The 72,089-nt window shown below is 32.0% G+C and overlaps 2 protein-coding genes and 1 long non-coding RNA gene across 3 annotated transcripts; 2 read left to right on the forward strand and 1 right to left on the reverse strand.

Moving 5' to 3' along the window:
* Positions 1-10,378: 10,378 nt before the first annotated feature.
* On the forward strand, positions 10,379-10,917 carry LOC133030766 (uncharacterized). The gene is made up of 2 exons (XR_009684300.1): positions 10,379-10,623; positions 10,823-10,917. It is a non-coding gene; the product is annotated as an uncharacterized LOC133030766 (long non-coding RNA).
* A 16,871-nt stretch (positions 10,918-27,788) lies between these two features.
* LOC133031341 (uncharacterized) lies at positions 27,789-29,109 on the forward strand. Its single transcript, XM_061104825.1, has 2 exons — positions 27,789-28,203; positions 28,406-29,109. Exons 1-2 carry the CDS (start codon positions 27,789-27,791, stop codon positions 29,107-29,109), a joined length of 1,119 nt encoding a protein of 372 aa, XP_060960808.1.
* Positions 29,110-29,128: 19 nt separating this feature from the next.
* Positions 29,129-56,520, reverse strand: LOC133031342 (uncharacterized). The gene is made up of 13 exons (XM_061104826.1): positions 56,122-56,520; positions 55,941-56,027; positions 55,696-55,784; positions 55,530-55,608; positions 55,392-55,416; positions 55,222-55,316; positions 31,880-32,112; positions 31,664-31,787; positions 31,374-31,570; positions 31,047-31,271; positions 30,748-30,957; positions 29,317-29,475; positions 29,129-29,264 (listed from the first exon to the last, which is right to left on the reverse strand). The coding sequence occupies exons 1-13, from the start codon at positions 56,518-56,520 to the stop codon at positions 29,129-29,131; spliced, it is 2,058 nt and encodes a 685-aa protein (XP_060960809.1).
* Between the last annotated feature and the right edge of the window lie 15,569 nt (positions 56,521-72,089).

Consider the following 72,089-nt stretch of genomic DNA (forward strand, 5'->3'; position numbering starts at 1 on the left):
AATCTGATTATATTGAAATGAGTTTTATTTAGGGCATAAAACCCAACTCTGGATTTAACTGATTTTGTGTGTGAACATAATAAACATATTAAGCCATTAGCATGTCAAATTCATGCAAACATCAATCACTTCAAATTTCTTATAATGATAACTAATCAGATTGTAAAGAGTTTTATTTAGGGCATAAAACCCAACATCTATATGCTGAGCTTCCAATAAGTGAACCGAATTTACTAAGTAAAGTCCTACTTATTAATTCTTCGTTGAATCCACTCTTAGAACTTAGAATTGCACTCTCACACTTATATAGAGCATATTATATGTTCCACGATATAGATATGCTATCTCATTTAACAATTGTTATAATCTTATTGTGATCAAAGATCCTCTATATAGATGATTTACATCGAGATGGGATAATTTTACCATTCTCACCCCTCAATGTATTTTGCCCCTTAAAACACTTAGCTACCTACAAATGGTATTTAGTAGAGCTCATCCATTTACTTCTATTTGCTAAGCTCGAAGGGAATCATCACTTGACTTCTATACACCAGTAGAAGCTATAGATTCCATATTTATGTTCAGCACTCCCACTCAATCATACTATCATGTTCCCAAAATATACGTATCACCCTGACCCAAAAGTAGGCTTAACTAATAAATCAAAGAACATGAATAGTACTCCTGAGTTGAGCCTAAGCATATCGGGATTTAGATTCTTTTAATCTTAAGATCAACTACTGATATTGACTTGGAAAGACATAACGGTAAGTTTGTAATATCTTAACTAAGTTGCAATATCGGTCCAGTCCAATGTATACTCCATACATTCGAAACTAGTATACTTTACTAATGTCCTGGAAAGAACATTACACTTACTCCAAGTGTAAGTACACATCATCGCTGATTATCACATTAGTGTAAATCCAAAACACTGATGAAACAGGTTCTTAGTCTTTTGATTCATATGATCACAATCACATTCCACTGTGTTGACGATACTGTAATTGTGAATAAACATATGATCTGGATTTAACTGATTTTGTGTGTAAATGTAATAAATATATTAAACCATTAGCATGTAAAATTAATGCAAACATTAATCACTTCAAACTTCTTATATTGATAACTAATCAGATTGTAAAGAGTTTTATTTAGGGCATAAAACCCAACAGATACGTCATTAATTATCCATTGTTATAACCCTAATTTGATCAATGATCCTCTATATAGATTATTTACACTATAAAGGGATTAAATTACCGTAACACCCTACAAAGTATTTTATCCTTAAAACACTTAACCCTGTATAAATGATATTTCAGCTAAGTGAAATGAGTACTCCACCATTTATTTTCGTTTGGTTAAGCTCGAAGGAAATCATCCTTTACTTTCTATTCTCCAGATTGAAGCTATAGATTCCATATTTATGTTAGCGCTCCCACTCAATTGCACTATCGTGCTCCCAAAATGTGCGTATCACCCTGACCCAAAAGTAGGCTTAACTAACAAATCAAAGAACACGAATAACACTCTTGAGATTGAACCTAATCATATCAGGATTAAGATTATTTGATCTAGGATCAACTAAGTGATATTGAATTGAATAGATATTACGGTAAGTTTAATAAATCTATATTAAAGTTCAATATCGGTCCATTCCGATGCATACTCCATGCATCCAACCCAAGCTTTACTTTAACCAATGCTCTGGAAAGAACATAGCATTTCTCCAAATGCAAGTAAACTCTATTGTAGATTGTCATATCAGTAAAACCCCTGTGTTCTGATAAATCTACGAATCTTTAATCACATAGTCATGTTTACTTTCCAATGTGTTGACAACACAATAAACATGATTAGGTATGTGAAAAGGGTTTGGATGAATTTATAAATCAAATAGACAAATAATTGATAAGGTGAACCAAAACATACACAAATGAATGAAAAATACTTCTGTTTCTTTATTGATATTGAATAGTCTGGATTACATTGAAATAGAGTTTTATTTAGGGCATAAAACCCAACACCTTCAACTTAGCCTCTCGCTTCAATTGAAGCAACTCATTCTCCGGATGAGTTCGTTCAGGCCGGCCAGCATCAAATTTCCCCTTCTTCACTGCCACGGACTTAGGAGAAAAGTCCTCTGGGTAAAGCCCGCACTGCACCAGATTCTCATTAGAGGTCAACTAGATGATATTCTTGTCTTCCTCCGGCAACTGGGGAAGTTGTTGAGCTCTATCCCTAAGAGCAAGAGTGAGGGGAGGATGGTGATATGTCGGGATCTGCTTAAACTGAGTTCGGGTGATGCTCAGATCCTTCACCATGAAGTACTCATCAACAAAACGCCCTATTTTGCTGATGGCTTTGTCATTCGTCCCGCTCAACCACTTGAAGCCTGGCTGAGAGAAGTAAAATTACCCCGACTTGCCTTGTTTCGGGGTAGACTTCAGGTGGAAGAACCAAGCGACCTCGTGGGGAGAATGAGCATCCCATCCCTGAGAAGCGTAGAGGACGAAGAGAGCGGACAAACACTTAATGCCCTAGGGAGTAATCTGGGCCGGGCAGAGGCCGAAGAAGTCTGCCACATCCCTGAAGTACTTATGCAAGGGCATCAGCGCCCCTTGCTGGCCGTGAGCCCCCGACCAGGCACCCATCCCCTTATCAGGGTTTGTGGCACGATTGTCGTGGGCGGGAATGTAGCAGTCCAGCTCGCCTAGGTGTCCGTCCTGGTCGAGAGTGCGGAGGTGTGCCTCTGAAATCTTGGACGGAGGACTTACCAACCTTGCGCCCAAGGCACCCTGCCTCCTGTGAGGAACCGCCTCAGCAAGCTCCTCACTGACGTAGTCAACGCCCTCAACCAGGACGTCCCCGTCAGCATCGACTGGTTGCCCAGCCTCATTGTACTCCCCAAAATTAGGGGGTCCAATCTCTTCCTCTCCCTCAGCAGTGGGAGGACTGGCCAAACGCGCCTCGTCCAGCTCCTCAACCTCTTGGACTTCAGCGTCCCCCTCACGGTCCTCCTCCATTAGGACCGCCAAATCATGTTCGGCGTCGGGCAGAGTGGCAAGCCGAGCCACTTGGGGGTCAGAAGCGTTAGCCATACGCGTGGTTTTCTTCTTAAGAGCCATCATCCTATGGATGGGTACAGAATCAGAGGAATTTCCTTCACTAGAAGGAGAGTTAGCACGAAAACGAGGGTGGACTTCGTGCAGAAGTTGAAGCAGCTCCTGGTCGATTTGATGCTCGGGGTCCCAAGACTCACCTGGGTTCATCTACAAAAGACAACACACAAGATGAGTGTTGGACGGAGTATCAAACGAAAAACAAGCAAATATGACGACCAGGAGTACCCAACAGATTAAAGAACAACCATGTTCAGAGAAAAGTCCAAACTCAAGAAGTCAGAAAGTTTTCTTGAGTTAGGGCAAAAAAGTTCATGAAGCTTGGAATAAGCAAGATGGAAAACAGACGCAATGCAGTTCTAAAATAAGCCTTACGACTGAAAGCTAACATAAGGACATGGAAAAGAAGAATCGCAGAAGTTTCAAACCCTAGGGTTTCCTAAAGTGTTCTTTCTACAACGAGGTTACATTCAAAACGTAAGCATGCAAAGGAAAAGCATAAAGGGAATCAAAAACTTACTCAAAGATTCGAATGTCCGGGTTCAAGCAAGCCAGAAATCGTCTCTAGGCACTTCGACAACTCTGAAGCCAGAAAATTCTCTCTTTTCGCTCTGAAGTTTGCTTAACAACGAAGGGTGATAAAATGAGTAATGTGTCAGTACTCCAAGTATTTATAGGCAAAAGCGTAACTGTACATAAAGGAACCTTAGACGCCTCGGCTTCCCGCCTCAAAAGCGAATATGGGAAATCAAAAGTAATCGAGTGCAAGCGTCAGCCGTGGAGAGAGAAATTCAGATTTTCAAAATATTAATTGTCAGAGCATTAATTAGCCGAAAATCGAAGGGACGCCCAGTCAGCTTCACATCGAGTCTCGAACGGTCATGCTCGACATGTGTCCCCATACAAAGGCAGAGCCAGCTCGGAATAAGTCTACACGCCACCTCGGAGGTCCCGTACAGACTTGGGGGCAAATGTTATCCCAAATTTGGCACTCTAACGTGGCATCACAAGAATGGTGACACGTGGACTCTACTTAGAGCATCTGTTCGGATCAACATGCCGAGCAAGATGCCTCGCTGGCATATCCAGAATGGAATACTAAACGAGTCGTACAGAATGAGCAACGCTTAGCGAATTCAGCTTAATGCATCATGAGTCACTAGCTCAATCCCTATAACTCAGGGATCAACTTACGTGGATATGGCATACACACAATCCCACTATCAGTGTATGCAGCCTCAATCCCACGATCCTTGCATTCAGCATTGATCACACGATCAATCTGTTTATGCGCATTGTAACAAGAGAGGAAACTCTTCCTCCTCAAGTTTCTAGCCCTATAAATAGTGAGGAATGTTCACTGGGCAAAGGACCGAGAAAATATACGCCGAAACGCTATAAGCTAAGGCTATCTAAGAATTATATATTCAGAGATATTATTGTAAGAGCTATAAGAAAAGGAAACTTCTTCCTTATTCTTAAGTCAATACAACTAACGAGGATTAGGCTATTACCGAACTACTCGGGGCCGAACCTCTATAAAATTTTTGTGTCTTATTATTGCTTTATATTCATTACGACATATCATTTATCGCTTATCAAAAAGACTCATTGTCGTTGGCTAAAAGCGAAGTCAACAGTAATTATTATTTATTTATTATTTTATTCCTAAAATAATAACTATCTAACCATATCTATTTTAAAATTGGTTTATTTTATTAAATTATAAGATTTGAAAGTGATATTGAAGATTTTTTTTTAAATCATTGATCTTATTTGAGATTTAATTTAATTTGATAAAAATAATTCAAATAAACCTAGATATTTTAAAAATAGTTTTCATTTTTTTTTGAGTTTAAATTTTGAGATTTTTAAGGTTTGTTTTAACAACCTTAAATTTTTAAAATTTAATTGGTTAGTTTAAGAATAATAATTTAATTATATTAATATCTTATTTAACATTTGTTACATGGACAATGTTTATTTAATTTTATATTGTTTATTCGATTTTTTTTAACAAACCTATTATTTATTTGATCTAAATTGCTATGATTAACTTGTTGACAGATCAAATGATCTGATTTTAATCATAGTCCAATTGTCAATAGATCTTATAAATAATTTGTAATAGGTAAATTTTGTACTTCTTTCATCTGTGTAAACCTAGTAACATGATAGGGCCCATCCAAATCATTTGACCTGTGTGAGCCTATATGTTTGTTATTGGGCTTAGATGCATATAGGAAGCCCATTTAAGTTTTACTAAGTAAAAGGACTAGGTTGCTAAAATAAAATTTGACATAAGTAATTTTATTTAGGCCCAATTAGTTTTCGGCTTATTCAATGAATAGCAATTGTTTATTTAAAGGTTAAATTCCTCTCTTTTGGGCCTTGTGTGAGAGTTGGGGGCCAATAGAAGTGGGTACGACATACTGAACCCAGCTCCCCCTCACATGAACTACCCCAATTGTGAAGGCCCATTTGCCTTATTTAAATAATTGTATTAGGTTAATTATTTTAGTTTAACCTAATTAAAATTGAATTAGCAACATAATTAACTTTTAAAATATATGAATTTTTTTTTTCATTTTAATATTTTAAAGTTAATTTTAGAAAAACACTTAGTTAATGATATATATTCTAGATAGTTATTTCTAGTATTAATTATTTTTTCTAATATTTAATTAGGAAAATGTCATAGATTGTGAAATTAATTGTTTAATAATTAATTTTGGGCAATCTAAGTTAAGTATAATTTTCTTAGTATTAAACTAGAATTAATAATTAAGTCTCCTCTATACTTAATTATTTATTTCTTGAATTTAATACATTTAATTAAATTGAAATTCAATATCTAAGTTGATTTTCATCATGATACTTAAATATTGTTACTTTCATGATATTTAATTAAAAAGAAAATTATTTTAAGTTGGAAATTTTTCTTTAAAATTTCATAACAACTTAAATTTGAATAATTTTCAAATATATTTTTTTTTATTTTATTAATCACAATTTCAAAATTGTATTTATTTAATGCAGAAATTTCGAATTTTATTTGAAAAATAGATTAAAGTTGAAAATTATTTATTTTAATTTTGGACCAACTTAAATCAATAATTTTTTCATTTAATGATTACTTAAAATAAATTGAACTAATATATATTATAATTAGAAAATGAATTAATTAGTCAATGAAAGTCTAGATAGATATTATCTGTTTTGCTTGAAGTATTTTTCTAGTGATATTTAATTAAATAGAAAATTACTATTCAAGTTGATTCTTAATCATGATACTTAAATATTTAAATTTTTTCTTACATATTTAATTAAATAGGAAAATTATATTTTTGTTGAAAATTAATTAATTAATTTTGGGACAACATAAAATTAAGATAATTTTTCCAGGATTTATTTTTATTTTATTTTAACAAGCAATTTCGAAAATTGTATTCTTAAATACATCAATTTTCGAAATGCAATATATATTTATAGAAAATTAAATTTAAGTTGTAAGTTAATTTAAATTAATTTTGTAACAACTTAAATTGAACAATTTTCTTAATATTTATTGGAAATTAGTACTAAGATGGAAATAATTCATTTTATTTTCATATCCATCTAAGTATAATTTTATAAATATTAAATTAAAATTTATATTTAGAATTTTTCATTCTAAATTTGAAATTTTATTAAATAAATATATATTTAAAATAAATTAATTAAAATAAATATTAGAAGAAAATACACTTTAAATAATGAGCTTTATTATTATTAGGATATTCGATCTCCATTGTTGGTTTTACATAGCTATTGTTTTAGTGACTAATCCTCCCTAATGGAGGAATGTTCATTAGCAAGTTAGCACCGTTTCATCTCGAAAGATAAGTATTCTTGTAAGTTTTTTATATAGTATTGATCACCCTAATGATGGCGACTGTATAAGACTTACAAAAGTATGAAACAATGGTGGAAGCTCATAAGATAGAATTGTTGGGTTTTATACCCTAAATAAAACTCATTTCAATATAATCAGATTTACTTATTGATATAGATCAGAAATAACATTTAATGTTGCATGGTTCACATGATTTATTTCATGATTATATGTACATAATGTATAAATTCATCTGAAACCCTTTTCACATACTTGATCATGTTTATTGTGTTGTCAACACATTGGAAAGTAAACATGACTATGTGAATAAAGATTTCTAGATTTATCAGACGTAGGGTTTTACTGATATGATAATCTACAACAGAGTTTACTTGCATTTGGAGAAATGCTATGTTATTTCCAGAGCATTGGTTAAAGTAAAGCTCAGGTTGGATGCATGGAGTATGCATCGAAAGGGACCGATATTGAACTTTGACTTAGATTTATTAAACTTACCGTAATATCTATTCAAGTCAATATCTCCTAGTTGATCCTAGATCAAATGATCTTAATCCTGTTATGATTAGGCTCAATCTCAGGAGGCTATTCGTGATCTTTGATTTGTTAGTTAAGCCTACTATTAGGTCAGGGTGATACGTACATTTTGGGAACACGGTAGTGCAATTGAGTGGGAGCGCTAACATAAACATGGAATCTATAGCTTCTATCTGGCGAATAGTAAGTAAAGGATGATCTCCTTCGAGCTTGACCAAATGAAAATAAATGGTGGAGACATTTCACATAAGCTGAAATATCATTTATACGGGGTTAAGTGTTTTAAGGTTTAAATACATTGTAGGGTGTAACGGTAATCTAATCCTTTACAGTGTAGATCATTCATATAGAGGATCATTGATCAAATTAGGATTATAACAATGGATAACTAATGATGTGTCTATATGGTGGAACATATAGAGCATTCTATATACTGAGAGTGTAATTCTAAGTACTATGCGTGGATTCAACGAAGAATTAATAAGTTAGTGAATTTTAGTAATAAATTCTTGATCTACTTATTGGAAGCTCGGTTATATAGACCCATGGTCCCCGCACTAGTTGAGATAATATTGCTTGTAAGACTCATATAATTGGTTTTGATTAATCAATTATAATTCTCAATTTAGACTATGTCTATTTGTGAATTTTTCACTAAGTAAGGGCGAAATTGTAAAGAAAGAGTTTTTAGGGGCATATTTGTTAATTATGATACTTTGTATGGTTCAATTAATAAATGTGATAAATGACAATATTATTTAATAATTATTTATAGTTATTAAATAGTTAGAATTGGCATTTAAATGGTTGAATTAGAAAATTGGCGTTTTTGAGAAAATCAGATGCAGAAAAGATAAACTGCAAAATTGCAAAAAGTGAGGCCCGAATCCACTTTGTATGGCCGGCCACTTTTGTAGGGAATTTAAATTGATATTTTCATTATTTTAATGCCAAATAATTCAAACCTAACCCTAGTGGAATGCTATAAATAGATAGTGAAGGCTTTAGGAAAATTACACTTCTGATTCAGAAAAAACTGAGCCTCTCTCTCTCCCTATCTTTAGCCGCCACCTTGCTCTCTTCCTTCCCTCTTTAATTTTGAAATTCTTAGTGTGAGAATAGTGCCCACACACAGCAAGTGATACCTCAATCATAGTGAGGAAGATCGTGAAGAAAGACTTTCAGCAAGAAGGAGTTTCAGCACTAAAGAATCAGAGAAAGAGATCCAGGTTTAGATATTGATAATGCTCTGCTACAGAAAGGAATCAAGGGCTAGATATCTGAACAGAAGGAGTCATTATATTCCGCTGCACCCAATGTAAGGTTTCCTAAACTTTTTATGTGTTTATTTCATCGTTTTAGAAAGTTCATATTTAGGGTGTTAATCAACATACTTGTGAGTAGATCTAAGATTCTGGTAAAATAATTTCCAACAACTGGCCTCAGAGCCATGGTAATTGATTTGCTTGCAAGAAATTTGGACTTTAAAATGATTGTTTTATGTTTTGGATGGTATCATGTTGTATTGAGTGTTATATGATGATTGATTGATGTTTGTGAATTTTCGTAAAAAAATAATTGAATATCTGTTTCTGGAATTATTTTTATTGGATAGTATGAAAAAAATTAAGCAAGTTACTTTTTTATAGAACTCAATTTCGATTTAATTTGAATTAGTTATGATTTTTTGAAGTTTTGAAAAAATCGGGTTGTGTCGCTGCACCACGTGCGCGCGCGGAGAGGCTGCTAGCAGCCCCCTGCGCCGAGAAACCACGCCATGCGGCCCCTTGTGCGCCCATGGTTCGTACAGCTAGCAATTTTTTCGTTTTTTCATGCTTTTTCATGGAATTAACTTCCGATTTTTGGTGTAGTTCTGTATTTATACATTTACTATTCCTAATTCAATTCTAATTATCATAATTAATTTAATTAATATTTTTTAAATTTAATTCATGATATTAGTGTAATTTGAATTTGAAAAATAGTAAATATCTATCTTTTTTGCTTAATTATCTATCTTATTTTTAAATTTGATTATATCTTATCTTATTTTTAAATTTAAGGTGAGATATTAATTTTTTTTAAATTAAATCTTTTTTTTAAATAATTTGACCTTATTTAAATTTAAAATTAGATAACTATAATCATGTAATTTTAAATAGATGTAAGATATTTTGCTAACTTTTTAAATTTTGTTATTTTATTTATTTAAATTATATTTAAAATCTGAAAAAGATATTCATTTATCTTTTTTAATTTTTTATTTAATTTTTATTTATAAAATAACATTAAATTTTTAAAAGTAGTTAGCAAATTTTGAAATGATATTTAGGTTGGTTGAAACCTAATTTTTTAAAATTGTAGGTTTAATTTTAAATATTTATTTTAAAAATTTGAAATTTTTTTTAAATTTTTTTTAAAAATTTTCGAAAATAATTTTTTGTATTTAATTAATTATTTTTCGAAATTATTTATTTAAAATTAAATAAATCCTACATCCAACTATCCAGCGAACCTTGTTGCAGGAGTATATGTTTTAGCTTGTTTGTAAGTTTTCAAAACCTATTATTGCTTGATTGCAAATAGCCATGGTTAATAGGCATGGCAAAACTGATCCGATCCGACGGATCATTACTGATCCGAAACATTCGGATAGTTATTGGATCTTGGATCAGATCCGACCCGCCCCGCTTAAATTTTTTACGGATTGGATCTGACCCGATCCGTTTTAAATATATATTTTTTTAAAAAAAAATTTACTTTTTAATATATTTTTTTTTTTAAAAAAAAAAAGAAATTTGAATCTACCCTAAATTAAATCCCAATTTCACCAAATCTCATTTTCTTCTCCTCATTTTCCCGAGAAAATCCAAATTCCTCTAACACCCAGGTGTCTCTCGTCTGATTTTAGGGTTTCTTTCCGTCAAATCAAAACGTATTATGTTTCTCTCATCATCAGTTTATTGTCTTCCTCTCACGAACCACTGCACTCCACCTCTCCCACAGGGCCACCGGCCGCGAGTCTCACTGCATCGCCATTTCAGTTCAGATTTTTCTTCTTTTCAGGTACGTATTCTTTTTTTCGCATATCTAATGTCGGGTAGTTTCTGGAATCAAAGGGTAAGCTTTTCTGCCCATTTTTTTTTATCAAGGTTATTCTTCTTGGTTTTCTTCAAAATGTGTTCGTTGTTTCTCCTTTGGCTCATGTCATGTGCTTTATTAGGTTTTTTTTTTCGTTTTCTGAATTGGGTCTGTCAATTTTTAGGGGAAGTATTACTCTGCGAAGTGCAAACGGTGTTGCTCGTTTCTTTAAGGGGAACCTAGTTGTTTTCTTCTCATTTTCGCTTCATTTGGTAACTGGTAAGCTTTTGATATTCTTCAATATTTTGAATTTTGCTATGTTAATTTCTTGCAATGCGAGATGAAAATGGGCACAGACTAGCCCCATTAATATACATAAAATCATTAATAAAGCTAGCTTTTTTTTTGGTAAATGAAAGAAAAAAAAATGTTATTCGGTAAATGTTAATATACTGTTTTTAGTAGAAATATAAGCTCTATAATTGGTGTGACCACTTTTGATCTTGTAATCCTAGCTAAAACTTTGCATATCCTTAGAAACTAATCGATACCCTTTAGGCTTTATCTATCACTATGCATGATTGCTGAATAAAATTTGACCATCTATTATTGTCCACATATTTCTCGTCAATGTTTTTTTTACAATTTGACCATTTGTCCTTGATTTCTCTAGCTGTTAGTGTAATTTAATCCATACTCCTTTCTTGTCTTCGAGTTTCCTTGCTTTGCTATTTATGGTGTTGAATTTTAAAGGTTTTTCCACTTTGTGCAGACTGATAGTGAAGTTGAGGTACAAGATCTGCTTGATAATCTTGGACTTAGAGATAAGCAACAATTTGTAAGTATTCTTAGAATTATTAAAGGAATACACTATAACTTTTCTTATAGAAGATTTTGAATATCTTATATATTCATCCATAGTGAAGTAAGTTCTGAGAAAATTTGTGTGCTGCGGTGATATAAGGATGAGAACTTGTCTATTGTTTTATTGATTATAGTTGAAATTAACAAATGGTTATGGTTGATAAAATAGGGGAAATGTTGTCCAATTTTTTATAGATGTATTTTGTCTGCATTAGTTTTTATATAATTGAGTATGATGTTAAATGTAGGTTATATGTCTGGCCAAATGAATTCTAGTTTTGGGGGTGCTGAATTTGTTACATCAGAAGAAGTAGAGTCTAGTGATAGAATAGATGAAACTCAGAGTGGAGAGACAACAAATAAGAAAAAGAGAAGATCTCCTGCATGGGATTACTTTACTTTGCAAACGATTGACAATGTATTGAAAGCAGTGTGCAATCACTGCGGGAGGCACATGGCGGCAGGAAAAAATAAGGGGACTAAGCATTTAAATCTTCATGTAGATCGATGTCCAGTGTTGAAAGAACAACGTGCAAATGCCATTGCAAGTCCTGTAGTCACCTACAATCTTGATCAAGAACTAGGAAGAAAAAAGTTAGCTCATATGATTATTCTACATGAGTACCCTTTATCGATGGTTGAACACAGTGGATTTATAGATTTTGCAAACACGATTTCTCCTATGTTTCAATTGATGTCAAGGAATACAATAAGGTCTGACATTATGAAGATACATAAGCTTGAGAAGGAAAAATGTGGAGAAATTTTGAAGAAAAATAAAAGTAGAATAGCTTTAACCACCGATATGTGGACTGCCAATCATCAAAAGAGAGGATATATAGCTGTTACAGCTCATTTTATAGACGATGCTTGGACCTTGCATAGTCGGATTATAAGCTTTAAGTATGTACCATGCCCACATGACGCTTCAGCACTTACAGAGGCACTAAGTTCTTCAATGTCTGAATGGAGCATTGAAGATAAGGTTAGTACGGTGACACTTGATAATGCATCCACTAATGATGCAATGATTCCACTTTTGAAGCAAAAATTTGATCCTAGTTGCTTTATTTTGAATGGAGAGCTGCTTCACATGCGTTGTTGTGCGCATATTTTGAATTTAATTGTTAGAGGTGGCTTGTCTGTTATCGGTGATATCATTGATAAGATTCGAGATAGTGTCGCTTATTGGTTAGGCACACCAAAACGGTATGAGAAATTTGAGGAGAATGCTCGTCACCTTGGAGTCACATGTACTAAAAAGTTGTCTCTTGATTGTATTACAAGATGGAATTCAACATACTTAATGATAAAGACAGCTTTATTGTACAAAGCAGTATTTGAGCGAGCAAAGCTTTGTGATCCAAAGTATAAATGTTTGCCATCAGAAGATGATTGGATTAGAGCTCAAAAGTTATGTGAAAGGCTAGAAGTTTTTCATGAGGTGACAGAGTTATTTTCTGGTACCAAGTACCCTACTGCCAATCTATTCTTCCCGGAGATGTGTAAAATTAAGAGGAAAATTGAAGAAGGAATGTCATCAAATGAGTTATTTATTAAGGATATGTCAACTCAAATGATGTTTAAGTTTCAAAAGTATTGGGAACAGATTCATGGGATTATGACTATTGCAGTGGTTTTGGATCCTAGATACAAGTTTTTGTTGCTCCAATTTTATTTTCCTCAACTCTATGGAGATGATAAATGGGAGGTTGAAATTAGAAAGGTGCGTAGGCTTTGTGTTGATCTATTCAATGAGTACAAATCTAAATGTCCTACTTTAAGTGAAAACAATTCACTTGTGGAAGGGTCATCATCTTCTTCAACACAAGATCATCTATCTAACTATGACTTATATGTTAGAGCTTCATCTGGTGCAATGAATGAAAAGTCAGAGTTGGATCTCTATTTAGATGACCAAGTGTTACCCAGGACTGATGAATTCTTTGATATATGCAACTATTGGAAGATAATAGGATCTAAATATCCTGTGTTGAACATGATTGCCAGAGACATATTTGCTGTGCCAGTTAGCACTGTTGCTTTAGAGTCCTCATTCAGTACTGGTGGTAGACACGTGAGTCCACATCGAGCAAGACTTCATCCTACTACTTTGGAGGCATTGGTCTGTACTCAAAGTTGGTTGGCAATTGACAAACAAGGTATAATTATTTATTTCTTATTATATAAGTTTATACATTAATTAATAGTTGTTTTATTATATTATTTTAATAATTTTTTTTACAGGCACAAAAACTAAACTAATTACCGTAAATGATCAAGATAATGATGTAGATCCGAATATGGTAATTGTTTTCATTTTTAAAATTTATAAATTAAATTATACTTTTATTTTTAGCATATTTATTTTTTTGCAGGAGCCGTACACAGTAAATCTTGAAGACTAGAAGAACAACATATAAAAGTTTATAGTTAATTTCATGTATTTTTTAGAGGAGATTTATTTCATGTAATCATCATACTACATTGTTATTGATGATTATATTAGTGGAATTTCTAAAATTTGGTAAATTTTTTAATTTTTCAATATTAAAATTATATTTTTATGTGATAAGAATTTGATATATTTTTTTATTGATTTTGACAAATAAAATAAAAATATATAAGAAATAAATGATGTATTATTAGTTCTTAAATAAATAAATTTTGGAAAAAAAAATTATAAATTTAGATATAAAATATATTTTTTAAAAAAAAAAAAAAAAATATTGGGTCGGATCAGATCCGATCCGTATAAGACGGGTCGGATCAGATCCGACCCGCCCCATTGACATATTGGTTAACTTTTTTCCAGATCTAATGATCTGATGGCTCCCTTGGTCAAGTAAATAATTTGTAACAGGTATATTTACAATCTTCTTTCATCTGTGTATGACCTAGCAACATAATAGGACCCATCCAAAGTGTGCCTGTGTGAGCCTATATGTTTAATTTCATTATAGATGCATATAGGTTGTTGTTGCTAAATAAATTATCATAGTTCTTGATAGATTTTATTTAGGCCCATTTAGTTTTTGGGCCTATTCAATTAATAACAGTTGTTCATTTTAAGGTTAAATTCCTCTCTTTTGGGCCTTGTGTGAGAGTTGGGAGCCATAGTAGTGGGTACGACATACTGAACCCAGCACCCCCTCACATGAACCACCCCAATTGTGAAGGCCCATTTGCCTGATTTGAATAACTGTACTAGGTTAATTAAACTAGTTTAACCTAATAAAATTGATTAGCAACATAATTAATTTCATTTATTTTGAAATTATTTTAATAAAATCATACTTTAAAGAATTTTATTCTAAGCTAAACTATATGTATTTTCTTGTATTTAATTAAATATAGAATTATAACCATCTAGATTCTTTCTGAAGCTTAATTTAAATTTTTCATTAAATATTCCTATATAAGTTGACATTTAGTTATCTATAACTAACCAGCTTAAATCTGAATATCTTTTGGATTTAAAATTTCAAAATTAAGTTGAGGAATTTTAAGCATTGGTTATTAAGATTCTTTAGATATTTTTTAAGTTAATATCTTTTCGAATATTAACTTAAAATGGAATATTTTAGATATTTTTTAAGTTAATATCTTTTCGAATATTAACTTAAAATGGAATATTTTTAAATTAAGTGGTTACAACTTAATTTTTGATATTTAATTAAATTTAAATTTGAAAATATTTAAGTTCTATTTTTTTAATACAACTTAAATTAGATATTTTTTCAAATTTTGTGGAAAAGATACTTAGTCAAATAAGATATTTTCTAGATAGTTATTTCTAGACTACTTATTATTTCTAATATTAAATAGGAAAAATTATACATTGTGAAATTAATTATTTAAATAATTAATTTTGGTACAATTTATTTTAAGTATATTTTTCCTAGTATTAAACTAGAGATTAATAATTAAGTCTTCTCTACACTTAATTATTTATTTCTTGAATTTAATACATTTAATTAATTTGAAAATTAAATATCTAAGTTGATTTTCATCATGATACTTAAATATTTCTTTTTCATGACACTTAAATAAATAGAAAATTATTTTTTAGTTGAAATTTATTTTTTCAACTAAATTTAAACAATTTTCAAAATATATTTTTTTCTTTATTTTATTAATCAAATTTCGAAATTGCATTTCTTCAATGCTGGAATTTCGAATTTTATTTGAAAAATAGATTAAAGTTGTAAATTATTTATTTTAATTTTTGACCAACTTAAATCAATGATTTTTTCATTTATTGACTAATTTAAAATAAATGAAGTAAAATATATTTTATTAGAAATTTAATTAATTAGTCAAAGGAAAATCTAGATAGGTGATATTTTTGCTTGAAGCATTTTTCTAGTGTATTTAATTAAATAGAAAATTAATATTTAAGTTGATTTTCATCATCATACTTAAATATTTGAAATTTTTCTTATATATTAAATTAAATAGGAAAATTATATTTTTTGTTGTAAAATTAATTTTATTAATTAATTTTGGGCCAACATTAAATTAGAATAATTTTTCCAAGATTTATTTTTTATTTTAACGTGTATTTTCGAAAATTGTATCCTTGAATACTTTAATTTTTCGAAATGCAATATATATTTATAGAAAATTAAATTTGAGTTGTAAATTAATTTAAATTAATTTTATAACAACTTAAATTGAATATTTTTCTAAATATTTATTGGAAATTATTACTAAGATGGAAATAATTCATATTATTTTCATATCCATCTAAGTAAAATTTATAAATATTAAATTAAAATTTATATTTAAAATTTTTCATTCTAAATTGGAAATTTTAATTAATTAAATATATATTTAAAATAAATAGAAAGAGTATCAAAGAAAATACAACTCTCTTTAAATAATGAGCTTTATTATTATTAAGATATTCGATCTCCATTGTTAGTTTTACATCGCGTTTGTTTTAGTGAGTAATCCTCCCTAATGGAGGAATGTTCATTAGCAATTTCGCACCGTTTAATCTCGAAAGATAAGTAGTTTGTAAGTGTTTTATATGGTATGGATCACCCTAATGGTGGCGACCATATTTGACTTGCAAATTACGAAACAATGGTGGAAGCTCATAAGATAGAATTGCCTTGACTCCTGCCTAAACGGGACAACGCTGAATTCCAATCTTGATCAAATAAAAGGTTGTTAGAATGTTTAATATTTTAGATGAGCTGACAACTCTATTCAATGGATGGTAGCTTTGACTCTTGCCTAAACGGGACACTGATATGAGTTTGTTGGAAACCTTGGAAATTATTTAGGATTGTATGTTTTAGTATTTTCACTTGTCATTCCTACTTGCTATATGTTTAATAATTTCTGAATTGTGTATGAATTTATATTGAACCATGTTATTTTCTGTTATTATGTTATAGTTTAATTTCGAATCTTCATTGTTGGTCTAACATATTTGTTTTCTAATGAGATAAATCCCTAATGGATTTTCACCATTAGACATACATAATAGTGTAAGATCTCGAAAGATAAATATTGTATATGCAACATCTAGCTGTTCATCAATTCATGACACCTTAGACTAGCATTTTTACAATATGAAACAAGAAGAATATATAAATAAGATTACTTTGACTCTCGCTAATTGAAGCATCGTTGGATTCTTATTTAATAAACGAAATTATCCTAATTCCTCTTAGCTTATTCATTTCGAATTAGCTCAATAATATATCATTGGATGAATGGTCTATAAATCATTTCATGTCATTGTATATTTTCTCTTAAGAAATTAAATGACGCATATGATTATAATCCGGAAATTCTATTCCGAATTGATATAAATCCTCAATCTTAGAAATCTCCTACTTGTATGGGCAAATCAGACTTAGAGTTATATTAGTAGTGGTGGTCCAAGATAGAATTACTCATTATATTTGGTTGAATTTAAGTCTTTGACATTAATTTTAGAATCCAAACAGAAATTTTCTTATATTTCTAATTCCAGGATGCAATACAGTTACACCTTCACAAGGGTTTAATATCCATCTTCTATTAATGGATTCAAACTGTATGGAATATGAGTTAGGTATTCTGTGACCAGGATCCACTTGCACTATTCTAAGAATTCTTTGATGTAACTAAACCTAAGTCATCAAAAGACACTACCAGATTTTTTTTAATCTATGGCACTTGTATCTTGTTCATAGTGGATTTGACATGATCAATCTTTGCAAAGAGTTAATATGCCTATATCCACTGAAAGTAGTTCATCTCATTCGCAGATGGATGTACATTCAGGGGTGGATATGAGTTTTTCGTTGTATTCTTAAAATGATAACTCTAGATTATACCTTTTAGCAATTTGAAATGTTTGAAAAATTTCATTAATTTCTAGCAATGGTTAAAACCATTAAGGTAAGTGGTTAAAGATCTTGCGAACTGATAGGGGTGGAGAAATAGTTAGTAGATATGCAGTTCAAAGATCATTAAATTGATTTTTGAATTATATCCAAACTTACCTCCCCAGAAATTTCGAGTTGCATGTTGATGATTAGTTACTAGTCGTTGCCCAAAATCCTTCTATGGTAATACAATTTCAGAATGATGTAATGGTTGTATACTTAAAGTAAATCATTACTAGATTCATGGATGACCTAATCAAAATCTTAAGAAAAGCTAGAACTGTTAACCATGGTTTGTTAGCTATTCTAAGTGATTAGGGGTGGACCATCCCATAGTGAATAGATAAGAAAGTGTTTGTTCAAACAAATACTACTTTTCTAAGATAATGACTAAGTCTGAAAATAAAGTAGCAAATAAAGGAGATATTTATGTCTTGATTCCAAAAGTGTTCTATCATCTTATTTGACATATGATGATCCCACTGCCTCTGTTGTCTTGTCACAACCAAAGAGGCTAATACCATTTAGTTTTCTTAAACATAATTCACGGTACCTTGTCGTAGTGGGAGAGTTTCTAGGAACTCACCTTCTTAGGACTTGGGAGACACTAGTGATTATAATCCATTGTGAGTTTAAACAAGTAATGGATTGTCAAGATAAGAAACTAAGAAGAAAAGCCAATAGAACTATGGTTTAATCCATTCACATGGAGCAACCTAAACTTTCTATTACAAGGACATAAAAGGAAATTTTCGTTTATAAGTCTATTCAATGGACTTAACAAAACTTCCTGTTCCTAGTATTATAGGTTTGAGTTTATCTAAACCTATGGCTTATGGTATACCTGGTAATTACTTACTCTAATGCAAGCAACATACTTTAGTAAGATGCTGAAGCATTTTCTTTCTAATGGCAATCTATAGAAGCTTCACAACTTCTTGGGCATAGATTATATTTATCTAAGGAAAAGTCTCAACTATTCCAGAAAAGATAAAGCCATGAAAGAATTTCTTATATCAACAGTGAGACGTCTCAGATATGCTTTTGTATGCCTTAGACCAGACACCTGCTGTTGAGTGGGAGTAATGAGTAGGTATCAGATTAATCCAGGAGAAGAACATTGGAAGACAATCAAGTAAATCCTAAGATTAAGAAGAGGAACTATATGTTAGTCTATAAGGGTGTGTTTAAAACTCTTAGACTACACCTCATCAGATTTTGAAATTTGCCTTTGTGCTAAATCTTTCTAATAAGATGGAAATAATTCATTTTATTTTCATATCCATCTAAGTATAATTCTATAAATATTAAATTAAAATTTATATTTAGAATTTTTCATTCTAAATTTGAAATTTTATTAAATAAATTTATATTTAAAATAAATTGATTAAAATAAATATTAGAAGAAAATACACTTTAAATAATGAGCTTTATTATTATTAGGATATTCGATCTCCATTGTTGGTTTTACATAGCTATTGTTTTAGTGAGTAATCCTCCCTAATGGAGGAACGTTCATTAGCAAGTTAGCACCGTTTAATATCGAAAGATAAGTATTCTTGTAAGTTTTTTATATAGTATTGATCACCCTAATGGCGACTGTATAAGACTTACAAAAGTATGAAACAATGGTGGAAGCTCATAAGATAGAATTGTTGGGTTTTATGCCCTAAATAAAACTCATTTCAATATAATCAGATTTACTTATTAATATAGATCAGAAATAACATTTAATGTTGCATGGTTCACATGATTTATTTCATGATTATATGTACATAATGTATAAATTCATCTGAAACCCTTTTCACATACTTGAGCCTGTTTATTGTGTTGTCAACACATTGGAAAGTAAACATGACTATGTGAATAAAGATTCCTAGATTTATCAGACATAGGGTTTTACTGATATGATAATCTACAACAGAGTTTACTTGCATTTGGAGAAATGCTATGTTCTTTCCAGGGCATTGGTTAAAGTAAAGCTCACGTTGGATGCATGGAGTATGCATCGGAAGGGACCGATATTGAACTTTGACTTAGATTTATTAAACTTACCTTAATATCTATTCAAGTCAATATCGCCTAGTTGATCCTAGATCAAATGATCTTAATCCTGTTATGATTAGGCTCAATCTCAGGAGGCTATTCGTGTTCTTTGATTTGTTAGTTAAGCCTACTTTTAGGTCAGGGTGATACGTACATTTTGGGAACACGGTAGTGCAATTGAGTGGGAGCGCTAACATAAACATGGAATCTATAGCTTCTATCTGGCGAATAGTAAGTAAAGGATGATCTCCTTCGAGCTTGACCAAACGAAAATAAATAGTGGAGATCTCATTTCACATAAGCTGAAATATCATTTATACGGGGTTAAGTGTTTTAAGGTTTAAATACATTGTAGGGTGTAACGGTAATCTAACTCCTTTACAGTGTAGATCATTCATATAGAGGATCATTGATCAAATTAGGATTATAACAACGGATAACTAATGATGTGTCTATATGGTGGAACATATAGAGCATCTATATACTGAGAGTGCAATTCTAAGTTCTATGCGTGGATTCAACGTAGAATTACTAAGTTAGTGAATTTTAGTAATAAATTCTTGATCTACTTATTGGAAGCTCGGTTATATAGACCCATGGTCCCCGCACTAGTTGAGATAATATTGCTTGTAAGACTCATATAATTGGTTTTGATTAATCAATTATAATTCTCATTTTAGACTATGTCTATTTGTGAATTTTTCACTAAGTAAGGGCGAAATTGTAAAGAAGGAGTTTTTAGGGGCATATTTGTTAATTATGATACTTTGTATGGTTCAATTAATAAATATGATAAATGACAATATTATTTAATAATTATTTATAGTTATTAAATAGTTAGAATTGGTATTTAAATGGTTGAATTAGAAAATTGGCGTTTTTGAGAAAATCAGATGCAGAAAAGATAAAACTGCAAAATTGCAAAAAGTGAGGCCCAAATCCACTTTGTATGGCCGACCACTTTTGTAGGGAATTTAAACTGATATTTTCATTATTTTAATGCCAAATAATTCAAACCTAACCCTAGTGGAATGCTATTAATAGATAGTGAAGGCTTCAGGAAAATTACACTTCTGATTCAGAAAAAACTGAGCCTCTCTCTCCCTATCTTTAGCCGCCACCTTGCTCTCTTCCTTCCCTCTTCAATTTTGAAATTCTTAGTGTGAGAATAGTTCCCACACACAGCAAGTGATACCTCAATCATAGTGAGGAAGATCGTGAAGAAAGACTTTCAGCAAGAAGGAGTTTCAGCACTAAAGAATCAGAGAAAGAGATCCAGGTTCAGATATTGATAATGCTCTGCTACAGAAAGGAATCAAGGGCTAGATATCTGAACAGAAGAAGTCATTATATTCCGCTGCACCCAATGTAAGGTTTCCTAAACTTTATATGTGTTTATTTCATCGTTTTAGAAAGTTCATATTTAGGGTGTTAATCAACATACTTGTGAGAAGATCTAAGATCCTGGTAAAATAATTTCCAACAAGAATTGCCTTGACTCTCCCCTAAACGGGACAACGCTGGATTCCAATCTTGATCGAATAAAAGGTTGCTAGAATGTTTATCATTTTAGATGAGCTGATAACTCTATTCAATGGATGGTAGCTTTGACTCTCGCCTAAACGGGACACTGATATCAGTTTGTTGAAGACCTTGGAAATTATTTAGGATTGTATGTTTTAGTATTTTCACTTGTCATTCCTACTTGCTATATGTTTAACAATTTCTAAATTGTGTATGAATTTATATTGAACTATGTTACTTTCTGTTATTAAATTGTAGTTTAATTTCAATCTTCATTGTTGATCTAACTTGGTTTGTTGTTCTAATGGGATAAATCCCTAATGGATTGTCACCATTAGACAAACATAATAGTGTTAGATATCGAAAGATAAATATTGTAAATGCAACATCTAGCTGTTCATCAATTGATGACACCTTAGACTAGTATTTACAATATGAAACAAGAAGATTGTATAAATAAGATTACTTTGACTCTCGCTAATCGAAGCATCGTTGGATTCTTATTTAAAAATGAAATTATCCTAATTTCTCTTAGCTTATTCATTTCGAATTAGCTCAATAACATATCATTGGATAAACGGTCTATAAATCATTTCATGTCATTCTATATTTTCTCTTAAGAAATTAAATGACGCATATGATTATATTCCCGAAATTCTATCCCAAAATGATATAAATCCTCAATCTTAGAAATCTCCTACTTGTATGGGCAAATCAACTTAGTGTTAAATTAGTAGTGGTGGTCCAAGAAAGAATTACTCATTATACAGTTACACTTTCACAAGTGTTTAATAACCTTTTTTCTATCAATGGATTCAAACTGTATGTTAGTAAGGAATATGAGTTTAGTATTTTGTGACCAGAATCCACTTGCACTATTCTAAGAACTCTTTAATGTAACTAAACCTGAGTCATCAAAAGACACAACCATATTTTATAAATCTATGGCATTTGTATCTTGTTCATAGTGGTTTTGACAAGATCATTCTCTACAAAGAGTTAATATGCCTATATCCACTGAAAATATGATCATCTCATTCGCAGATGGATGTACATTCATGGGTGGATATGAGTTTTTCGTTGTATTCTTAAGACGATTACTCTAGATTTTGCCTTATGCAAAAGAAAATGTTTGAAAAATTTCATGAATTTCTAGCAATGGTGAAAACCATTAAGGTAAGTGGTTAAAGATCTTGCGAACTGATAGGGGTGGAGAAATAGTTAGTAGATATGCAGTTCAAAGATCATTAAGTTGATTTTGAATTATATCCAAACTTACCCCACCAGAAGTTCGAGTTACATATTGATGATTAGTTACTAGTCGTTGCCTAAGTCCTTCTATGGTAATACAATTTCAGAATGATGCAATGGTTGGGTACTTAGTGTAAACCATCACTAGATTTATGGATGACCTAATCGAAATCTTGAGAAAAGCTAGAACTGTTAACCATGGTTTGCATGTTTGTTAGCTATTCTAAGTGATTAGGGGTGGACCATCCCATAGTCATTAGATAAGAATGTGTTTGTTTAAACAAATACTACTTTTCTAAGAAAATGACTAAGTTTGAAAATAAAGTAGCAAATAAAGGAGATATTTTTTTTCTTGATTCCAAAAGTGTTCTATCATCTTATTCTTTACAAGATGATCTCACTGCCTCTGTTGTCTTGACACAACCGAAGAGGTTAAGACCATTTAGTTTTTTTAGACATAATTCACGGTATCTTGTCGTAGTGGGAGGGTTTCTAGGAACTCACCTTCTTATGACTTGGAAGACACTAGTGATTAAAATCTATTGTGAGTTTAAACTAGTAATGGGTTGTCAGGATAAGAAACTAAGAAGAAAAGCCAAGAGCACTATGGTTTAATCCATTCACATGGAGTAACCTAAAGTTTTCTATTACAAGGACAAGAAAGGAAATTTTCGTTTATAAGTCTATTCAATGGACTTAACAAAACTTTCTGTTCCTAGTATTATAGGTTTGGATTTATCAAAACCTATGGCTTGTGGTATACCTGGTAATTACTTACTCTAATGCAAGCAACTTACTTTAGTAAGATGTTGAAGCATTTTCTTTCCTAATGGCAATCTATAGAAGCTACTCGACTTCTTAGGCATAGATTTTATTTATCTAAGGAAAAGTCTCAACTATTCCAGAAAAGATAAAGCCATGAAAGAATTCTTTAAATCAACAGTGAGAGGTCTCAGATGTGCTTTAGTATGCCTTAGACCAGACACCTACTGTTGAGTGGGAGTAATGAATAGGTATCAGATTAATCCAGGATAGGAACATTGGAAGACGATCAAGTAAATCTTAAGATTAAGAAGAGGAACTATATGTTAGTCGATAAGGGTGTGTTTAAAACTCTTAGACTACACCACATCAGACTTCTAGACTTGCCTTTGTGCTAGAAAGTCTACTGATAAGATGGTGATTACTCTAGGGGTGGAGTAGTGATTTTAGAGAAGTGTAAAAACCTATCTGAAGTCTCTTAGTCTACCAGAGAGAGACTAAATGTTAAAGTTGCAGGAAAGGTACTTATTCAGTCTAAGGAAGTTTTATACATTTGTGGCACCATTCCAACTTGTCTTAACTACTAGTGTTATTTCCTGATAAACCAAAAAGTAGTTGACGAAAGTATAGAATCCAGTATCCCACGAGAGTAGACATATAGAGAGGAATTTCACAATATCAAGGATTTTGTGATTAAGGAAGAGTGTTGAGATTATTTGAAATGCACATTTTGTTTTATATTAGTGCAAGTGGGAGTTTGTTGGGTTTGGTGCCCTAAATAAAACCCATTTCAATATAATCAGATTTACTTATTAATAAAGATCAGAAATAACATTTTATGTTGCATGGTTCACATGATTTATTTCATGATTATATACATATAATGTATGAATTCTATTTAAGTCCAGAACATATGAATTTGTTAATGATTATAGTGTTGTCAGCACAGTGGAATATAATCTTAATAATATGTTCGAAAGTTTATTCCCTGATTTGTCAGTTCACTGGATTTAGACTGGCATGATATAATCAGCGATAGGTATTCTTACACATTGGATAAGGGTTATGTCCTTTTCAGGGCATTGAGAAGGTTTACCAGTATCGGATGTATGGAGTATACATCGGAAGGGACCGATATTGAACTTTGATTAGATTTGTTAAAATTTACCGTAATATCTATTCAATTCAATATCACCTGTTGATCCTAGATCAAATGATCTTAATCCTGATATGGTTAGGTTCAATCTCAAGAGTATTATACATGTTCTTTGATTTGTTAGTTAAGCTTACTTTTGAACAGTCAGGGTGATACATACATTTTGGGAACATGATAGTATAATTAAGGGGGAGCGCTAACATAAATATGGAGTCTAATACTTCTATAGGAGTTTAGAAGTGAAACGATGATATCCTTCGAGCTTGGCTAAACAGAGATAAATGGTTGAGATCTCATTTCACTTCGCTCAAATATCATTTATATGGATCTAAGTGTTTTAAGGATAAAATACATTGAAGGTGTAACTGTAATTTAGTTCCTATTCAATGTAGATCATCTATTAGAGGATCATTGATCAAATTAGGATTATAACAATGGATAATTAATAGTGTATCTATATCGTGGAACATATAGAGCGTTCTATATGACTGAGAGTGCAATTCCAAGTTCTAAGTGTGGATTCAATAAGGAATTAATAAGTTAGGGAATTTACTTGGTAAATTCGGTTCGACTTATTGGAAGCTCGGTTATATAGGCCCATGGTCCCCATACTAGTTGAGACCATACTGCTTGTAAGACTCAGTTAATTGATTTTGATTAATCAATTATAATTCTAAAGTTAGACTATGTCTAGTTTATGATTTTTCACTAAGCAAGGGCGAAATTGTAAAGAAAAGAGATTCTAGGTTTTATTTGTTAATTAAGAGACTTTATATGTCTAATTAATAAATATATTAAATGACAATATTATTTAATAATTAATTTTTAGTTATTAAATAATTAGAATTGGCATTTAAATGGTTGAATTGGAAAATTGGTATTTTTGAGAAAATGGGATTGAGAAATGACAAAATGGCAAAATTGCAAAGTGAGGCCCATTATCCACTAATATGGCCGGCCACTTTGTATAGGGTTTACCATTTATATTTTTTCATTATTTTAATGCCATACAATTCTAACCTAAACCTATATGACATTCTATAAATAGAAAGTGATGGCTTCAGAAAACTATGCAATGCATCTTATTCTTTTTCAGAGAAGAACCTGAGCCTCCTAGCCGCCCTTCTCTTCTCTTTTCTTCTCTTCAATTTTGAAATACCCTAGTGATAGAGTAGTGCCAACACATCAAGTGGTAATCATAGTGTGGAAGATTGTGTATAATCCAATCAAGAAGGAGAATCAGCATCAAAGAAGGAGAGAAAGAGATCCAGGTTCAGATCTTGATTATGTTCTGCTACAGAAAGGAATCAAGGGATAGAGATCTGAACGGAAGGAGTCATTATATTCCGTTCCACCCAATGTAAGGTTTCCTAAACTTTATATGTGTTTATTTCATTTTTTTTTTTAAATTCATATTAGGATGTTAATGAAACATACATGGTAGTAAATCTAGATCCTGGTAAAATATTTCTAACAAGTATCACCAAGATCTGAGCCTGAATGTCCTTCTCTTTAATATGGATTCTTCACAATCTTCCACACTATGATTGAGGTACCACTTGATGTGTGTGGGCACTCACTCTATCACTCAAGGGTTCGGTTTACAAAAGTGAAGAAGATGAAGAGAGGGTGGCGGCTAGGTTTAGGAAGAAGGCACTCAGTTTTTCTCTGAAAAGAATAAGATGCATCATCTTTTTCCTGAAGCCATCAGTACCTATTTATAGTCAACCACCTAGGGTTAGGTTAGATTGATTTGGCATTAAAATAAGGGCAATTTTTACTAATATACCAAATTAACATATTAATCTTACAATTACCGAATAAAACAAAAATACCATATATATGTATATCCCTACCAAAATTTAGGAAAAAAATTCCTACCGAACCAGAAAAAATGGGATCAACCCATGCGTATCGTACTGCCAAACCGTATATAACAATTTGAGAACAAAAAAAAATCAAAAAGAAACCTTCGAAAATTCAAACTTCCATAGCTCGTGCCATTGAAGCTCTGCAACTTTCGAACCTGCAAAAACAAAACACCATTAAAGCTTGACAAAAGCTTCGATCAACAAAAATCAAAACAAACTGTACAGTTGCTAATCGAAGGTGCCGAGATAACTCATCATTGAAGCTACTCGAAGCTTTCGTCATCAAAATTCAGTCATTCCTTACATAAAACCTTCGATCAAACACTTCGACTGTGAGATTCAAAAACTACTCCAAGCTACTCGAAGCTACTCGCAAATGTCAGATTTAGTCAATGCTACTCGAAGCTACTAAGACAACACTTCACAAGAACTGAACTTTTGGAAAATAAAAAAACTATGCTTCCTTTGATCATTTCAAGAATCATCATTAAACAAAGGAGATATCACGTTCAACCTCTGTACACTTGAATAGAAAAAAGCAACAAGATCATAGCTCCTAGAATCTGATTTACACAAAAAAAGTTTCAAAAACCAGTAAGTTTTTCATATTTAATAAGAAACTAAACATATAATTTATAAAACATTGATTACTTCTATCTAAAACTACTACTCTGTTCTATAACAGAATCATGGAACATTTACTGTTCGTACTATACTACAATGGAAAATTTGTAGATAGATGCTTATACACGAATTATCAAGTAACAAGTATATTGATACCAAAAGTTTTCTCATACCAAGAACTGAGAACACTAATCTGTCATACTTTGGAATTAAACAACCTCACCACTGTTCTTGAAATACAATTTCAAATACAAGAAGGTATACCACCAATGAGGATCGAGGACGATAATTCTTGCAGAATTTATGAGCATATCAGGAAAAAAAATGACAATGAGGTTGCCTTCCCACTATTCATTAACTATACACAGTCATTGGATATTGTCAACCAACTATTAAATCAAGAAATTACTTGCTTTGTCAGAACCTCTGCAGCCTATGAAAATGAAGAACCATATATACAAGATACTGATCCAATTCCTACATGGACAGATTATGCACTCTCAGTAGCTAATTACATCAAAGAAAGAACTATAGAAGCTACCAACTCAAGCTGGGAAATAAAACAAACATCATCAAAGATCCAAGGATTGACACAATAAGAGTTGGGCAAATTTTCCAAGACAAGGAAACCGTAAAGCTTGCCATGAGCCTAATGCAATCAAAATGAATGAACAGCACAGGGTAAAAAGATCATCAACAAAGGACTATAGCTTAGTGTGTGTTGATAAAAATTGTAAATGGTACTTCTTGGCAACAAAACATGGAAAAACAAATCTCTTCAAAGTCAGAAAACTTTTGGAGGATCATACATGCTCAATAGAACGCATCCATGACGATCACCCCCAAGCAACAAGTAACATAATAGCTGACTGCATCAAAAGAAAAATTAGCAATCCAAAAAGAAACTACAGGCCAAATGAGATTGTTGATGATGTAGCAGAAGACTATAGTGTCTCAATTTCTTACCAAAAAGCTTGGAGAGCAAAAGAGAAGGCTTCGGAAAAAGTAATAGGCTGCCCACATGATTCATACAATGAAATACCAGGGATTCTATACATGATCAAAAAATGCAATCCAGGTATAACTGCTTTGGTCTTAAACTATACTTAATCTTATAAAAACTAATCAGTAGCTCTAATGTGCCCATACTCTCTCATAATTTTCCAGGAACAATAACAGACTTAGTCCAACATGACAACACTGCACACGTCTAATTGTGGTTGATGCAACTTTCCTTAAGAATGCATATGGAGAAACATTGATAATTGCCAGTGCATAAGATGCCGACAGACACATATTCCCACTAGCTTTTTCAGTAGTTGATTCTGAAAATGATGCATCATGGCAATACTTCATGGAAAAGCTCAAAGATTCATATGGGGAGTTTGAATACCAATGCATAATTTCTAATAGACACGAAAGTATAGCAAAAGCAATGAAATCAGTATTCCCTAACTTGATGCATGGGGTATGTTGCTTCCATTTGTTCCAAAATATAAAAACAAGATTCAGAAAAGGAGGAGATGATCTAAGAGATGCATTCTATTGTGCAGCAAAAGCATACAATCAAACTGATTTCGACGACTGCATGAGGGACTTAGACAACATTGATAGTAGAATTCGTCCTTACCTGACAAATGAAGTTGGCCTAGAAAAATGGACAAGGCGTTACAGCCCAAATAAACGCTACTCAACATTAACCTCCAACATCGCCGAGTTTGTGAACTCAGCATTGAAAGAAATCAGAGAGCTACCGATTGGAACACTGCTCGAATGTCTACGTTGCTTGGTTCAAAAATGGTCATGGGAAAACAAAAATAGAGCTTTGTCCACATTCACAACATTAGCAAAAGTACCAGAAAAGATACTAAAGGATAAACTGGAACGCAGTAAGAAACTAAAGGTAACCTCAAAACTTCACTTATATGCTACTTATGCGCATTCTGTTACTTCACACAAAGTAAAAAAAAAACAGTTATACTAATGGTTACCTCTTTTACATTTCACATGTGCAAACATCCAATCTTGTCATATACACAGTAAAAGAATTGCAAAACTCCTATATTGTGGATATCCAAAACAGAACATGCACGTGTCAATGATTTCAGTATGATAAAATGCCATGTTCTCATGCAATGGCTGTAATATCAAAAAGACACATGAAATGCTATGAGTATTGTCATACTACTACCCAAAAGAAGCATTTCTTGCAACATATGAAGGTTCTGTGTTACCAATAGGTGACCCAAAGACATGGGACTTGCCTGATAACATCAAACAACTACAAGTATTGCCACCAATATACAAGAGACCAGCAGGAAGGCCAAAGAAACAAAGGTATAAAACTGCACTAGATAAAGCAACACAGAATAAATGTGCAAGATGCTTACAAAAAGGACACAACAGAAGGACTTGCAAAAATGATACGGTCGAGCCAAAGAGAAAGAGAAAAAGAGACATTGAATAGCCCACCCATTATTCTTCCATTTATCCAAATACGATAAAAATAAAAACAATACTTTCAAATTGAGAAACTACTAAGTAGCTTTACTTTCCAATGTTTCCCTACATTTTTCAAATACTATAAGAATAAAAAAAATATGTCATCTGTGAACACTGCTTTTAAGATAGTTAAATTCATTTTTAAAGTCTAAATTTGGTTTTTAGTATTTTATATGATTGATCACTAATATAAAAACTAACACGTTGCTTAAATTATATATTCATACATTTTTATAATTTAGGCAAAAAATTGAGGTTGGACAATTCATTTATACTGAAAGTATATTATATATTGCCATTGGCTTGTTATCTGGTGATGCTAATTAAAGAAAATTATAGGTTAGAGAGATAAAATAACTGGTTACAGATTGTTATTACTGGTATTATGCTGTGATAAGATACCATCAAAATATACACACAAAAAACATATAAAAAAATATACATTATCCATTATTAAAAAATAATTAAAGTGTACCACTAATTCAAATATGTTGCAAGAGACTACCATTGTAGAACCCCAAGTTAAAAAAATCCTCTTTTACAACCTGAACGTTTATATAAAAAAAATTAGAAATAATATAACTAATTTTTTCACTAAATGAATCATATTAACTACTCTATACCTTGATTATGTGATTTGTATTAAAACCATCATTCAACAAAAAAAAAATATAAATCATTACTCTGCAAAAAAACATTGTTGGTTTTATGAAAATTAAGCTACAAACATTAGCTTAAAACTACAAAACACACTTTCTTTCCAACTTTATAAACTTGAATCCTTCCATTAAAAGATAACATTCCAAATAACAATTTTAACTACTTATATACTTGCATATTTCCAAAAACAAGAGATACTAAAAGGTCCCTTCACAGCAGTGTTACCAGCAAAAGAGAGATTAACACCTAGCTAATACTACATATAAATCCTACTGTCCAGATATACCATTCACTAATACTGACAAACAAATGTACTAAAAAATTGGAGCTTAATTACAATTCTAAAAACAAAAAGTAACAAAACAAGTTACTTTGACTCCAAAATAGTTCACCAAAAAGTTTCATTCCAGTTGAAACTCCAACTTTAGTACACCAAAAAGTTTCATCTCAGTGCAGATACAAAACCCCTTCAATCCAGTCAAGCTTTTGGAATCCTCCAGGAAACTCAGACTCAGAATCATAATCATTCAACAGCTTCTTCTTGGCATGAACATACAACTCAACAACGAGCTTCCTCCTAAAAAACCCCACATCTAGAGGATTTGGAAGTTTGTCAATACATCCATGAATAAAGAAATCAGCATACTTAGCCACGAACAAGCCACAATCACTACAAACAATACAAGCAAAAAACAAACATTAGACTGAATACTAAAAAAACAACAAAAATCATAACAATATAAACACATTTTAACATACTTGTCTACTTGCTGAGGTAACTTAGTAACAACAAAAACATCAAGCATGTCCTCCTCCTTTTTCCCTTTAAAAAATCCTTGGCTTGTGTCAATATCCATCCTCCTACTGTAATAGTCAATGAATGACAAACATATAGGCAACACCACTGCAAATGGCTTGACATAACCAGCTGTTTTCCTGTCCAACTCATGTCTAGACCCTAAGGAATTATAAACATTGAGACACCTAGCCGTAATATAAAAAATGATCAAAATCCAATACTTTTCATCCTTAATATGCATGTAAATCAACACTTGATCAACACGTAGCTAATCTTTGCTGGCATACATGTAATACCCACTCATGTATTCAGTAACAATGTTACTCTTAGGGACAACATCAATCTTGTTTCCAGACTTGACAAACTTATCATACAATTCAACCACCTTAAAACAGAAATGATAATCTGTGGTTGTTGCAGACACTGCAACATTAGAATCATACTTCAACTTCTTTCGCAAGTAGTAAAATATTACATCCATATGCTGTAGAAAAAAGAGATTAGAGTCTGAGTAAATAAAAGATAACTAAAAACAACATAACTAAAATAAAAAAAAAATACTAAATATGATACTCACCGAGTCACTAAGGCACCTCCTAGGGGTCAAAAGATCATAAAACAACCACTTGTCCTGAACACTATCAATGCAAAAATCTAAAGCAGGACTAAAAAGATTATTCCCTTGAACAAACTTCTTCTTCCTAAAAAAAGCAACCAACCAATATACTTAATATCAAATATGCAAAAATTTAAAAATTAACCCAAATAACATAATAAAAACAATAAAACATACTTATTCTCATCCTTGAACCCAACACATAACCACTCATCAAATGCCTTTTGTTGAAGTTCGTGCGGAGGATCAAACAACCCAGAATTAAACGGATATAGACCTTTAACATTCTTTTTCTTCGTCTTTTCATTACTACCAGAAGACCCAAAATCATTTCTGTAAGGACTCTGTAAAACCAGACTAGGCTTATGAGCCCTCTTTGATTTCGGAGATTCACAAACCTTAATCTTGTCCTAAATAAGAAAACAAACAGTAACATTTAAATTTAATAACAAAAATATTTAAAGAACAGCCATTGACACAGTAACATAAAAAAACATCAAAACACCAAGTCATACCATAATCTTCTTCACTTCATATGCATGACACTGTTGGAAATATTTTACCAGGATCTAGATTTACTACCATGTATGTTTCATTACATCCTAATATGAACTCTAAAACAATGAAATAAACACATATAAAGTTTAGGAAACCTTACATTGGGTGCAGCGGAATATAATGACTCATTCCGTTCAGATCTCTAGCCCTTGATTCCTTTCTGTAGCAGAACATAATCAAGATCTGAACCTGGATCTCTTTCTCTCCTTCTTTGATGCTGATTCTCCTTCTTATTGATTAGATTCTACACAATCTTCCACACTATGATTGAGATACCACTTGATGTATGTGGGCACTACTCTATCACTAGGGTATTTCGAAATTGAAGAGAAGAAAAGAGAAGGGAAGTTGTAATGACTGCATTAGTAATTTGGATTAGTAAAGGCAATTAGCACTAATTTTTATTATTTTATTATTATTTGTGAATTAATTTAATTGTGGATCCCAATATTTAGAAATAAATATTAGAGTTATAATTTCTCAATTCTGGAGATTTTATTAGACTCTAGGGGTATTATTTAGCTTATATGTGAAATATGTTATTTTTGTAATTTTTGCTCGGCGACAACGGAAAATGCGATGGATGGCTAGATTGATCACATGGGTAAGTTTAGAACCTTATTTCTTAGTGGGAAATATTTTAGAGAAAATAAATTATCGGGTTTGAGCGGGGTTATGGAATTTGACCATTTTACTCCTAGCTTTTGAAAAATCTTAGTATTGGACTGAAGGGCATTTTAGTCATTTCCTTGGTGGGAGATAGGTGGCTTCCTTAGTATGTGACACCTAGCTATTTTTGGGCAGCAAGGTTTAATCAAAATCCTTTTCCAATTTGGGAAAATCAAAAACAGAAAAGAAAAAGGAAATTAGAAGGAAAAATCATTTTTCCTCTTGAACTCTCTCTCTCTTTCTTTTGGCTGGGGCAAACCAAGAACAAGAACCAGATTTTCCTTTCATTTCTTTGAATTTAAGCAAGGATTCAAAGCTATTGCAAGTGAGGTAAAACCCTAGACCATTGGTTATATGTTTTTAAAGCTTTTTCTTGGGTTTGAGTATGTGAAATTGTAAATCAGTGGCTGTTGGGTTTTAAAATGCTTAGGGTTCGAATTTTAGAGGTTATTTGAGTTGATTTTAGGTCCTAGCTGCTGGTTTTGCTAATTGGTTTAAGTTTTGTGCAACTTTGAACATTGAGTTCAAAGCTTTAAGCTTTAATGGCAATTTGAGATTTAGTGATTTGTTCTGTGAAATATTGGCTGGGTTTTATTGTTTATGCATTGAATAGGAGCTCTGGAAGGTTTCATTGCATTTGGACGAAAATTGAGCAAGAAATGAAGGTTTTGGGAAACCTGGTGCAAACCGGCTAGCCGGTTTGCAGTGCCACAAAAACTGGCTAGCCGGTTTTGGTAGGGTTCCCCGGACCTTTCATTTTCTCAATTTTTGCCATTTCGATGCCTCGGTTGGGTGTTTCCCCATTTCCAGAGTTAGAATAACCCATTAAGAGCATAGCAGAACCTAGGTTTTTGGTTTTGAGTTTCTTGGGATTAGGGTTTTAATCATGTAACTTATCCGGTTTCAAAATGTGATTACGGCATCCATCTAGCACGAGATTTCCGTTCAAGTCGGCCAGCACACTTGAATTTGGAAAACAGGTAAGAACTGAATATAATATGTGATGTGATTATCTGAATGTATGTATATGTGTTTGTATATGCATGCTTAAATTGTGATTTGCAATACCAACACTTCTATGGATATAATACAGAGTGCATTGGTATAGTAAGTGTTGTTGTTGTGAGTACGATACAGTGATACCAACACGGGTATGGGAAAGGGCTAAGGTGTGTGGTGTATCACTCAGTGGTACTAAGGGTACGGAGTAAACCCTACCAACACTCGTACGGTGAGGTACGTTGTGTATGTGGTATAGTGGTTGTACTCTAGTGTTGAACGTTCATACTCATCTGTTAAGCTCTATAAATAGGTGCATGGGCGCCTATTTACAGGTCGGAAATTATATGATATGTTATATGCATTTCTTACTGAGTCTGTCGACTCAGAGTTTTGCTTCCATGTGTAGGTAAAGGAAAGGCGAAGGCTGAACAGGAGTGAACCTGAGCTCGGGTGGGATTGTACATGTCTAAGCAGCGCGACCTGGAGTGTTCGGTCTCGGGACATCTGGGGAATTGTATTTTGGTAGTCACTGTGCGACTTGTAATAATTGTATATTTTGGATTGTTAATTTTACAAAGTTTAAAAACGGGATCCCGGCACTTGTAAATATTTTATTAACTTATAAAGTTTAGTATTTAATATGAAAGTTTTAATTTGACACGTTTTTCAAGAAAATTCTTTGATTAGCAAAGATTGCACTATCATTGAAAAAGCACGGTAGCGTGCCTTAGCATTAGGGCGTTACAATTTTGGTATCAGAGCCGCCAGGTTTGTCTACCAAAGCTTGCTAAGACATGTACAATCTGTTGGGTTTTATGCCCTAAATAAAACTCATTTCATATAATCAGATTTACTTATTAATAAATATCAGAAATAACATTTTATGTTGCATGGTTCACATGATTTATTTCATGATTATATGTATATAATGTATGAATTCTTTTTAAGTCCAGAACATATGAGTTGGTTAAAGATTATAGTGTTGTCAGCACAGTGCAATATAATCTTAAATTATATGTTCAAAAGTTGATTCCCTGATTTGTCAGAACACTGGATTTAGACTGACATGGTATAATCAGCGATAGGTATTCTTACACCTTGGAAAAGTGTTATGTCCTTTCCAGGACATTGGCAAAGTTTACCAGTATCGGATGTATGGAGTATACATCGGAAGGGACCGATATTGAACTTTGATTAGATATGTTAAAACTTACCGTAATATCTATTCAATTCAATATCACATGTTGATCCTAGATCAAATGATCTCAATCCTGATATGGTTAGGCTCAATTTCAAGAGTGTTACTCGTGTTCTTTGATTTGTTAGTTAAGCCTAGTTTTGTATCAGGGTGATACGTACATTTTGGGAACACGGTAATGCAATTGAGTGGGAGCGCTAACATAAATATGGAATCTATAGCTTCTATTTGGCAAATAGAAGTAAAGGATGATTTCCTTCGAGCTTAACCAAACGAAGATAAATGGTGGAGATCTCATTTCACTTAGATGAAATATCATTTATATAAGGTTAAGTGTTTTAAGGATAAAATACATTGTAGGGTGTTACGGTAATTTAATCCCTGTACAGTGTAAATCATCTATATAGAGGATCATTGATCACATTAGGGTTATAACAATGGATAACTAATGACGTGTCTATATCGTGGAACATATAGAGCGTTTCTATATGACTGAGAGTGCAATTCCAAGTTCTAAATGTGGATTCAATGAGGAATTAATAAGTTAGGGAATTTACTTGGTAAATTCGGTTCGACTTATTGGAAGATCGGTTATATAGACCCATGGTCCCCATACTAGTTGAGACCATACTGCTTGTAAGACTCAGTTAATTGATTTTAATTAATCAATTATAATTCTAAAAGTTAGACTATGTCTACTTTATGAATTCTCACAGTTTAAGGATGAAATCGTAAAGAAAAGGGTTTCCAGGTTTAATTATTAATTAAGAGACTTTGTATGTCTAATTAATAATTATTTCAAATGACAATATTATTTAATAATCTATTTTAGTTATTAAATAATTAGTTTTGGCATTTAAATGATTAGAATTGGAAAAATGGCATTTTTAGAGAAATTAGAATAAAATTGAGGAAACTGCAAAATTCAAGTGAGGCCCATATCACCCTATGGCCGGCACCTCTTTGTGTGTTTCCCAATTATTATTTTCAATTTTAATTGCCATGTAATTGCTAATCAAAGCCTAGCAAAAATAGGAAAGTGGTTGATCACACTAAATAAGGCAGTTAATTGATTACACAGTAATTAAGGAAACTGTTTTATTTGGAAAGTTGTGCTCTCCCTTCTCCCTATATAAAGCAACCTTTGTTCTCTTCTCTTGTAAGCCATAAGCCACGAAATTCAAGAGAGAAAAAGAGAAAAAAAAAATTCGAAATCCTTGTGAGATGAGTAGTGCCCACACACATCAAGTGGTATCTCAATCATAGTATGTAAGACCATGGAAAATCTGCATCAAAGAAGGAGAAAAGAAGATCTTTGTTCAGATCTTGGTGATGCTCTGCTACAAAAAGGAATCAAGGGCTAGAGATCTGAACGGAAGGAGTCATATTATTCCGCTGCACCCACTGTAAGGTTTTCTAACTTTATATGTGTTTATTTTCATTGTTTTAGAATTCATATTAGGTTGTTAATCCAACATACTTGTTAGTAAATCTAGATCCTGGTAAAATAATTTCCAACACAATCTTCATCAGAGAAAGCTCGGTTTACGGTTCAGTAAGCCTGTACTTATTTAGTATTTTAAATAAATGTGAATGTGAAAGCATGTTAGGAAGCATATTAGATTTTAATTAATTATTTTTTTAAAAAAAAAGAAGAAGTGTGTTGCCTTTAAGTCATTAAGAGCGGTGTTAAGTTTTGATCGCTGTCTAACCTGCCTCGCTTATGGATTCGTAGGCTAAGTCCTATTAAATGGACGCCACGCGAAATACAAGAAGTCAGGGTGATATGGTTGAGACCGGAGGCGGTCAGAGGAATCCCCAAAATCCTCATGGTCGCGGTCGTGGCCATGGCAGAGCTCAGGGTGGTTGCCCTGTAAATCCACCACAAGCTCCGCCGGACTGGGAGCAAAGATTTGCGGAGATGCAAGATCGGATCCGCCAAAAAGATGAAGAGATTCAGAGATTGAGGCAGCAGGGTCCTCCTGCCATGCCTCCTCAAGTGGTTCAGGCCATGGCAGTTCCAGCGGTGCCAGTAGAACAACCTGTTGTTGGCAACCGTATGGAGCCGTTGTATGAAAGGTTCCGGAAGCAAGCACCTCCAGTGTTTCTGGGAGGTCTTGATGTGATGAAGGTCGAGCAGTGGCTTTCAGTGATCGAGCGTATCCTCAACTTTATGGGAGTGGTTGGTAATGATCGGGTGACATGCGCCACTTTCCAGTTTTAGGAAGACGCTCTCGTGTGGTGGGAGTTGATAACCCTCACTCGGGACGTCACAGTGATGACCTGGGAAGAATTCAAGGAGTTGTTTAACTCCAAGTATTACAACGAAGCAGTCCGCAGTGCAAAGCGGAAAGAGTTCACTGAATTGGTTCAAACTGAGGGCATGTCGGTTACTGAGTATACGACAAAGTTTGACCATTTGGCCAAGCTGGCAGCGGGAATTGTGCCAACTGACTTCAGTAAGAAATAAAAATATCTGGCTGGTTTGAGTGCGAAGATTCGGCACGATCTGGTGATTCTACCACCGAGGCAACTACGTATGCAGAAATGGTCGAAAAGGCTTTGAGAGCCGAGGGTGCGGTGAAATTTCTTCAGGAGCCCTGGGTGACTCCGAGTGTTGGTGGAACCCCCACTGTTCCTACTCCTGTTTATGGTAGGGATGGTGGTGACTCCATCACTGATCAAAAAAGAAAAGTCACCCCAGCTTCTGGTGGCTCAGGGCAAAGTAAGCGGTTCCGTGGAAACCAAGGCAGAGGTGGACGCCAGTGTTACTCTTACCCCGAGTGTCCACGGTGCAAGAAACATCATCCGAGAGAGTGTAACCGGAAGACATGCTTTCTGTGTGGCATGGTGGGGAATTTCAAGAAAGATTGCCCCCAGGCAAAGAAAGAGGAGCCGAAAGCGGAAGCGAAACCGGTTCCTGCTCGAGTGTTCGCTATCACCCAAGCTGATGCTGCAGCCAGTCCTTCGGTTGTGACAGGTCAGCTTCCCGTCAACAACTTAGTGTTTACAGTATTATTTGATTCGGGAGCTACACGCTCATATGTAGCTACAAGAGTATTTGATCTTTTGGGTAGGTCTTGTGATATTTTAGAAAGAGGGTTTGGAACCCTAATGCCTAGCGGGGAATTAATTATCTCTAATAGGCGCATTAGGTCTATGCCGATTAGGATCGAAGATAGGGAGTTGAGCGCTGACCTCATAGAATTGAAATTAACTAAGTTTGACATTATACTGGGAATGGATTTTCTGTCAAGTATTCGGCCAGTATAGATTGTAAGCGAAAAATGGTGACTTTTCAGCCAGAAGGTGAGGATCCATTTGTTTATGTTGGATCAGTTCAGGGGTCTCGGATTCCGGTTATTTCTGTATTAAGGGCTAGGGATTTACTATGCAGTGGCTGTGTAGGATTTCTAGCAGTGGTATTTGACTCCAACAGGCCTGAAACATTTGGGCCTGAGGCAGTCAGGGTGGTGAAAGATTTTCTCGACGTGTTTCCCGAAGAATTGTCGGGATTGCCGCCACAGCGAGAGATTGATTTTGTAATTAATCTGGCACCTGGAGTCGAACCTGTTTCTAAAGCTCCATATAGGATGGCTCCAGCAAGACTTAAGGAGCTTAAGTTGCAGCTTCAGGGGATGCTTGACATTGGGTTTATTCAACCCAGTGTATCGCCCTGGGGAGCTCCGGTTCTCTTTGTGAAAAAGAAAGATGGTTCCCTCAGAATGTGTATTGATTATCGGGAACTAAATAAGCTGACGATTAAGAACAAGTACCCATTGCCCAGAATCGATGATCTGTTCGATTAGCTTCAGGGAAAGACAGTGTTTCGAAGATTGATTTGCGATCTGGTTATCATTAACTCAGAATTCGAGAGGAGGACATACCGAAGAATGCTTTTAGAACCAGATACGGTCACTATGAGTTTCTGGTAATGTCATTCGGATTGACTAATGCTCCTGCGGCCTTTATGGATCTTATGAATAGGGTATTCAAGGATTTCCTCGATAACTGCGTTATAGTGTTTATCGATGACATTCTTGTATACTCTCAGTCAAAATAGGAGCACGAGCATCATCTCCGAATGGTATTGCAGCGACTTAGGGATCACAAGCTGTATGCAAAGTTTAAAAAGTGCAAATTCCGGTTGTCTGAGGTGTCCTTTCTGGGTCATATTGTTGGGAAGAATGGGATTATGGTTGATCCAAACAAGGTAGAATCAGTGAAGAATTGGCCGAGACCAAAGTCTGTGACGGAAGTTCGAAGTTTTCTCGGTTTAGCAGGGTATTATCGGCGTTTCGTCGAAGGATTTTCTAAAATTTCTATGCCCCTAACCGAATTGACCAAGAAAAATCAGAAATTTATGTGGTCAGATAAGTGTGAAACAAGTTTCCAGGAGTTAAAGCAACATTTGATAACAGCTCCGGTGTTAGCTTTGCCATCAGATCAAGAGAAATTCGTGGTGTACTGTGATGCATCCAGACAGGGTCTGGGATGTATTTTGATGCAAGCTGACAGAGTCATAGCCTATGCCTCTCGTCAACTGAAAGAATATGAGCAGTGTTATCCAACTCATGACTTAGAGCTCGCTGCTGTGGTTTTTGCTTTAAAGATATGGCGACATTATCTTTACGGTGAGAAGTGCGAGATTTATACTGATCATAAGAGTCTCAAATACTTTTTCACCCAGAAAGATTTAAATATGAGGCAGAGAAGGTGGTTGGAGTTGGTTAAGGACTACGACTGTGAAATTTTGTATCATCCCGGGAAAGCCAATGTTGTGGCCGATGCTTTAAGCAGAAAAGGTCCCAGGCAGGTTTGTACCACGGTTACGATAGCCCCTCAACTAGCTTCTAAAATAATAACTGCAGGGATTGAGTTCGTGGTTGGGAAATTGCATAATTTGACACTCCAATCTGATCTGTTGGAGAGAATCAGAAAGGCACAACTAGAAGATCCTGAGCTAGTTAAGGTTCGAGATGAAGTAATAGCTGGTCGGCCTAAAGACTTTTCAGTCTCAATCAGTGGAATGTTGTTATACAAAGCTCGGGTTTGTGTTCCTGATGTTAATGAGCTTAAGAAAGAGATACTGGATGAAGCTCATACCACACCTTATTCATTGCATCCGAGAACCACCAAAATGTATCAGGATTTAAAACCCTACTTCTGGTGGTATGGGATGAAAAGAGATGTGGTAGATTACGTGTCCAAATGTTTAACCTGCCAGCAGATTAAAGCTGAACATCAGAGGCCGGCAGGGTTACTGCAACCTTTAGTCCTTCCTGAATGGAAGTGGGAGGACACTGCAATGGATTTTGTAACTGGATTACCTAAAACTACGGGAATGTATGATTCAGTATAGGTCATAGTGGACAGATTCACAAAATCAGCTCACTTTCTACCAGTGAAAGTTACATATTCAGTGGATCAGTACGTTGAATTGTATGTGAAGGAGATAGTTCGTCTCCATGGAGCCCCTAAATCTATTGTGTCAGATAGGGATCCAAAGTTTACATCGAAATTTTGGGTGAGTCTTCAGAAGGCTATGGGTACCAAGTTAAAGTTTAGTACAACCTTTCACCCTCAGACTGATGGTCAGTCAGAAAGAACTATTCAGATTTTGGAAGACTTACTGCGAGCCTGCGTCATGGACTTTGAGGGTTCATGGAGTAAATACTTGCCTTTAATTGAATTCTCCTACAACAATAGCTACCAGAGTACAATAGGGATGGCTCCCTATGAGATGTTATATGGTAGAAATGCCGTTCTCCTATCCATTGGGACGAAACAGGAGAAAGGAAGTACTTGGGTCCAGAATTAGTGCAGAGGACCAATGAGGCTATTGATAAGATTAAGGCTCGGATGCTTGCTTCTCAAAGTAGGCAGAAAAGTTATGCTGATCCGAAGCGCAGAGATGTTACATTTCAGGCAGGGGAACATGTTTTCCTGCGGGTTTCACCAATGAAGGGTATTAGGCGCTTCGGGAAGAAGGGTAAGTTAAGCCCTAGGTTCATTGGGCCATTTCAGATACTTGAGAAGGTCGGGCAGGTAGCGTATCGGCTAGCCTTACCACCAGCGTTATCGGCTGTTCATGACGTATTTCACATTTCTATGTTAAGGAAATACGTGTCAGACCCGACTCATATCTTGAGTTATGAAGCCCTTGAACTGCAACCAGACTTATCCTATGAAGAGCAACCTGTACAGATTTTGGATAGAAAGGAAAAAGTTCTTCGGAACAAGACTATTGCACTGGTTAAGGTGCTCTAGAAGAACAGTAAGGTGGAAGAAGCCACCTGGGAATTGGAGTCGGATATGAGGACTCAACATCCACAGCTATTCAGGTTAGATTTCGAGGACGGAATTGTTGGAATTTTATTTTACCAGGATCTTAGATCTACTCACAAGTATGTTGCTTAACACCCTAAATATGAACTTTCTAAAACGATAAATTAAACACATATAAAGTTAAGAAAACCTTACATTGATGCAGCGGAATTAATATCTCCTTCCACTCAGATCTCTAACCCTTGTATCCTTTCTGTAGCAGAGTATAATCAAGATCTGAGCCCGAATGTCCTTCTTCTTTGAGTTTGATCCTTCACAGTCTTCCAATCTATGATTGACTTACTGCTTGTTGTGTGTGGGCACTCAATCTTTCACTAGGGTCACGAAATTTATGAAGAGAAAAGAGAGAAGAGGTTTCGACCAGGTATAGAAAAGGAGAAGGCTCAGTTTTTCTGAAGAGAGAAATTTCTGTCAGAAGATGTTATTCAAAAGATGTGTGTTAAAGCATATGATTTGACTGGGCCATCACTTTCTATTTATAGGCAACTACTAGGTTTAGGTTAGGAATTATTTGGCATTAAAATAATGAAAATATTAATTTGAATTCCCACAAATAGTGGCCGGCCATGGTGTGTTAATGGGCCCCACTTAATTTTGCAGTTTTATCAAATTTTATTTCTATTTTCTCAAAAACGCCAATTTTTCAATTCTAACCTTTTAAATGCCAAAACTAATTATTTAATAACTAAAATAGATTATTAAATAATATTGTCATTTAATTTAATTATTAACTAGACATATAAAGTCCATTAATAAATAAATAAACCTAGAATCTCTTTTCTTTACAATTTCACCCCTGCTTAGTGAAAATTCATAAAATTAGACATCGTCTAACTTTAGAATTATAATTGATCAATCACGAATCAATTAATGAGTCTTACAAGCAGAATGTTCTCAACTAGAATGGGGACCATGGATCTATATTCTGAGCTTCCAATAAGTGAACCAAATTTACCAAGTAAATTCCTACTTATTAATTCTTCGTTGAATCCACTCTTAGAACTTAGAATTGCACTCTCAGACTTATATAGAGCATATTATATGTTCCACGATATCAATATGCTATCTCATTTAACCATTGTTATAATCTTATTGTGATTTAAAGATCCTCTATATAGATGATCTACATCAAGATGGGATTTCTTTACCGTTCTCACCCCTCAATGTATTTTGCCCCTTAAAACACTTAGCTACCTGTAAATGGTGTTTAGTGATCTAATAATTAGTCAGTTAAACAAGAGCTCATCCATTTACTTCTATTTGCTAAGCTCGAAGGGAATCATCACTTGACTTCTATACACCAGTAGAAGCTATAGATTCCATATTTATGTTCAGCACTCCCACTCAATCATACTATCATGTTCCCAAAATATACGTATCACCCTGACCTAAAAGTAGGCTTAACTAATAAATCAAAGAACATGAATAGCACTCCTGAGTTGAGCCTAAGCATATCAGGATTTAGATTCTTTTAATCTTAAGATCAACTACTGATATTGACTTGGAAAGATATATATATATATAACGGTAAGTTTGTAATATCTTAACTTAGTTGCAATATTGGTCCAGTCCAATGTATACTCCATACATTTGAAACTAGTATACTTTACTAATGTCCTGGAAAGAACATAACACTTACTCCAAGTGTAAGTACACATCATCGCTGATTATCACATTAGTGTAAATCCAATAACACTGATGAAACAGGGACCAAGTCTTTTGATTCATATGATCACAATCACATTCCACTGTGTTGACGATACTGTAATTGTGAATAAACATATGATCTGGATTTAACTGATTTTGTGTGTAAGTGTAATAAACATATTAAACCATTAGCATGTAAAATTCATGCAAACATTAATCACTACAAAATTTTTTATATTGATAACTAATCAGATTGTAAAGAGTTTTATTTAGGGCATAAAAACCCAACAGGAATCCTATTAACGGGGGGATAATTGTAATGACCGCTTTAGTAATTTGGATTAGTAAAGGCAATTAGCACTAATTTTTATTATTTTATTATTATTTGTGAATTAATTTAATTGTGGACCCCAATATTTAGAAATAAATATTAGAGTTATAATTTCTCAATTCTTGAGATTTTATTAGACTCTAGGGGAATTATTTAGCTTATATGTGAAATATGTTATTTTTGTAATTTTTGCTCGGCGACAACGGAAAATGCGATGGATGGCTAGATTGATCACATGGGTAAGTTTAGAACCTTATTTCTTAGTGGGAAATATTTTAGAGAAAATAAATTATCGAGTTTGACCGGGTTATGGAATTTGACCATTTTACCCCTAGCTTTTGAAAAATCTTAGTATTGCACTAAAGTGCATTTTAGTCATTTCCTTGGTGGGAGATAGGTGGCTTCCTTAGTATGTGACACCTAGCTATTTTTGGGCAGCAAGGTTTAATCAAAATCCTTTTCCAATTTGGGAAAATCAAAAATAGAAAAGAAAAAGGAAATTAGAAGGAAAAATCATTTTTCCTCTTGAACTCTCTCTCTCTCTCTTTCTTTCGGCTTGGGCAAACCAAGAACAAGAACCAGATTTTCCTTCCATTTCTTTGAATTTAAGCAAGGATTCAAAGCTATTGCAAGTGAGGTAAAACCCTAGACCATTGGTTATATGTTTTTAAAGCTTTTTCTTGGGTTTGAGTATGTGAAATTGTAAATTAGTGGCTATTGGGTTTTGAAATGCTTAGGGTTCGAATTTTAGAGGTTATTTGAGTTGATTTTAGGTCCTAGCTGCTGGTTTTGCTAAATGGTTTAAGTTTTGTGCAACTTTGAACATTGAGTTCAAAGCTTTAAGCTTTAATGGCAATTTGAGATTTAGTGATTTGTTCTGTGAAATACTGGCTGGGTTTTATTGTTTATGCATTGAATAGGAGCTCTGGAAGGTTTCATTGCATTTGGACGAAAATTGAGCAAGAAATGAAGGTTTTGGGAAACCTGGTGCAAACCGGCTAGCCGTTTTGCAGAGCCACAAAAACCGGCTAGCCGGTTTTGGCAGGGTTCCCCGGGCCTTTCATTAACTCAATTTTTGCCATTTCGATGCCTCGGTTGGGTGTTTCCCCATTTCCAGAGTTAGAATAACCCATTAAGAGCATAGCAGAACCTAGGGTTTTTGTTTTGAGTTTCCCGGGATTAGGGTTTTAATCATGTAACTTACCCGGTTTCAAAATGTGACTAGGGCATCCATCTAGCACGAGATTTCCGTTCAGGTCGGCCAGCACACTTGAATTCGAAAAACAGGTAAGAACTGAATATAATATGTGATGTGATTATCTGAATGTATGTATATGTGTTTGTATATGCATGCTTAAATTGTGATTTGCACTACCAACACTTGTATGGATATAATACAGAGTGCATTGGTATAGTGAGTGTTGTTGTTGTGAGTACGATACAGTGATACCAACACGGGTACTGGAAAGTGCTAAGGTGTGTTGTATATCACTCAGTGGTACTTAGGGTACGGAGTAAACCCTACCAACACTCGTACGGTGAGGTACGTTGTGTATGTGGTATAGTGGTTGTACCCTAGTATTGAACGTTCATACTCATCTGTTAAGCTCTGTAAATAGGTGTATGGGCGCCTATTTACAGGTCGGAAATTATATGATATGTTATATGCATTTCTTACTGAGTCTGACGACTCACAGTTCTGCTTCCATGTGTAGGTAAAGGAAAGGCGAAGGCTGAACAGGAGTGAACCTGAGCTCAGGTGGGATTGTACATGTCTAAGCAGCGCGATTTGGAGTGTTCGGTCTCGGGACATCTAGGGAATTGTATTTTGGTAGTCGCTGTGCGACCTGTAATAATTGTATATTTTGGATTGTTAATTTTACAAAGTTTAAAAAAGGGATCCCAGCATTTGTAAATATTTTATTAACTTATAAAGTTTAGTATTTAATATGAAAGTTTTTATTTGACACGTTTTTCAAGAAAATTCTTTGATTAGCAAAGATTGCACTATAATTGAAAAAGCACTGTAGCGTGCCTTAGCATTAGGGCGTTACAGAAGTGGTGGCTAGAAAGTTTTCTCTCAAATGAATGAGATGCTTGTGCATAGTTTCCTGAAACCATCACTTTCTATTTATAGAAGACCACATATGTTTAGGTTTGAATTGTATGGCATTAAAATAATGAAAAAAATATAAATGGTAAAACACTTTGCATAGTGGCCGGCCATGATAAGTGGATAATGGGCCTCACTTTGCAATTTTGTCATTTTGTCATTTCTCAATTCCATTTTCTCAAAAATGCCAATTTTCCAATTCAACCATTTAAATGCCAATTCTAATTATTTAATAACTAAAAATTAATTATTAAATAATATTTTCATTTAATATATTTATTAATTAGGCATATGAAGTCTCTTAATTAACAAATAAAACCTAGAATCTCTTTTCTTTACAATTTCGCACTTGCTTAGTGAAAATTCATAAACTAGACACAGTCTAACTTTAGAATTATAATTGATTAATTAAAATCAATTAACTGAGTCTTACAAGCAGTATGGTCTCAACTAGTATGGGGACCATGGGCCTATATAACCGAGCTTCCAATAAGTCGAACTGAATTTACCAAGTAAATTCCCTAACTTATTAATTCCTTATTGAATCCACACTTAGAACTTGGAATTGCACTCTCAGTCATATAGAACGCTCTATATGTTCCATGATATAGATACGCTATTAATTATCCATTGTTATAATCCTAATTTGATCAAGGACCCTTTAATAGATGATCTACATTGAATAGGAACTAAATTACCGTTACACCTTCAATGTATTTTATCATTGAAACACTTAGCTCCGTATAAATGATATTTCAGCGAAGTGAAATGAGATCTCAACCATTTATCTCTGTTTAGCCAAGCTCGAAGGATATCAACGTTTCACTTCTAAATTCTTATAGAAGTTATAGACTCCATATTTATGTTAGCGCTCCCACTCAATTATACTATCATGTTCCCAAAATGTACGTATCACCCTGACCCAACTGTAGGCTTAATTAACAAATCAAAGAACATGTATAATACTCTTGAGATCAAACCTAACCATATCAGGATTAAGATCATTTGATCTAGGATCAACAGGTGATATTGAATTGAATAGATATTACAATAAATTTTAATATATCTAATCAAAGTTCAATATCGGTCCCTTCCGATGTATACTCCATACATCCGATACTGGTAAACTTTGCCAATGCCCTGGAAAGGACATAACACTTATCCAAGGTGTAAGAATACCTATCGCTGATTATCATGTCAGTCTAAATCCAGTGAACAGACAAATCAGAGAATAAATTTTCGAACATATAATTAAGATTATATTCCACTGTGTTGACAACACTATAATCATTAACAAATTCATATGTTTTTTAACTTAAATAGAATTCATACATTATATATATAATCATGAAATAAATCATGTGAACCATGGAACATAAAATGTTATTTCTGATCTTTATTAATAAGTAAATCTGATTATATACAAATGGGTTTTATTTAGGGCATAAAACCCAACAAACTCCCACTTGCACTAATATAAAACAAAATGTGCATTTCAAATAATCTCAACACCTTGATATACAAATCAAGTGTAGTAGTAGTATACTCCTCGTAATAGGATCTGACAGGTTGAATTAAACACAACCTTTCTCCACCATTACTCTTCCTTAATCACAAAATCCTTGATATTGTGAAATTCCTCTCTATATGTCTACTCTCTTGGGATACTGGATTCTATACTTTTGGCAACTACTTTTTGGTTTATCACGAAATAACACTAGTAGTTAAGATAAGTTGGAACGGTGCCACAAATGTATAGAACTTTCCTTAGACTGAATAAGTATCTTTCCTGCAACTTTAACATTCAGTCTCTCTCTGGTAGACCTAGAGACTTCAGATAGGTTTTTATACTTCTCCAAAATCACTACTCCACCCCCAGAGTAATCACCATCTTATCAGCAGACTTTCTAGCACAAAGGCAAGTCTCAAAATCTGATGTGGTGTAGTCTAAGAGTTTTAAGCACACTCTTATGGACTAACATATAGTTCCTCTTCTTAATCTTAAGATTTACTTGATTGTCTTCCAATGTTCTTCTCCTAGATTAATCTTATACCTACTCATTACTCCCACTCAACAGCAGGTGTCTAGTCTAAGGCATACTAAAGCATATCTGAGACCTCTCACTGTAAATTTAAGAAATTATTTCATGGCTTTATCTTTTCTGGAATAGTTGAGACTTTTCCTTAGATAAATAAAATCTATGCCTAGAAGTTGAGAGGCTTTTATAGATTGCCATTAAAAAGAAAATACTTCAGCATCTTGCTAAAGTAAGTTGCTTGCATTAGAGTAAGTAATTACCAGGTATACCATAAGCCATAAGTTTAGATAAACTCAAACCTATAATACTAGGAACAGGAAGTTTTGTTAAGTCCATTGAATAGACTTATTAACGAAAATTTCCTTTTATGTCCTTGTAATAGAAAACTTTAGGTTACTCCATGTGAATGGATCAAACCATAGTTCTATTGCCTTTTCTTCTTAGTTTCTTATCTTGACAATCCATTACTTGTTTAAACTCACAATGGATTTTAATCACTAGTGTCTTCCAAGTCATAAGAAGAGTGAGTTCCTTGAAACCCTCCAACTAGGACAAGGTACCGTGAATTATGTCTAAGAAAACTACATGATATTGACCTCTTCGGTTGTGTCAAAAAACAGAGGCAGTGGGATCATTTTGTAAAGAATAAGATGATAGAACACTTTTGGAATCAAGAAAAAATATCTCCTTTATTTACTACTTTATTTTTAGACTTAGTCATTTTGTTAGAAAAATAGTATTTGTTTAAACAAACACATTCTTATCTAATGACTATGGGATGGTCCACCCCTAATCACTTAGAATAGCTAACAAACATGCAAACCATGGTTAACAATTCTAGCTTTTCGATTAGGTTATCCATGAATCTAGTAATGGTTTACACTAAGTACCCAACCATTGCATCATTCTGAAATTGTATTACCATAGAAGGACTTAGGCAACGACTAGTAACTAATCATCAATATGCAACTCGAATTTCTGGGGAGGTAAGTTTTAATATAATTCAAAAATCAACTTAATGATCTTTGAACTGCATATCAACTAAATATTTCTCCACCTCTATCAGTTCGCAAGATCTTTAACCACTTACCTTAATGGTTTATCACCATTACTAGAAATTCATGAAATTTTTCAAACATTTCAAATTTCTTTTGCATAAGGTAAAATCTAGAGTGATCGTTTTAAGAATATAATGAAAAACTCATATCCACCCCTGATTGTACATCCATCTGCGAATGAGATAAACTTACTTTCAGTGGATATAGGCATATTAACTCTTTGCAGAGATTGATCTTGTCAAAACCACTATGAACAAGATACAAATGCCATAGATTTAAAAAAATGTGGTTGTAGTCTTTTGATGACTAAGGTTTAGTTACATTAAAAAGTTCTTAGAATAGTGCAAGTGGATCTGGTCACAGAATACTAAACTCATATTCATACTAACATACAGTTTACATCCATTGATAGAAAATGGTTATGAAACACTTGTTAAAGTGTAACTGTATAATGAGTAATTCTTTCTTGGACCACCACTACTAATCTAACTCTAAGTCTGATTTGCCCATACAAGAAGGAGATTTCTAAGATTGAGGATTTATATCATTTTGGGATAGAATTTTTGGGAATATAATCATATGCGTCCTTTAATTTCTTAAGAGAAAATATAGAATGACATGAAATGATTTATAGACCATTCATCCAATGATATGTTATTGAGCTAATTCAAAATGAATAAGCTAAGAGGAATTAGTATAATTTCGTTTTTAAATAAGAATCCAACGATGCTTCGATTAGCGAGAGTCAAAGTAATCTTATTTATACAATCTTCTTGTTTCATATTGTAAATACTAGTCTAAGGTGTTATCAATTGATGAACAGCTAGATGTTGCATTTACAATATTTATCTTTCGAGATCTAACACTAATATGTTTGTCTAATGGTTGACAATCCATTAGGGATTTGTCCCATTAGAACAACAAACCAAGTTAGACCAACAATGAAGATTCGAAATTAAACTACAATTTAATAACAAAAAATAACACGGTTCAATATAAATTCATACACAATTCAGAAATTATTAAACACATAGCAAGTAGGAATGACAAGTGAAAATACTAAAACATACAATCCTAAATAATTTCCAAGGTCTTCAACAAACTGATATCAGTGTACCGTTTAGGCGAGAGTCAATGATACCATCCATTGAATAGAATTGTCAGCTCATCTAAAATGATAAACATTCTAGCAACCTTTTATTCGATCAAGATTGGAGTCCAGCGTTGTTCCGTTTAGGCGAGAGTCAAGGCTATTCTATCTTATGAGCTTCCACCATTGTTTCATACTCTTGTAAGTCAAATACAGTCGCCACCATTAGGGTGATCAATACTAATATAAAACACTTACAAAATTACTTATCTTTCGAGATTAAACGGCGCTAACTTGCTAATGAACGTTCGATCATTATGGAGGATTACTCACTAAAACAATAGCTATGTAAAACCAACAATGGAGATCGAATATCCTAATAATTAAGCTCATTATTTGAAGTGTATTTTCTTCTAATATTTATTTTAATCAATTTATTTTAAATATATATTTATTTAATTAAAATTTCCAATTTAGAATGAAAAATTCTAAATATAAATTTTAACTTAATATTTATAAATTAGACTTAGATAGATATGAAAATAACATGAATTATTTCCACCTTAGTAATAATTTCCAATAAATGTTTAGAAAATTATTCAATTTAAGTTGTTTCAAAATTAATTTAAATTAATTTACAACTCAAATTTAATTTTCTATAAATATATATTGCATTTCGAAAAATTGAAGTATATAAGAATACTACTTTCGAAAAATGCTTTTAAAGAAAAATAAAAAATAAATCCCGGAAAAATTATTCTAATTTTATGTTGGCCCAAAATTAATTAATAAAAATTAATTTTCAACAAAAAATATAATTTTCCTATTTAATTAAATATTAAAGAAAAATTTCAAAATTTAAGTAACATGATGAAAATCAACTTAAATATTAATTTTCTATTTAATTAAATACACTAGAAAAATACTTCAAGCAAAACAGATAATAACTATCTAGACTTTCATAGACTAATTAATTCATTTTCTAATTGTAATATATTTTAGTTCATTTATTTTAATTAATCATTAAATGAAAAAATCATTGATTTAAGTTGGTCCAAAATTAAAATAAATAATTTTCCAACTTTAATCTATTTTTTAAATAAAATTCGAAATTTCTGCATTTAAGAAATGCAATTTCGAAATTGTGTGAAAAAGATTAATAAAATAAAATAAAATATATTTTGAAAAATTATTCAAATTTAAGTTATTCAGAAAAAAAGATTTCAAACTTAAAATAATTTTCTATTTAATTAAATAACATGAAAATAATAATATAGAAGTATCATGATGAAAATCAACTTAGATATTTAAATTTTCAATTTAATTAAATGTATTAAATTCAAGAAATAAATAATTAAGTATAGAGAAGACTTAATTATTAATTCTAGTTTAATACTAGGAAAATATACTTAACTTAGATTGTACTAAAATTAATTATTAAACAATTAATTTCACAATCTATGATATTTTCCTAATTAAATATTAGAAAATATAATTAGTACTAGAAATAACTATCTAGAATATATATCATTAACTAAGTGTTTTTCTAAAATTAACTTTAAAATATTAAATGAAAAAATAAATTTCATATATTTTAAAAGTTAATTATGTTGCTAATTCAATTTTAATTAGGTTAGACTAATATAATTAACCTAATACAATTATATAAATAAGGCAAATGGGCCTTCACAATTGGGGTAGTTCATGTGAGGGGGAGCTGGGTTCAGTATGTCGTACCCACTTTTATTGGCCCCCAACTCTCACACAAGGCCCAAAAGAGAAGAATTTAACCTTTAAATAAACAATTGTTATTCATTGAATAAGCCCAAATCCAATTGGGCCTAAATAAAATTACTTATGTCAAATTTTATTTTTGCAACCTAGTCTATTTACTTAGTAAAAACTTATATGGGCTTCCTCTATGCATCTAAGCCCAATAGCAAACATATAGACTCACACAGGTCAAATGATTTGGATGAGCCTTATCATGTTACTAGGTTTACATAGATGAAAGAAGTACAAAATTTACTTGTTACAAATTATTTATAAGACCTATTGACAATTGGACTATGATTAAAATCAGATCATTGGATCTGTCAACAAGTTAATCATAGCAATTTAGATCAAATAAATAATAGGTTTGTTAAAAAAAAGTTTTGAATAAACAATATAAAATTAAACAAACATTGTCCATGTAACAAATATGAAATAAGATATTAATATAATTAAATTATTATTCTTAAACTAACCAACTAAATTTTGAAAAATTTAGGGTTGTCAAAACAAACCTCAAAAATCTCAAAATTTAGAAATCGAAAATGAAAAACTAATTTAAAATATCTAGGTTTATTTGAATTATTTTTATCAAATTAACATAAATATCAAATAAAATCAATGATTTGAAAAAAAAATATCTTCAATATCACTTTCAAATCTTATAATTTAATAAAATTAAAATAATAAAATAAACCAATTTTAAAATAGATTTGGTTAGATAATTATTATTTTAGGAATAAAATAATAAATAAATAATAATTACTATAATTATATGTCAAAATATCTCAAATTAAGCATTATTTAAATATCTACAAAAATATCTAAGTTATTTAAATATTTAAAATATAATTTATAAATATCTAATAAGTAAAAAAAAATGATATAGAAAAATATCATTTTTAAACATATAATTTATAAATGATTAAATATTTAACAAAATAACAATTTTTTTTTTTTTGAATTTGAAAATATTATGGTTAGAATATCTATAAAAATATCTAGGTTAATTTTAAATTTATTAATTATTTAATTTGCATATAAGATAATTTTAATATAATATTTCAAATAAAAAAGATAAAGTTATCTTTTAAATTTAAAATATGTTAAATATCGAAATATCTAATCTTATAATTAAATAATATATAAATATTAAAGAAATTAACAAAATTTTAAATCTAACCATAATTTAAAATTTAAAATAATCAATTTTTAAAATTTAAACCTCAAAATATCAAAATTAATAATAATCTATTGAAAAATAAATATTATTAATTTAAAATATGATATTTAAGTTCAAATATATATAAAAATAATATTTTGTTTTAAATTTGGGGTTTTAAAATTGGAAAAAATTAGATTTTTGGGAAAAATCCCAAGAAAATTAGGTTTGGGAGTGTGCTGCCCAGGAGGAGGCTGCACATGCAGCCTCCAGAGGCTGCAAATCTCCCATAGCGCGCGCGGAGGTGAGGGACAGCAGAGTCCCATGTGCGTGAAAACTCAGCGTTGGCAGGCTTCGTGTGGGCGGATGCACGCGCGCGGATCCCAGGTTGTCCGAGTGCCTGGTGCATAACGATGCACCCACTCGACATGGCACTTAATTTTCAAAAATTCATAACTTTCTCAATTTTTATCGGAATCGAGTTCCGTAAAAAACAAAATTGCTTAATTTTTCACAAGGAATCCAAATAAAATTGCTTAATTCTGTACAACATATACATTCATCAAACCAAATGAAACCATCCAAATCAACACATATCATCGTTTTAATTCATATTTCATGAAAGTAAATCCTTACCATGGCTCTGATACCAGTTGTTGGAAATATTTTACCAGGATCTAGATTTACTACCATGTATGTTTCATTAACATCCTAATATGAATTCTAAAACAATGAAATAAACACATATAAAGTTTAAGAAAGCTTACATTGGGTGCAGCAGAATATAATGACTCATTCCGTTCAGATCTCTAGCCCTTGATTCCTTTCTGTAGCAGAACATAATCAAGATCTGAACCTGGATCTCTTTCTCTCCTTCTTTGATGTTGATTCTCCTTCTTGTTGATTGGATTCTACACAATCTTCCACATTATGATTGAGATACCACTTGATGTGTGTGGGCACTACTCTATCACTAGGGTATTTCGAAATTGAAGAGAAGAAAAGAGAAGGGAAGTGGTGGCCAGAAAGTTTTCTCTGAAAGGAATGAGATGCTTGTGCATAGTTTCCTGAAACCATCACTTTCTATTTATAGAATACCACATAGGGTTAGGTTTGAATTGTATGGCATTAAAATAATGAAAAAATATAAATGGTAAAACACTTTGCATAGTGGTCGGCCATGATAAGTGGATAATGGGCCTCACTTTGCAATTTTACCATTTTATCATTTCTCAGTCCCATTTTCTCAAAAATGCCAATTTTCCAATTCAACCATTTAAATGCCAATTCTAATTATTTAATAACTAAAAATTAATTATTAAATAATATTGTCATTTAATATATTTATTAATTAGACATATGAAGTCTCTTAATTAACAAATAAAACCTAGAATCTCTTTTCTTCACAATTTCGCCCTTGCTTAGTGAAAATTCATAAATTAGACATAGTCTAACTTTAGAATTATAATTGATTAATTAAAATCAATTAACTGACTCTTACAAGCAGTATGGCCTCAACTAGTATGGGGGCCATGGGCCTATATAACCGAGCTTCCAATAAGTCGAACCGAATTTACCAAGTAAATTCCCTAACTTATTAATTCCTTATTGAATCCACACTTAGAACTTGGAATTGCACTCTCAGTCATATAGAACGCTCTATATGTTCCACGATATAGATACGCTATTAATTATCCATTATTATAATCCTAATTTGATCAATGACCCTCTAATAGATGATCTACATTGAATAGGAACTAAATTACCGTTACACCTTCAATGTATTTTATCCTTAAAACACTTAGCTCTGTATAAATAATATTTCTGCGAAGTAAAATGAGATCTCAACCATTTATCTCTGTTTAGCCAAGCTCGAAGGATATCATCGTTTCACTTCTAAATTCCTATAGAAGTTATAGAATCCATATTTATGTTAGCGCTCCCACTCAATTATACTATCATGTTCCCAAAATGTACGTATCACCCTGACCCAAAAGTAGGCTTAACTAACAAATCAAAGAACATGTATAATACTCTTGAGATCGAACCTAACCATATCAGGATTAAGATTATTTGATCTAGGATCAACAGGTGATATTGAATTGAATAGATATTACGGTAAATTTTAATATATCTAATCAAAGTTCAATATCAGTCCCTTCCGATGTATACTCCATACATCTGATACTGGTAAACTTTGCCAATGCCCTGGAAAGAACATAACACTTATCCAAGGTGTAAGAATACCTATCGCTGATTATCATGTCAGTCTAAATCTAGTGAACTGACAAATCAGGGAATAAACTTTCGAACATATAATTAAGATTATATTCCACTGTGCTGGCAACACTATAATCATTAACAAATTCATATGTTCTGGACTTAAATAGAATTCATACATTATATATATAATCATGAAATAAATCATGTGAACCATGCAACATAAAATGTTATTTCTGATCTTTATTAATAAGTAAATATGATTATATTGAAATGAGTTTTATTTAGGGCATAAAACCCAACAGACACACATCATCCACCTCCTGATTTATAACAGCCATCACAGATTCTGAAAAACCATCATCGGTACCCGCACTAACCTTCTTAGCAATTCCCTCAAGTCCACCTACATTACCACCATCAAAACCCAAAGCTTAATCCTCTACCATTGCAACAGTCTCATTTTGTCCTAATAACGAACCCAATATGTCAAAATTTGGCATATCCTAACAACAAAAGCAAAAAAAAAGCAACAAACAAATTAGTTAACAACTTAATATGATAAAAAATACAATAATTACACAAAACTGTTCTATAAAAAATTAATAAACAAATTAACCTTTTCCAAAGAAGATAAACCAGCAAAATCTTGACTATCAACTTCTTTCACAGACATCTCAGAAATGTTTTTTAATTTCCTTCACAATATAATCAGAAAAGAAACAATTAAGTAGCAAAAAAATATAACAGAGAATATTGAATAATAATTAAAAAAAAAAAGAAACCAGACCTTATAAACATCACCGTCACCACCAACACAATCTTCGCCATCCTTCACATCACCAGCATCTTCAGCATCCCTCTTAACAGTAAGCTACAATAAAAAAACACCATACAAACACATGAAAAACACAACTAATAACACAGAATAAAGAATACTAAAAAAAGCTCCATACTATCATAGAGCAACTAATAACATACAAACAACTAAAAAACTGAAAAAAAAAATCTTAAAACTACTAAATAATACCTCAACATCATCACTAATGTCATCTAGGTTACGGGGACTACCAACGCCACCACCACCACCATCATCCTCATCGTCATCTTCATTACTCTACGAAAACAAAATCACATAAAAATCATTGCATATTAACAAATAAAACTAAAAATAAACAATATCAATCATAAAAGAAACCAAAATACCTCACCTGTGGTACAACATTCGCAATACTATCTTTAATTAAATCTTTCAATTCTGAAAACTTCGTATCAAAATAAAAAGTTAAATCCTCTCTACCTTTACGATCAATGTAACCCTTCAAATTTTCCTCAAGTAATGCAAATTTTTCATCAACTTCCTTATGAAATTCTTTCAAAACACACTCCAATCCAACTTGCCTAACTACAAGCCCCAACACCGAATCTTTAAGCTCATCCAACACAGCTAGACTTATAGTAGCTTTTTTCTCAACTCTAGAACTACCAGTCTTGTCAACATCTACCCTTGGCTGTCTCACATCCTCAAAATCATCATCAGATTCTGACCCATAAGAAAACTCAAACCCAACAATATCTAACTTTTGATTTTCCTCAGCTGAAGGAAACATGCGGGTAACAAAAAACAGTAACAAAATAAAATAAAAATAACGAAAATTAGTAACATAACCAAAAAAAAAAACACAACACAAAAATAATAAAATTATATATCACAAAAACATACCTTAGTTGACATATATATTTTCTTCTCCACTTCACCTGAGAAAGGATTACCCACACTACTCCACCTACACATCCTATAATCTGGAGAAGAATCATATGTACATAAACCTTGCTTCTAAAAAAGAGGAATAACCTCATAGAGCCAAACCTGAAACGCAAAAGGGAAACCACACAACTTGTATGTCTTACTATTGTAATCCTTTTCTTTACCCTTAATGTTCTTCCCTTTTGCCTTCGAAGCAATTGTACCCTTCGTCTCATCAACAACTTTCTTCTTGTTTTTTTCCTTCAAAACAGTCCTCAAACTATACAAAGTAGCATCATACCCAACCTTACCCCATGGAAAACTGTTAAACTCACCAAAACCAATTAAATGAAGTAACCCACTACTTACTTTCTTGCGACCAGGCTTACTAAGCAAAAAATTCGTAACAAAATAAAGCACAACCATTCTAAAAGCAAACACATATCTTTGAAAATACTATTCAAGAATCGTTGTTTAACGGCAGCATAGTTAACAGTCATGTCGCTAAAATACTTGTCCACAAAAGTATCTCCCCTTCCTATATATTTTCCCATACTACTGTCACCCTTACACAACAATCCACTAATAATAGCAAATTCACCTAACCCAAATCGAGTCTTAGAATTACCAAAATCAAAACAAATTTCCTTAACATTTGCCTGATGAACCTCCCTACACAAAGCAGTGTGTATAACCTGAGATTGCATGTTGCACTCCTTAAGATCTAGAAAATGCCCAAAACAGGATTCTTGAAACATAGTAAGTTGCTTAGTAGTCAATCTACCCTTGATTTCTGCAATAACACCCACATCAAACCAGTATATGATTTTTCCACAAAATCTATCCTCTGGTTTCAAGTAAAAATCCCAAACCTATAAGAAAATTTAGAAACAAACATAAAACATTTAAAATGAAACTAACAAGTAAACCAAAATTACTATGTTAGTTCGAGAGAATTCTTAACCTTATACACATCTAAAAATATAAAAAAACAGCCTTATGGGATCCTAATAATCAGAGGATGGGGAATTCTACTGCCTTTATAGACCATACTTCCAACCAACATTCTCATGAGCTTAGATCACATCAAATTCTTGTTATCATCATTTTTACACTCACAAATGCTATATCTACAACATAACAATAAATGAGAGTTACTTAAGCATGATGTTGATGTTTGTTTTGTTAATAGTTTATTTAGTCAAAATATTAAGTCAATTTCATAAATTAGTAAATTTTCATGTTATATATGTTTTGTCGACCGAGTTGACTCAGACATTAATCTATTCTCTTCATTTTCTCTTAAATTTTAATTCTAAAAGCATGTAAACACATACATACACATAACCATATAATAAGATGCCAACAGTAATTATAGTATTGAACTCTAGTTTATATTTTTCTTTCATTTCTTCATGCATTAAACTCAGTAGAACAAAATCATTTTCTCAAGAAAGATAAACAAAACAATAAAAATATAGACAAAGGTAGACTAGTTTAATTGACTAAACTTTCTACTGAGAAATATGTCCTTAATCAAATCAAAAACACCTAATCATAGATAAATCCACTAGCAAATATTCACCATAACATCATTAAAAAGCAACCAACCAGTAAACTTTATGCAGAAAAAATTAATTTAAAAATAAAAAGTAATACAACAGTACTACATAGATCAAGCACGTACCTATTAAAAATATACTTAATGAAAAAGAACATCAACAGAAACTAAATAATATGCCAACAAAAATTAAAGCAAAAAAACTACTAAATCATAAATTAATCACAAACACATTAAAAACAAAAAAACACACTAAAAAATCTAAATACCAAATATATATAAAATTCATTAAGAAACTGTACAGTAAACTATAACATTTGAATAATAAAAAAATATACCTAAAAAATAAACTACTCAGTAAATTAAAGAACTCGGTAAACAAAAAAACTACTAAAAAATACAATATTAAACAACCTACACTAACAACAAAAAAACCCAAACAACTACACTAACATATAAAATATTCACTATAAAGCTACACATAGATCTCTAAACAAAACACAAACAAAATGTGAACAACTTAGTATACTAAACAACTCTGTATACAAAAAAACAACTAACATATAAATGTGCATCCACATTAACAAGAATCAAATAATACACGATTCAGTATATACAAACAATATACTAACCTTCAATTTTTTTGGCAACACAATAGGGGCTTCATCACATTTTGAATCAAAATCATCCTCATCTTCAACAACACTCTTTAATTTCTTAGAGCGCCGATCGTCAGGGGAAGCTTCAGAAACACCACTCCTCTTCGAAATGGACAGATTCTTGTTCTTCTTCTCCTTATCAGACTCAACAACCTTCGAACCAGATCCAACCATGTTTTTCAAAACCTCCTCTGTTTTTTCAACCTTCTTCTTCGAACCAGACACCTCCGGTGATGGAGACATTGAACTCCTAGTACGCACCATAAACGGTTTAGGTGAAACGAAATGGGAAACCCTAGCAGAGAGAAACCCTAATGCTTTGCTCAAATGAGGGAAAATAAGAGAATGGAAGAAGAATCGAAAAGAGAAATGGAAGTGATTAAGTGAGTGATGGCTTGACAGAGCAATAGAACGTGGAATCGTGTTTAACACTCAACCACTCTCAAAAACAATAACCGTGTACACGTGTAAAAAAAATTCAAAAAAAATCGTTACTTTTTACCAAATAAAAATATATCCGGTATATACAGTATTTAATTGCAAAAAGTGTCCCCCAGCGTAATTTTCTCTTAAAATAATAAAAAAATAAATGATAAATACCTACATAAGTGGCCAGTCAAGGTATAGGATAATGGGCCCCACTTTTGCAATTTTACTGTTTTATCATTTCTACATCTCATTTTCTCAAAAACCCCAATTTTCCAATTTAACGATTTAAATGCCAATTCTAATTATTTAATAACTAAAAATTAATTATTAAATAATATTGTCATTTAATAGATTTATTAATTAGACTAAACAAAATCTCTCAATTAACAAATGTACCCTAGAAGCTCTTTCTTCACAATTAAGCCCTTGCTTAGTGAAAATTCACAAACTAGACATAGTCTAATTTCAGAATTATAATTGATTAATCAAAATCAATTAACTGGGTCTTACAAGTAGTATTGTCTCAACTAGTATTAGGGGTGTTCAACAAAATTTACAAACCGTCCAACCCGAATAAACCGTCCAAACCAAACCGAATAAACCAACAAAAAATACAACTCAAAATAATACAATGAAAATCCAAACCGCCCAATGAATATATTGGGTGGTTTACAAATTATTCTAAACCGCCCAATTAACCCGAATAAACCGATTTATATATTTTTATAGAAGTGTATATATATTATATCACATAAATTACATTTATTAGTTAAATCATTTTGTATTTAAAGTTTAGACATTTTAGTGTTTAACTTAAAACTTAGAATTTATAGTTAATAATTTTTATTGTATTTGGATATTGCAGTTAAAGTTTAAAATCTCTACCATATTTTTTTATTTTTTTTAATTATTTTATTCAATTATTTTATGTTCTCAATTATATTTATCTTATATTAAGGTTCTTAAAATTAATTTAAACTATAGTATTTTTTAACTTGAAATATAAATAATATATTTTTATTTTTTTTAAAAATCTAATTATTTGAATAGTAGAAACTAACAATAATAATTATAAAAAAAAGTGAAGAACGGTTTGGACGGGTTAACCCGACCAAACCGACGAAATCATTGTGTGGGTTGAACTTTCTCTAATTTTTAATTGGGCGGGTTACGATTAAATATTTGCAACCCGATATCTATATTAGGTTGATAAAAATATGCTATAACCTGACTAAACCGACTGACGTACACCCTTAACTAGTATGGGGACCATGAGCCTATATATCCGAGCTTCCAATAAGCAGACCAAGAACTTACCAGGTAAATTCACTGACTTATTAATTCCTTGTTGCATCCACGCATAGAACTTGGAATTGCACTCTCAGCTATATAGAACGCTCTATATGTTCCACCATATAGATACGCTATCAATTATCCATCGTTATAATCTCAATAATCAATGATCCTCTATAGATGATTTACATTGTATAGGGATTAAATTACCATTACACCCTTCAATGTATTTTATCCTTAAAACACTTAGCCCCGTATAAATGATATTTTAGCGAACTGAAATGAGTACTCAACCATTTATCTCTATTTAACCAAGCTCGAAGGAAATCATCATTTCACTTCCATTTACTAGATAGAAGCTATAGATTCCATATCTATGTTTAGCGCTCCCACTCAATTGTACTACTATGTTCCCAAAATATACGTATCACCCTGACCCAAAAGTAGGCTTAACTAACAAATCAAAGAACATGTATAATACTCTTGAGATTGAACCTAACCATATCAGGATTAAGATCATTTGATCTAGGATCAACTAGGTTATATTGAATTGAATAGATATTACGGTAAATTATCATATCTGATTCAAAGTTCAATATCGGTCCCTTCCGATGCATACTCCATGCATCCAACCCAAGCTTTACTTTAACCAATGCCTTGGAAATAACATAGCACTTATCCAAGGTGCAAGTAAACTATGTTGTAGATTCACATATCAGTTAAACCTTGTGAACTAATAAATCTAGGAATATATATTTAATCACATAATCTTGATTACTTTCCACTATGTTGACGACACAATAAACAAGAACATAAATGTAATAAGGGTTTTATAAATCAAATAAATAAGTAAATGATAACATGAACCAAATGACACACAAATGAATGATGAAAATACTTCTGTTTCTTTATTGATATTTAAAGATAAAAATTACATTGAAATGGAGTTTTATTTAGGGCATAAAACCCAACACCTTAGTGGTATGCCCTATATCCTTATGGAATCGACAGTATTTAGTTGAATCTCGCTTGTGCCTTGCATGCCTCAATGGCTCTGGTTTGCGAAATTCCACCCTATTTTCATTGGCGAGGAAGATATTCTCACGAGTTTCATTTAACTCAGTATATACCGAGTAAATGGATACATACTTCTCATATTTTTTCTATTTCTTTTTGTTCTTTTGACTCATCCTTTCTTTTTGTATTTGATCCATCAAGATTATTTAATTTTGTTATGATTGTGCTCGCTGTTGTCGTACTTGTGCTGAGTTTTCTTCCTGAGCTAGTCTTTAACAGCTTCATTTCAGTCCTCGCTTCCTCTTTACGCACAAAGACTTGTGCTCTTTCATTAAACTCGTTAATATTCCTCACATGGCGACCTTGAAGATCATCACATAACTCTCCCCCTGTTGTAGATAAGTCAATTGTGATTCATGCCTGAAGTGTTGTTAGTTGAATACTATCATTCATGTTTCTGACTTCTACATCAGCCGTACTGAACCGACTCAAGTACGCTTTAAGAGATCCTCGGTTGTTATTTTATGTTGGTCAAAGATGACGCTTCGGGTCGACGGTCTCTTGCAGCCTAAAAATAAAATACAACGCAAGTTATTTGAAACATTACTTGCTCGCATAATAGTATTAAAGTTATTTAAATGAGCGACTGGATCTATGGTTCCATCATTATCCGAGACATGCGGGTTCTTAAATCCCTGAGGAAATTCTGAATTTAAGATATCTGGATGAAATGGCTCGATTTCTTCGTCTGAATTGTATCCCAACAACTTGCCATATTCTCCATCTTGATATTTTTTGATTTTATTTTCTAATTGAATTACTCGTAATTGGATGGGATCCACTGGTTGCTGATTTTCATTTTGGTTAAGTTGATTACGCAAATCAGGCGCATTTCGATTGAGGTGCTTGCGAAGGTCAAGCTTCCTTTGGTTTAATCTCTCCTACAAATCATGTTCACGATAGGGCTGAGCATCGATCGGTTTGGTCGGTTTTTTTTTATTTGAAAATCTAGATTTCAGTTTTCGGTTTGGATTGGTTGTTGGGTTTTATGCCCTAAATAAAACTCATTTCAATATAATCAGATTTACTTATTAATATAGATCAGAAATAACATTTAATGTTGCATGGTTCACATGATTTATTTCATGATTATATGTACATAATGTATAGATTCATCTGAAACCCTTTTCACATACTTGATCATGTTTATTGTGTCGTCAACACATTGGAAAGTAAACATGACTATGTGAATAAAGTTTCCTAGATTTATCAAACATAGGGTTTTACTGATATGATAATCTACAACAGAGTTTACTTGCATTTGGAGAAGTGCTATGTTCTTTCCAGAGCATTGGTTAAAGTAAAGCTCAGGTTGGATGCATGGAGTATGCATCGGAAGGGACCGATATTGAACTTTGACTTAGATTTAATTAAACTTACCGTAAAATCTATTCAAGTCAATATCGCCTAGTTGATCCTAGATCAAATGATCTTAATCCTGTTATGATTAGGCTCAATCTTGAAAGGCTATTCGTGTTCCTTGAATTGTTAGTTAAGCCTACTTTTAGGTCAGGGTGAAACGTACTTTTTGGGAACACGGTAGTGCAATTGAGTGGGAGTGCTATCATAAACATGGAATCTATAGCTTCTATCTGGCGAATAGTAAGCAAAGGATGATCACCTTCGAGCTTGACCAAACGAAAATAAATGGTGGAGATCTAATTTCACATAAGCTGAAATATCATTTATAAGGGGTCAAGTGTTTTAAGGATAAAATACATAGTAGGGTGTTACGGTAATATAATCCCTTTACTGTGTAGATCATTCATATAGAGGATCATTGATCAAATTAGGATTATAACAATGGATAACTAATGATGTGTCTATATGGTGGAACATATAGAGCATTCTATATACTGAGAGTGCAATTCTAAGTTCTATGCGTGGATTCAACGAAGAATTAATAAGTTAGTGAATTTTAGTGCTAAATTCTTGATCTACTTATTGGAAGCTCGGTTATATAGACCCATGGTCCCCCCACTAGTTGAGATAATATTGCTTGTAAGACTCATGTAATTGGTTTTGATTAATCAATTATAATTCTCAAATTAGACTATGTCTATTTGTGAATTTTTCACTAAGGGCGAAATTGTAAAGAAAGAGTTTATAGGGGCATATTTGTTAATTATGATACTTTGTATGGTTCAATTAATAAATATGATAAATGACAATATTATTTAATAATTATTTATAGTTATTAAATAGTTATAATTGGCATTTAAATGGTTGAATTAGAAAATTGGCGTTTTTGAGAAAATCAGATGCAGAAAAGGTAAAACTGCAAAATTGCAAAAAGTGAGGCCCAAATCCACTAGTATAGGGCCAGCCACTTTTGTAGGCAATTTAAACTGATATTTTCATTATTTTAATGCCAAATAATTCAAACCTAACTCTAGTGGAATGCTATAAATAGATAGTGAAGGCTTCAGGAAAATTACACTTAAATTTTCTATTTTTCCTTCAGAGAAAAACCTGAGCTTTCTCTCTCCCTATCTTTAGCTGCCACTTCTTCTTTCTCTTCCCTCTTGAATTTCGAAATCCTTAGTGTATGAGTAGTGCCCACACACATCAAGCAATACCTCAATCATAGTGAGAAAGATCGTGAAGAAAGATCATCAGCAAAGGAGATTCAGGATCAAAGATTCAGAGAAAGAGATCCAGGTTCAGATATTGATAATGCTCTGCTACAGAAAGGAATCAAGGGCTAGATATCTGAACGGAAGGAGTCATTATGTTCCGCTGCACCCAATGTAAGGTTTCCTAAACTTTATATGTGTTTATTTCATCGTTTTAGAAAGTTCTTATTTAGGATGTTAATAAACATACTTGTGAGTAGATCTAAGATCCTGGTAAAATAAATTTCCAACAACTGGCCTCAGAGCCATGGTAATTGATTTACTTGCAAGAAATTTGGACTTTAAAACGATTGTTTGTATGTTCTTTGGATGGTATCATGTTGTATTGAGTGTTATTTGATGATTGATTGATGTTTGTAAATTTTCGTGAGAAATAATTGCGATTTTGTTTCTTGAATTATTTTTATTGGATAGTATGGGAAAAATTAAGCAAGTTAGCCTTTTACAGAACTCAATTTCGATTTTATTTGAATTAGTTATGAATTTTTGAAGATTTAAAAAAATCGGGACTGTGCTGAAATTTTTCCTGCGATCGCAAATCTGTCCGTACAGTTCACAATTTTTTCGTTTTTCTTCGATTTTTCATGTTTTTCATGGAATTAACTTCCGATTTTTGGTATAGTTTTGTATTTATGCTATTACTATTCCTAATTCAATTCTAATTATCTTTTTGAATTAATTTAATATTTTTTAAATTTAATTCAAGATATTAGTGTAATTTGAATTTGAATAGAATTAGTATCTATCTTCTTGCTTAAAAAATCTATCTTATTTTAAAATTTGATTATATCTTATCTTATTTTAAATTTAAAAATAAGATATTTATAATCATGTAATTTTTAAATGATATAAGATATTTTGCTAATTTTTTTTAAATTTTGTTATTTTATTTATTTAAATTACATTTAAAATTTAAAAAAGATATTTATTTATCTTTTCTAATTTTTTATTTAATTTTTATTTATAAAATAACATTTAAAATTTAAAAGTAGTTAGCAAATTTTTGAAATGATATTTAGGTTGGTTGAAACCTAATTTTTCAAAATTGTAGATTTAATTTTAAATTTAAATATTTAAATAATTTTCGAAATTTTTTATTTTTTTTAAATTTTTCGAAAATTTATTTTTTTTAATTAATTATTTAATTTAAAATTAAATAAATCCTACATCCAACTATCCAACTAACCTTGTTGCAGGAGTATGTGTTTTAACTTGTGTGTAAGTTTTCAAAACCTATTATTACTTGATTGCAAATAGCCATGGTTACTTTTTGCTAAATCTAATAATCTGATGGCTCCCTTGGTCAAGATAATAATTTGTAACAGGTATATTTACAATCTTCTTTCATCTGTGTATGACCTAGCAACATGATAGGACCCATCCAAAGTGTGCCTGTGTGAGCCTATGTGTTTAATTTTATTATAAATGCATATAGGTTGTTGTTGCTAAAATAAATTATCATAGTTCTTGATAGAATTTATTTAGGCCCATTTAGTTATTGGGCTTATTCAATTAATAACAGTTGTTCTTATTAAGGTTAAATTCCTCTCTTTTGGGCCTTGTGTGAGAGTTGGGAGCCATAGAAGTGGGTACGACATACTGAACCCAGCACCCCCTCACACAAACCACCCCAATTGTGAAGGCCCATTTGCCTGATTTGAACAACTGTACTAGGTTAATTACATTAGTTTAACCTAATAAAATTGATTAGCAACATAATTAATTTCATTTATTTTGAAATTAATTTAAGAAAATTATAGTTTAAAGAATTCTTTATTCTAAGCTAAACTATATGTATTTTCTTGTATTTAATTAAATATAGAATTATAACCATCTAGATTCTTTCTGGAGCTTAATTTAAATTTTTTCATTAAATATTCTTATTTAAGTTAATATTTAGTTATCTACAACTAACCAACTTAAATCTGAATATCTTTTGAATTTCAAATTTCAAAATTAAGTTGAGGAATTTTAGGCATTGGTTATTAAGATTCTTTAGATATTTTTTAAGTTAATATCTTTTCGAATATTAACTTAACATGGAATATTTTAGATATTTTTTAAGTTAACATCTTTTCAAATATTAACTTAAAATGGAATATTTTCAAATTAAGTGGTTACAACTTAATTTTTGATATTTAATTAAATTTAAATTTGAAAAATATTTAAGTTCTAGATTTTTTTTCTAATACAACTTAAATTAGATATTTTTTCAAATTTTGTGGAAAAGATACTTAGTCAAATAAGATATTTTCTAGATAGTTATTTCTAGACTACTTATTATTTCTAATATTAAATAGGAAAATATTATAAATTGTGAAATTAATTATTTAAATAATTAATTTTGGTACAATTTATTTTAAGTATATTTTTTCCTAGTATTAAACTAGAGATTAATAATTAAGCCTTCTCTACACTTAATTATTTATTTCTTGAATTTAATACATTTAATTAATTTGAAAAATTAAATATCTAAGTTGATTTTTATCATCATACTTAAATATTTCTTTTTCATGACATTTAATTAAATAGAAAATTATTTTTAGTTGAAATTTATTTTTTCAACTAAATTTAAATAATTTTCAAAATATATTTTTTCTTTATTTTATTAATCAATTTTCGAAATTGCATTTCTTAAATGCTAGAATTTCGAATTTTATCTTGAAAAATAGATTAAGTTGTAAATTAATTATTTATTTTAATTAATTCTTGGATCAACTTAAATCAATGATTTTTTCATTTATTGATTAATTTAAAATAAATTGAATTAAAGTATATTATTAGAAATTGAATTAATTAGTCAAAGAAAAATCTAGATAGATGATATTTTTGCTTGAAGTATTTTTCTAGTGTATTTAATTAAATAGAAAATTAATATTTAAGTTGATTTTCATCATCATACTTAAATATTTGAAATTTTTCTTATATATTTAATTAAATAGGAAAATTATATTTTTTGTTGTAAATTAATTTTATTAATTAATTTTGGGCCAACATTAAATTAGAATAATTTTTCCAGGATTTATTTTTTATTTTAACATGCATTTTTCGAAAATTGTATTCTTAAATACTTTAATTTTTCGAAATGCAATATATATATTTATAGAAAATAAAATTTGAGTTGTAAATTAATTTAAATTAATTTTGTAACAACTTAAATTGAATATTTTTCTAAATATTTATTTGAAATTATTACTAAGATGGAAATAATTCATGTTATTTTCATATCCATCTAAGTAAAAGTTATAAATATTAAATTAAAATTTATATTTGGAATTTTTCATTCTAAATTGAAAATTTTAATTAAATAAATATATATTTAAAATAAATAGAATAAATAAAGAGAATCAAAGAAAATACAACTCACTTTAAATAATGAGCTTGATTATTATTAAGATATTCGATCTCCATTGTAGGTTTTACACCGCGTTTGTTTTAGTGAGTAATCCTCCCTAATGGAGGAACGTTCATTAGCAATTTCGCACCGTTTAACCTCGCATGAGAAGTAGTTTGTAAGTGTTTTGTATGGTATGGATCACCTTAATGGTGGCGACCATACTTGACTTGCAAATTATGAAACAATGGTGGAAGCTCGAATTGCCTTGACTCTCGCCTAAACGGGACAACGCTGAATTCCAATCTTGATTGAATAAAAGGTTGCTAGAATGGTTATCATTTTAGATGAGCTGACAACTCTATTCAATGGATGATGCTTTGACTCTCGCCTAAACGGGACACTGTATCAGTTTGTTGAAAAACCTTGGAAATTATTTAGGATTGTAAGTTTTAGTATTTTCACTTGTCATTCCTACTTGCTATATGTTTATAATTTCTGAATTGTGTATGAATTTATATTGAACCATGTTATTTTTTGTTATTAAGTTGTAGTTTAATTTCGAATCTTCATTGTTGGTCTAACATGTTTGTTTTTCTAATGAGATAAATCCCTAATGGATTTTCACCATTAGACATACATAATAGTGTTAGATCTCGAAAGATAAATATTGTATATGCAACATCTAGCTGTTCATCAATTGGTGACACCTTAGACTAGTATTTTTACGATATGAAACAAGAAGATTACATAAATAAGATTACTTTGTCTTTCACTAATCGAAGCATCGTTGGATTCTTATTTATAAACGAAATTATCATAATTCCTCTTAGCTTATTCATTTCGAATTAGCTCCATAATATATCATTGGATGAATGGTCTATAAATCATTTCATGTCATTATATTTTCTCTTAAGAAATTAAATGGCGCATATGATTATAATCCCGAAATTCTATTCCCAATTGATATAAAACCTCAATCTTAGAAATCTCCTACTTGTATGGGCAAATCTGACTTAGAGTTTGTATTAGCAGTGCTGGTCCAAGATAGAATTACTCATTATTTTTGGTATAAATTTAAGTCTTTGACTTTAATTTTAGAATCCAAACAGAAATTTTCTTATATTTCTAATTCCAGAATACAATACAGCTACACCTTCTCAAGTGTTTAATATCCATCTTTTATTAATGGATTCAAACTGTATGGAATATGAGTTAGGTATTCTGTGACCAGGATCCACTTGCAGTATTCTAAGAACTCTTTGATGTAACTAAAGCCTTGTCATCAATAGACACTACCATTTTTTTTAATCTATGGCATTTGTATCTTGTTCATAGTGGATTTGACAAGATCAATCTCTGCAAAGAGTTAATATGCCTATATCCACTGAAAGTAGTTCATCTCATTCGCAGATGGATGTACATTCAGGGGTGGATATGAGTTTTTCGTTGTATTCTTAAAACGATAACTCTAGATTATACCTTTTAGGAAAGAAATTTGAAATGTTTGAAAAATTTCATTAATTTCTAGCAATGGTTAAAACCATTAAGGTAAGTGGTTAAAGATCTGGCGAACTGATAGGGGTGGAGAAATAGTTAGCAGATATGCAGTTCAAAGATCATTAAATTGATTTTTTGAATTATATCCAAACTTACCTCCCCAGAAATTTCGAGTTGCATGTTGATGATTAGTTAGTAGTCGTTGCCTAAATCCTTCTATGGTAATACAATTTCAGAATGATGTAATGGTTGGGTACTTAATGTAAGTCATTACTAGATTCATGGATGACCTAATCAAAAATCTTAAGAAAAGCTAGAACTGTTAACCATGGTTTGTTAGCTTTTCTAAGTGATTAGGGGTGGACCATCCCATTGTCAATAGATAAGAAAGTGTTTGTTCAAACAAACACTACTTTTCTAAGATAATGACTAAGTCTGAAAAACAAGTAGCAAATAAAGGAGATATTTAATTCTTGATTCCAAAAGTGTTCTATCATCTTATATATAACATATGATGATCCCACTGCCTCTGTTGTCTTGTCACAACCGAAAAGATCAATACCATTTAGTTTTCTTAGACATAATTCACGGTACCTCGTCGTAGTGGGAGAGTTTCTAGGAACTCACCTTCTTATGACTTGGGAGACACTAGTGATTAAAATCCATTGTGAGTTTAAACAAGTAATGGATTGTCAAGATAAGAAACTAAGAAGAAAGCCAATAGAACTATGGTTTAATCCATTCACATGGAATAACCTAAAGTTTTCTATTACAAGGACATAAAAGGAAATTTTTGTTTATAAGTCCATTCAATGGACTTAACAAAACTTCCTGTTCCTAGTATTATAGGTTTGAGTTTATCTAAACCTATGGCTTGTGGTATACCTGGTAATTACTTACTCTAATGCAAGCAACTTACTTTAGTAAGATGCTGAAGCATTTTCTTTCTAATGGCAATCTATAGAAGCTTCACAACTTCTTAGGTATAGATTTATTTATCTAAGGAAAAGTCTTAACTATTCCAGAAAAGATAAAGCCATGAAAGAATTTCTTATATCAACAGTGAGAGGTCTTAGATATGCTTTTGTATGCCTTAGACCAGACACCTGCTGTTGAGTGGGAGTAATGAGTAGGTATCAGATTAATCCAGGAGAAGAACATTGGAAGACAATCAAGTAAATCCTAAGATTAAGAAGAGGAACTATATGTTAGTCTATAAGAGTGTGTTTAAAACTCTTAGACTACACCACATCAGATTTCGAAATTTGCCTATGTGCTAGTAAATCTTTCTGATAAGATGGTGGTTACTCTGGGGGTGGAATAGTGATTTTGGAGAAGTGTAAAAACCTATCTGAAGTCTCTAGGTCTACCAGAGAGGGACTGAATGTTAAAGTTGCGGAAAGGTACTTATTCAGTCTAAGGAAAGTTCTATACATTTTTGGCACCATTCCAAATTGCCTTAAACTACTAGTGTTAATTTCCTGATTAACCAAAAGTAGTTGCCAAAGATATAGAATCCAGTATCCCAAGAGAGTAGACATATAGAGAGGAATTTCACATTATCAATGATTTTGTGATTAAGGAAGAGTAATGGTGGAGAAAAGGTTGTGGTTAATTCAACCTTTTAGATCCTATTACGAGGAGTTTACTACTACTACACTTGATTTGTATATCAAGGTGTTGAGATTATTTGAAACGCACTTTTTGTTTTATATTAGTGCAAGTGGGAGTTTGTTGGGTTTTATGCCCTAAATAAAACTCATTTCAATATAATCAGATTTACTTATTAATATAGATCAGAAATAACATTTAATGTTGCATGGTTCACATGATTTATTTCATGATTATATGTACATAATGTATAGATTCATCTGAAACCCTTTTCACATACTTGATCCTGTTTATTGTGTCGTCAACACATTGGAAAGTAAACATGACTATGTGAATAAAGTTTCCTAGATTTATCAGACATAGGGTTTTACTGATATGATAATCTACAACAGAGTTTACTTGCATTTGGAGAAGTGCTATGTTCTTTCCAGAGCATTGGTTAAAGTAAAGCTCAGTTTGGATGCATGGAGTATGCATTGGAAGGGACCGATATTGAACTTTGACTTAGATTTAATTAAACTTACCGTAAAATCTATTCAAGCCAATATCGCCTAGTTGATCCTAGATCAAATGATCTTAATCCTGTTATGATTAGGCTCAATCTTGAAAGGCTATTCGTGTTCCTTGAATTGTTAGTTAAGCCTACTTTTAGGTCAGGGTGAAACGTACTTTTTGGGAACACGGTAGTGCAATTGAGTGGGAGTGCTATCATAAACATGGAATCTATAGCTTCTATCTGGAGAATAGTAAGCAAAGGATGATCACCTTCGAGCTTGACCAAACGAAAATAAATGGTGGAGATCTCATTTCACATAAGCTGAAATATCATTTATACGGGGTCAAGTGTTTTAAGGATAAAATACATAGTAGGGTGTTACGGTAATATAATCCCTTTACTGTGTAGATCATTCATATAGAGGATCATTGATCAAATTAGGATTATAACAATAGATGACTAATGATGTGTCTATATGGTGGAACATATAGAGCATTCTATATACTGAGAATGCAATTCTAAGTTCTATGCGTGGATTCAACGAAGAATTAATAAGTTAGTGAATTTTAGTGCTAAATTCTTGATCTACTTATTGGAAGCTCGATTATATAGACCCATGGTCCCCCCACTAGTTGAGATAATATTGCTTGTAATACTCATGTAATTGGTTTTGATTAATCAATTATAATTCTCAAATTAGACTATGTCTATTTGTGAATTTTTCACTAAGTAAGGGCGAAATTGTAAAGAAAGAGTTTAACGGGGCATATTTGTTAATTATGATACTTTGTATGGTTCAATTAATAAATATGATAAATGACAATATTATTTAATAA

Source organism: Cannabis sativa, chromosome 9 (genome assembly GCF_029168945.1).
Source record: "Cannabis sativa cultivar Pink pepper isolate KNU-18-1 chromosome 9, ASM2916894v1, whole genome shotgun sequence".
In the NCBI taxonomy this organism is placed as follows: Eukaryota; Viridiplantae; Streptophyta; class Magnoliopsida; order Rosales; family Cannabaceae; genus Cannabis; species Cannabis sativa.

What these genes read in the sequence shown, in the direction of transcription:
- LOC133031341 (XM_061104825.1), top strand. Translation starts at nt 27,789, where the DNA reads ATGAATGAACAGCACAGGGTAAAAAGATCATCAACAAAGGACTATAGC. An exon ending in GATCAAAAAATGCAATCCAG is followed by an intron (nt 28,204 to 28,405) that starts GTATAACTGCTT and finishes CCAGTGCATAAG; the next exon opens with ATGCCGACAGACACATATTC.
- LOC133031342 (XM_061104826.1), bottom strand. Translation starts at nt 56,520, where the DNA reads ATGTTTCCTTCAGCTGAGGAAAATCAAAAGTTAGATATTGTTGGGTTT. An exon ending in GCCAAATTTTGACATATTGG is followed by an intron (nt 55,317 to 55,391) that starts GTTCGTTATTAG and finishes GTGGTAATGTAG; the next exon opens with GTGGACTTGAGGGAATTGCT. An exon ending in GCAAGAAATGCTTCTTTTGG is followed by an intron (nt 29,265 to 29,316) that starts GTAGTAGTATGA and finishes TTGATATTACAG; the next exon opens with CCATTGCATGAGAACATGGC.